Source organism: Pyrus communis, chromosome 15 (genome assembly GCF_041283825.1).
Source record: "Pyrus communis isolate YQ-2024b chromosome 15, ASM4128382v1, whole genome shotgun sequence".
NCBI lineage: Eukaryota > Viridiplantae > Streptophyta > Magnoliopsida > Rosales > Rosaceae > Pyrus > Pyrus communis.
In genome coordinates, this window is record NC_142579.1 from 16280637 (window position 1) to 16344207 (window position 63571).

Consider the following 63571-nt stretch of genomic DNA (forward strand, 5'->3'; position numbering starts at 1 on the left):
GGAAAGACGTGTTTGTTGAGCTAGTAGAGGAGAAAGTACATGTGCTCCTGATCTCTGTTGGCATTGGAGGAAGAGGGGCCAAATTCCTTCTTTGCAAATGGGTTGAAGCCTGTAAATGAGGTTCCGTATCTCTTGAAGGTTGAGGAGTTATATTCCATTTCAAGAAAGAGAGCAGAGCTGCCCAAGCTTTCAGCGGTCGAGTGAGAAAGAAAAATCCAATCATAGGTAACATCTACGACCTTACCCGAGGGCCTTAGCCCGAAGACCTGTGCTATATCGGGGATGGTCAGAGACATGGGGCCCATGCTGAAGTCAAAACTGTCGGTGCCCGAGTTCCAGAAAAGCAGTGCAATTGTCAGTAGCTCGGGCTTAGCAATCACAGTCGACTTGCACAACACTATCAGCTTATAAATTCCGTTGTTCATCCATTTCCTTTTAAAGATGGGCTCGAGCTCATTTATCCATTATGTCTATGCCTCATCCTTCATAAGTCGAAAGCCGCGATGGTGGTTTGACCATTTAGAAGATGAAATGCCCGACTTAGCCTAAAATGGGTTAAGGGTGTACCAATTCTCCTTGGGCATATTGTTTTCTATAGCTACAGGGACCTGAGAAGTCCAAGCAGGCCCCAAGAAATGTACTCATCCCTCTTCGAAAAAAAGTTCAGTATGTAGGCCTGCCCGAGGACAATGAAGGCCTTTGAGTAAATGACGCATATTGGAAATCCCTTTACCAGTCTCGCAAGGAGATTGAGTTCGAGCAACTTTGGGTGCCATTAGATGATTTTGAGGAGAAGATGGGAAGAAAATCGGAATTAGGGGGCAAGAACTGAAGAACGAGATAAGTTTCTGGAAAGTCTGAAGGCTCTGAGAATTCTGCGAAGTTCTGGGAATTCAAAGGTTTGAAGTTGCTAAGGTATTTAGCCAAAGGGTTTAAGAGATAATTATTGATGTGAGAATTATACGAACACAAATTAAACCCTATTTTTATCAATTGTAGTGAAGAATGTAATTAGGGATCGTTCTGGACCGGGGATTAGGAGGGATTGTTAATCACTTGGATTTGACTCAAAAACGTAAAAACACAATATAAAACACCAAACTAGACCCAAAGAATGCAAAACTAAAGTTTAAAACACTAAGACAAACCAAAAGACTCAAAACTGCCTTAAAATTACTTTCTGAGCAGTTTTGAGCACTAGAGAAGAATTTGGACGAAAATAGTTATAACTTGACTCAAGATACTTTAAAAACACAACTAAATTGATTTCTAACTAATTTGACACTCCAAGTAAAGGGGGATTTTGATTTTGACGAATTTGAAAACAAAACTTAAAACTTTGTAAAACGAACGGATTTTAAAACGAATTTGGATTTAATGAATGGAATGAAGGCTAGCTAAGGGGTTCATCTCCACACATGCCATACTTGCACTCAAAACGATTTCTAATTGCTTTTCAATAAACCATGAATTCTCAACGCCCCAGATTAACCGTGAATTGCACTAATTAACCCTCAGATTTTCCTAACATTATTGAATTGGATGATTGCATACGACAACCCAAAGCATTCCCCACAAGTTCCCTACATGAATTGCATAATAGAGATACAAGCAAGAATCATTAAGTTCTTTGAAAACCATAAGCATTGACGAAGCACTTGTTACTATGAATTGCATGAAACTTATGCCAAGAATTTACTTAACGCAATTGAGATCATCAACTTTTACTACTTGTGAATATAAGTTTGTAACGATTAGGTGAAACTTCCTTATATCCTAGCATTAGATTTACGCATGATAATTAAGCATGCACTCTCAACCAACACACACAAATCAGTTTAATTCAAATAGATAAGTGAATTGAATTCACAACTTATGAAACGCAATTAGAGGTAATCAAATCATATAGCAAGCATGATCATGGTTTCGAATCCCCCCTAGCCAAGGGGGGGTTTAGTTCCTCATACGTACAAGACAAAGAAAAGTAAATTTAACCATTGAAATTAAAGGAGAGGAAACACCTAAAAATTCCAGCAACTCGAACTTGAATTGCATGAACGTCCAAGCCCTCTTCTCCTCCTCTTTGTTGCGGCACAAGGTCTAAGGACAGGTTTTGGGTGGTATTTGTATGGAGGAATGGATGTGTGATGGTAGGGTAGTGTTTAGGAGGGATGGGGAATGCGGCAAGGTGGGAAAATATGGAGAATGGTGAAGGATGGTTGCGGCAAAGGGTTGGGAATGTATGAATGTTGTGTGAAGGGGTGGTGGTCTAAATGGTGCGGCAAGGGCTGTTTATATAGGCTAGTTTGGCACACTTAGTAAAGGAAAAGGATTGCATAATCCCATTGAAAAAGGGTTAACTCAAGGCAGAAATCAAGTGGGATTTGGAATAGGTAGTGCGGCTAGGAATTAGGGAGTTCTAGAAGGATAGGTGCGGCACATATGTAGGGATAGGATAAGGTGTTCTAGAAACTGTGTTTAAGGCAGATTCCTAATCCTAAAGGGCTTAGGACATATGATATAAGAGTAGGAAAAGGATTGTGATTCCTAAACCTACAAGGAATGGTGTCTTGCGACATTGGTATGGATAAGTCTTCTAGAAACTGAAATAGGTGTTTAGATGTGTAATTGATTCCCCCTAATTAGCTAGGTTTAAGTCCCAATCTGATTTGGATAGGATAGAATAGGATAATGTTAGAGTTAGGATAGGATAAGGTTTCTAGGATAAGATAAGATAAGGTTGGATAAGGTTGGATAAGGTTTCTAGGATAGGATAAGATAAGGTTGGATAAGGTTCCTTGTTTCTTGCTTCTTCCTTATCTTCATTGGACTAGAACTTCTTCCACCAGATTTGTAGCCTTTCCTAGCTCTTCTTGTCTTCAATTTCGTCCATCCTCTTTGCTCCATGGTTAAGCTATCCAATCCATGCCCAAAAATGCTTCAAATAGCCTCAAAATGCACTTTCTTGCTCCCTTTGCCATTAGAACCTAAAAACATACGAAAATGGCTTAAAATACTAAAACAACTATGAATTAATAACATAAATGCATGAAAACAAGCTAAGTAAGTCGCCTAAATATGCTCCTATCAATTATACAGTAAGTGGTTACTTAACGATGAAAGTCATGTGTTAGTGCAAAGGTTTAGTTAACAACGGCTGTTTTAAATGGTGTAAGTCCCGAGTGAAGGCGTGCGACAACTATTTAATCATTATTAGCGTCTTGGGTTACAAACTTAAGAATGATTAAAGGGGGCATTGTTTGGGTTAATATTTGAATATTGGATCTAGATGAAGGAAAGCCCAAGGATGCCAACTAAAAGGGGACTTGCCCGAAGCCCAACACCAAGCCCAGAGGCAAAGTGAAGCCTTTTTAGCCAAGATACAAGCCACCTTCTTACCATTGAAGAGACAAATGGTGGTGACTAACCTACTACCAACCAAAGAATACTTTCTAGTGGCATTCCAAGTAAAAGGCTGATGACTCACTACCCTTCAGATGCTTTCGGGCAAGAGCAAAGTCACAGCAGTCAAGCTAATTGTCCTATAAAAGGAGAAAGAGGCCCCAGAGACAAGGACACTCAACCAATCAAACAAACAAACATACAAACTCTTCTCTCAAACCGAATTTGCATTCAAAAGCTGAAATCAACCCAAATTCAGTCATTTTTAGCGACAATCTATCTCTTGCCTAGTTTAAAGCTCTGCTATCTCCCTTAGTGGAGTAGTATCGATTCCCTTGGGTAAACTTGTTTACCATCCATCCCTTTTTAGCATATAAACCCCTGTTAATTCAAAGAGAAATGATTGCAAGAGGTTCAACCTTGATAGATAAGGTGAAATCTTGCTCGATGCTATTTGTTTGTTTTCTAAATTTGTAGATCTATTACTTAATGCATTCTCTAGTATGTATTCAATTTAGTTCCATCAGTTTTCCTATTTTAAAAGTTTCATGTGCATCTAGATCTGGTTAGTTTAAGGGATATGTTATCATTAAATTCAATTAAGAACCAAGCAAACGGCTTAAAGGGGCCTCGACTCCCTTCATTTGAACATCTAAGAGTATGAACTAAAAGTCCTTGTTTACAAGGCAAGAAAAAGCACTTAATGTGGACTTAACCCATCCACGACAATCATTTGATAACAAGAAGTTTGAGTAACTGGGGGCACAAGTAATCAACTAAAAACACTCTTGTTCTACATCTGCTATACTGAGATAGCAGTGGAACGCCTAGCACTTAGTTAGTATTGATTGCGAGCCTCAAGGCCTACACCTAAGGCCCCACAAAGGCACCTTTCAGAACTAACTTTGTCCTCTTCTTGTACCACATCAATAAGCAAGAGCCCGACTACACATCTAAAGTGTCAATCCCTTGGGGAGCTATGCTGAGGTTTGAGGATCCTTCTCTAGAGAAATCTTTGCCCGAACACCTCTTGTGGGAGCAAATTTTCAATGTGGATTGAATTGACAAAAACCTACATACATAAAGAAAGATACAAATGGAATTAGATTAACACGTTGTGGTGTTTGCCAAAGGACCTCCAATGCCTAAGTAAGAAATATTGTACGAAGTAATAAGAGTGTGGTGAGAGTTCTTGATTACCGGAATAAAGTGGCAGACCTTGAATATTTATAGAGAATTGAGAAGTTAACCCCTAGCGTTCAGGTTCATTAAACCTGTTACGTCCAGGTTTATTGAAACTATTAGCAGAGTGTTACTTAGTTTACACACCAATAGAAGAATATTCGTCTGAGATTCTAGGAATATGCTTCAGAGAAATTTATTATGCTAAGAGACTATAGGTAAGCCCATTACATATTAGGATAACCTATGCAGGTCGCGTGGCTATTGACTTGGATCGTTTGTGATGACTTGGGCTGGGAGGCTAATTGGTTGTGGGCTTCATAGAGAATGTGTTTCATTAGCTCATTGGAGTTTGACCAAAGATATGCTTATTCCATAAAGGACAGAATGATCATATTTGATAAGTTATACACGTAATATGTTTTCATTGATAGAGATATTTTGTGTTCCCACACCTCCTTTCCCTCTTTGATAGCCTGTATAATAAAAATGGTACTTAATGGATTTCTTTATGTGAAATAGTGTTGGTATAATTCAAATGATTTTTGTTGACATTTTGTAATTTATAAATAGGTTACGTGGCGTTGTTAAAGTTTTACCACTATCTAATTCTATAGTGATTGTGTTATTTAATAATACGGTTTAGTGATATTCTTATTCACTTAAAAGTGAGATGTTTTAGGTTTAATTCTTGCCAAAGACGAATTTAAACCACATTATTGGTAATTTATTGTGAGGTTAAAACTACTCCCTCGCCATTAGTATAATATCATAATTACTGTATTTGTCCTCTCCAAAGACAAATTTCTAGTTCTGGCGCCAACTATCGTTGAATACAATATCTCCTCACCTCTACAGTGACAAGGTGCCACTAAAACGAATGGTGATTGGCACATAAGAGGGCTTTTTCTAACCATATCTGAAGACGCACTTTAATCAAATACTATAACATTGAAAAGCTTTTCTGGTCATGTCAAATGTATATCATTTGTTTTGAACATCGTTATTCCAAAGTGAACTTTTATGCTTGGTCTTGATCCATCACAAAATTGAATAAGGAAGGCAGGATTCTTTGTTCTTTCGATTCTGACACTGTGTCTTGAATTCCTTGTGTTATATTGACCTATCAGTATAGTCTATACCTTTGTTCCTGAATTTTAAAGTATTGGGATAAGCTTTTCACGAAAGGAAAAACAGAATTCAGTGAAGTTAATAACAGTAGCTTGTTTATTTCGTGTGGTATTTGTTTTTATATTTCTTGAATTCACAATAAATACAGCGTTTTATTTATTTATTTTGGAAGAACATATATGCAACTTCATTAAAACATGGTCTAAATATAGAGAATAGAGAGAGTAATTTTTTCACGATTTTTTAAAACACAAAGCCTCAAGGGCAAGTATTACAAGAGTCTCAAAGCAAAGCCTGTCTAGCTAGCGCAGTTGGGAACCACCGCAAGCCACAATCAGATGTCAGAGAGTGACCAAAATTTGCAAGGGAATGGCTACAAATTTAGCTTTCCTAAATACATGATTAAAAAAAATACTCAAAAGTACATTCGCTAGCCCCAAAATGTTAGCGATTAAGGTGGAGATATGCTAGGGAACTGCACATTCGCCGTGCACAGACTTGATAACCAAAAGAGAATTTCCATCAACAATAACCTTAAAATAGCCAGCCCTTTCAGCCTGACAGAGACTCCACTTAAGCACCCTAGCTTCCACGGACAAAACAACGCAATCACCAAGAAACTTTGCACCAACAACAAGAGACTTTTTGACTTGCCCCGATCCGGAGCTACATCCAGGATCAACACGTAACATCATCATGTACCTGTTCCTTTATCATGCATCGCTTCCAAGGCATAACCATAAACAAACAACAATTCAACAACACATTAGCCTTTCTTTATATCATTGTTGCATGTAACCTTCGTGTTATACTACCTACGTATCCAAAGATAGAATCAAACTAATCGTAGTTATCCGTTCCCTAAGCTATGACATTTGTTATAGTATGTTCTAGCAGAAAAGTATAGAATTTCATAATCATTCAATGGAATTTGACGAGCATGATTCATTAGGCTCGATTATCGTCAAAGATGAATTTGAACCACATTATTGATAGTCTTTTGTGAGGCTAAACCCATCTATTCATCCTTAGTATAGATAATATCGTTTGTTTTCCAAAAAAGAAAAAATATATATCTATAATGTTTGTAGATTATAGATTTTATATAATTTTCATCATCGTAGTATTATATTTGTCCTCTCCAAGGACAAATTTCTAATTCTAGCTCTATCGTTGATGGAACGTATTATCTCCTCACCTCTACGGTGACAGGGTGCCACTAAACAAATGGTGATTGGCATATGTGAAAAACACACTTTAATCAAATACTAGAAATTCAAAAGCATTTTTGGTCCTGTCAAATGTATATGATTTGTTTTGGATATATCTTTTTTCCAAAGTGAATCACAAAATTGAAAAATGAAGGCAGGATCCTTTGTCCTTTCGATTCCGACACTGATAGTGTCTTGAATGGAATAGGATTATCTCCCATTCTATTCTCATTCTCTTCCCTTTCCTTTCCTCCTTTCACACATTGTTTTTTGTCTTATTATCTCTATAAAAAAAAAATTAATATAAGATGTTGACGTGATTTAACCGTGACCGTTCAAATAGGAGGAGAGAAAAGGAAAGAGATTAGAAGAGAAGAGAATCCCCCTTCCGTCTTGAATTCCTTGTGTTATATATGACCCTATGGTCTATACATTTGTTCATTAATTAATATGGAATTTGAGGGACACTCATGACAGTGGCTTATTTATTTTATGTGGTATTTGTTTCTATAATTTTAGAAATCGTAATAGATACAATGTATTTATTATTTATTTATTTATTTATTTTGAAAGAATATATATGCAATTTCATTAAAAATGATGCAAATACAGAGAACTAGAGGGAAAGAATTTTTCACAAGCTCTTTTTTTTTTCTTTTTTTTTTTTTTTTTTTTTGAAAAATGAGAAAAATATTAAAACACAGCCTCGAGGGCAAGTATTCCAACAAGAGTCCCAAAGCAAAGCCTGTTTATCTAGCACACTTGGGAACCACCGCAAGCCACAAACAATCAGAGGTCAAAGAGTGACCTAAATTTGCAAGGGAATCAGCTACAAAAATAGCTTTCCTAAATACATGGTTAAAAGAAATACTCTCAAAAGCATTCGCCAGCTCCAGAATGTCAGCAACTAATGTGGAGATACGTCAGCGACAATGAATGCGCATTCGTCATGCACTCACTTGATAACCAAAGAGAATCTCCGTTAACAATAACCTTAGAATAGCTAATCATTCGAGCCTGGCAAAGACTCCCCTTAAGCACCATAGCTTCCGAGGACAAAACACCTCAATCACCAAGAAACTTTGCACCTGTCACAAGAGGCTTGATTTGAGTAAGTGGAAAGAAAATGGCTAAAATACTTGCGTCTGTAATTTGATTATATGTGTGGTTCATGTGCTAAAAATTAACAGAGTTGAATTTTTTTTAAATTTTAACATAATTTCTAACAGACTTTACCACAAAAGCTTAAATCCTTTTTTCTTTTTTTCTTTTTTTTAGCTACATTCCAATTACTATATCACCACAAAAACTAATAATCCAATTAGGCCTTCTGTAATGGATACGACTTCGAAAGTCAACAAATACTCATTTGTTGTATGCGACAGTATCCATGCGGTACACTAGTGTATGTGACATGAAGTGACAAACTTCAAGGTGCGACTTTGTGAGCTGTGAAAATATTCAGTTGTCACCCATTTGGGCGGAGCCTTCAATCACCGAATCCCCTTGTTTTCATCGACAGTATTCGGACCTCCCTGCCTTCTTCTCTTTTATCTCTCACTCACTCTGCTTTCTTCACCTTCAACCCATCTGCCTGTGGTTCTTCATTCTCTCTACTCTTCTTCTTCTTCTTCTTCTTCTTCTGGGACAATTGAAAAACGGTATTTCCCTCTCAACGCGCATTTACTGAATCATTATTATCGTTTAAAAATGGCAGAAAGATCCCATTCTTCTGGCTAATGTATTGTCTTGTTTTGATTTGTTCGAATACCAAATTTTTCTTTTGTTCTGAAATGGTAGCGAGTCACTTATGCTGGTTTTTGTTCATTTGGTGTAACTGGGTTTACTTAGGTCTCATTGCTTTCGAAAATGGATGCCACAATGCCCATTTGCAGGACTGTCACTCCGACTCCCGTAAGTACCTCTTTACCCAATATCTGTTTATATTTTCGGAATTGTGTCTGGGTTTTGGATGTTGGGTTGTGTTCTGATTAGCTGCAATTGGGCTGGGTTCTGATAACTGAATCATCCAAGATTGATGATTTTGCTTATGTATTCATCGAAATGGATGATGGATCCGCTTTGCAAATGCGTGTTAGTTAGTTGAAGGTTTGCTTTAACTTTATGTTCTTAATCATGCAAGATAAGTTCCTTCTGTATCTTCACTTTTGTAGAAAAGATCAAATCCTTAACTTTTTCTTTATCCAATTTTGCCAAAGAGATGATAACTGAAACATCCTGAGTTCCTAACTCATTTGGGAAAAGTAAATAATCGGAATTCCTAGATAAATAGAATTTATAAATCAATGAGGTCTTCTAATGTCAACTACAGGGCTTATTTTTTGGGAGGACAAGAGAGATCCGGAGTTCCCAATGTAGCTTTATGGTAGGAAATAAAGTCAGCTTGCTAAGGCAGAGAGCTCGGGGGGCTCAAGTTAGTTTTAAATCCAGGAAGCATGGGGGAGCTCTCCATGCTACATGTCGTGCTGAAAAAATTCTGGTGGCAAACAGAGGAGAAATTGCTGTTCGCGTTATTAGAACTGCCCATGAAATGGGAATACCTTGTGTTGCAGTTTACTCAACAATAGACAAGGATGCACTTCATGTGAAATTGGCCGATGAATCAGTTTGTATTGGTGAAGCTGCAAGCAGTCAGTCGTAAGTAGTTGATTATGATAAATTTTGCTTATCCTTTGTCTCAGTTTCTGTCACTGAGGATAATGGTTAAATCTGTGCATTTTGATCTGTCTTTCTACAGGTACTTAGTTGTTCCAAATGTTTTATCTGCTGCCATCAGTCGGAAATGTACAATGCTTCATCCAGGATACGGTTTCCTTTCTGAGAATGCATCCTTCGTTGAAATGTGCAGAGAACATGGAATCAACTTTATTGGGCCTAAGGTAAGTCTGTCAAATAAAAAGAAACATAAAATGTTCAAGCCAAGACTGTTTGATATTATTCTCTTTATTCAAAATGTAATGTCTAAGCTTCCTTAACAACAAATAAAAATAATAATTTAGATCTAACCATGATAAGTTAATGTGAATGCTACTAATAGGGACTTAACAAACTTTTACATTCCATATAAATATTTATTAAATTTTTCTAAGAATTAAGGACGGTAGTCTAAACTTTCCTAACAGTTAAGGGGCTTAGTCGATGTGGATACATTGGCAAATCATGTATCAATAGTTGGGCTGTTTGAATGAATTTTGTCCTTGGTTGTAAGGATAAATTTTATAAGTTTTTAGGTATGTTAAATTTTTTGGCAGGGTCTATATGTCAAACTCCCTAACTTAATTGAATGTTCTTGTGCCAAAATCTCATGTAAATTTAGATTGATAAATCGACAATCTGTGAATAGTAATGGATAGATATTCAACTTGGAATGAAAAAAAACTTGTTCTTTTTTTCTTGAGTTACACTTTAATTGGTTTTGATACATTATATTGCATTTATATGACCTTCTATTCTTTGAATTTCTCATGTCTTAGAGTGGTTAGTAATTATTAGGTCATGAAAATATGAGCACATGACTCTTTGTTCAGTTGCTTATTCTTTAATTCATGTTCTCATGTGGAACAAATGCTTGCAATTTTGGTCACATTTTGCAGCCTGATAGCATCCGTGTTATGGGTGATAAATCAACTGCCAGGGACACAATGAAGAAAGCAGGCGTTCCAACTGTACCAGGAAGTGATGGATTACTACAGGTATCTCCCTTAACATTAGATATTTTACTTTTCAACACATCCAGAACTAGGTGCTCCTATGAATTAATTTTGTATTACTTGTTTCAACGGTTTTTTATTTTCCCTACAGAGCACAGAAGAAGGAATCAAACTTGCAGATGAAATTGGTTTTCCTGTTATGATCAAGGTAAAGTATCATGTCTTATTGATCGCGTGCTAATTAAAACGCATTATACTTGCACTGTATCTTACATTGCACACCCTTTCATGTTAACTCCCAAAATTCTAAAGTTAAAACATATTAATGTACCAAATTAAATTCTTTGTTTGGTTTGAAGAACTAAACTTTTCATATTAATAATTATTATTAATTACATTTCAATTCTAAAATGAGGGAGTACACGCCTATTTTGGTAGAATGGCTGCTCAAGAGTTAAATGTGTTTGAAAAGCAATGACAAAACGCTACCCAATTACCTAGCCATAGTGCTATACTAGGAAAGATTTACCATCTCAATGAAGCTGGATAATTTTTATAGGTTTTAAAACATAGAGTTGCTAATAAAAACTTCAGTTGGTGGCTTCTAATTGTTGCCTCTGATTTCTGGAGGAGGCTGTTCTATCATTTGGCAGAAAAAATAAATCTGGCCGTCTTGTTTACTAATGTGTTATTTATTTACTTGAATGAATCGGACATGAAAATTTTAGTTCTTCAATAAATTAATCATAAATCCTATGAAATCAATGATTATTTTAGTATTGTGGCTTTCATTGAAACTTTCCTTTACTTCATGTTAGCGAAAACCAATGTACAATTTTATATGTTATTTCTTTGTTTCGGTTAAGTGATAAGGATGATTTGCTATTTAAGGCAACAGCAGGAGGTGGAGGACGTGGCATGCGTCTTGCTAAAGAACCTGAGGAGTTTGTGAAGCTGTTACAGGTAGAGCACCCAATGCATTATCTTCCTATTTTTGTTGCTTAAGTGATGCCTTTTTTCGTTCTTGTTCTTTGAAAGTATTTCTTTGACTCATCTTTGAAGGCATATTTGAAGTTTTTTTGTTCAAAAGTTTATCCTGTTGATTGTACTGTTTGGCTCTTAGTCTAGTTGGCCTAGTTATCTGTAAACAAACTTTATATTTTTGCTTCTATGTCATAGTTTTCTGCCTTGATTTGATTGTTTTTTTCAGCAAGCAAAAAGTGAGGCCGCAGCTGCTTTTGGAAATGATGGAGTTTATTTGGAAAAGTACATCCAAAATCCTAGACATATTGAATTTCAGGTAACGTACATGCAAAAGATACTGTAAAATTTCACGGTCATACATTTTTATCCTGAATTATTTTATAATAATTAGGATTTTAATTGACATTTGATGACAACATGCAATCTCCCGATTCTCTTGTAAATACAGGTTCTAGCAGATAAATATGGAAATGTTGTTCACTTTGGAGAGCGGGATTGCAGCATCCAGGTACTTTAAATGGCCTTATTGTCTGCTTTAATCTCTGTGAAGGTTACAGTAGTTTCTAGAAAACAGCTTTCTGCATATAATTTTAGTTCTAATTTCTTCAAGGGAAGCAAAATTGGTTATAACCTTACGATGTAACTAACTCTTAGTAACTCTAGGATGTATATCCTCTTTTCTTTTCTGAGAAATGTAAAATTCAATGACACGTGCCAAATTGTTTATCATGTTTTGAATGTAACCATCACACAGAGAAGGAACCAAAAGCTGCTGGAAGAAGCACCTTCCCCTGCATTGACCCCGGAATTGCGGAAAGCTATGGGTGATGCAGCAGTTGCTGCAGCTGCCTCAATTGGTTACATTGGTGTTGGAACCATTGAATTCCTTTTGGATGAAAGAGGTTCCTTTTACTTCATGGAAATGAACACTCGGATTCAGGTTTAACTAATCCTTTGATGACAACTTTGACTGGTAGAACTTGCTTACTTTTGTTGAACTAAGATTTTTTTCCCCAATTAAACCACAGGTTGAGCATCCTGTGACAGAAATGATTTCATCTGTTGACTTGATTGAAGAACAAATTCGTGTAGCTATGGGAGAAAAGCTCCGATACACACAGGTAATTAGCGAAGTAGTTTTGGAGATGCGTACAATACCTTGTGTTCAATGTCTTATGGAGGTCGCTCATTCTGCAGGATGAGATTGTGCTAAGAGGACATTCAATTGAATGTCGTATCAATGCAGAAGATGCTTTTAAAGGATTCCGACCTGGGCCAGGTATGTGTACATTGCTATGTTCTGGTTCCCACGGTAATTGCTGAGTACACTTGTGTATACTCTTGGTCTTTTTCTGTATTGTTATCTGATATGCTCAACCCTTGATGACATAGGTTCTAAGTTAGTCCAGCACTTAACGCTTTGCCATTTATTTTACTATAATAACGCGTGCATTGACTTACCAATGAAATGATGTATTCATTTTTTAAATATTCGTATTCTTCTGCCTTTTTTACAGGAAGAATAACAGCCTACTTACCATCCGGAGGTCCCTTTGTTAGAATGGATAGCCATGTTTATCCAGATTATGTGGTTCCTCCAAACTATGATTCCCTTCTTGGAAAGGTTTGTGGACCAATAAGCCATTGCTAGCCATTGTTGCCCAATATAAATTATAACTTTCTAGTTTCTTGTTTCACTGACTGCGGAAATGCTTTCCTATCGTAGCTGATTGTATGGGCACCAACAAGAGAAAAGGCAATTGAACGAATGAAGAGGGCTCTTGAAGACACTGTTATAACAGGTAATATAAAGTAACTGTTGAAATCGTTCTATTTTAGTTACTTTTTGTGCGCTTTATATGGAACAAATTTGTGTGTGCCAATTTCTTTGTTTAAGTCCAGAATTAGATAGTAAAAATGTAATTTTCTCTTTGTTCATGGCTGGTAACGTAGATATTGGCTTTGTGCCGCAGGGGTTCCCACAACCATCGAATATCATAAACTTATCCTTGATATAGAGGATTTCAAAAATGGAAAAGTTGATACTGCTTTTATTCCAAAGCACGAGGAGGAGCTACGAGCGGTAAGAAGCTAGTCTAATGTTGATAAGTTCACTAGTGAGACTTTAAATTTTCATTCTGCTTTTTCAATTTTATTTTTCTGTGCAGTAAGACAACTAGAAACAGGCTTCAAACACTGATTAGGTGATTAGGATTTTAAAGTTTTAATCAGTCATATAAGAATTCCTTTTGATTTTTGTTGGGAGCTGTTATTGACACTCCACAATAATCATCACACTCCTTCCTGAATGATAAAAAAAAAAAAAAAAAAGAGGGAGGAATACTAGATGGCTATCTTGGAGTGCTACTAACAATTACCTTTATAATTTATTTAGAACTGAGCTATACGTGCAGTATTATTGTAATGTCCTGGGAAGTTGTTCATCTTTGGCTTTGCCATTTGATATATTAGGTCACCCGCCTCATTCTGAAGAAATTATATTTCTCGTTAATCCATAACTTAGTATCATTAACGCGATGGAATGGTGATATCATCTTTAATATGAGAAGAAAAATTGGTTACATTTTATTGGATTACTAGTTTCTGTGCTGGTGTTGGGTTTGTATTTGTCAAACTTTTGTTATGTTTACTTATTCCCTTTCGTGTGCCTACAGCCCCAACATTTGGTGCCTGCAGCTCCCAAAGAACTAGCTGGTGCATCTGGTTAGATGGATGAGAGCCTTTCTTTTTCGTATGTCGGGGACATGCTTGGCATGTGGGAATTCCATTTGAAATTTTGATATGTTTCTGTATTTTGTTGGGTGTTCAAACATGTACTGCTCAGCATATATGTAGGAAATGATGAGGGTATTTCCAGCACTGGTAGAGTTTTTAGGTGACTTTTGGTTGAACTTAATTGTTGGGTTGTTGGCTGAAATGAAGATGCAAAGCAAGGAAACATGTTTCGTTCAAGATCCAGTTTTATGTACATCACATGTAGTGCTCCACCAATTCCTCTCCACTCAAATCTAATCTGCCTTTGTCTAGATTCTTCTTCAGGTTCCAAAGTAGAGGATGGAAACCTTCTGACTTTCGACACCTTCTATTTGTTTTATATGACTGGTGGACCTCGTGCACTTTTCCCCTAACAGGAGGAACCAATTTTCTGGTTATGGATTGGAGGATATTGATTTTTCACTCTTCGGCGTGTTTGGTGGACACGATGGGATGGGCTATTTCCAACTAAATTGGACTTGTAGTAGAGCCGTTGTTTGGTGAGAAAAATTGTAACACGGATTAGATTGGCTACAAATCCGAAACAAAGGAAAATATGATGGTTTATGTCATCTAACCGCACACAAGGGTTACGTATCCATTCCTGCCAATCCAACCCTATCTCTAAGGTCTAACTCCATCGAGCCACCAAATGGGCTCTTTTAGTTCAAGCTCGATGGAGATACAGTTTAATCTTTTTTTTAATTTTTTTCACTCTAAGCGCTTGCTATTCCTCAAAATACAATACAGTATTTGGAATACATTTTAGAGCCCCCGAGGATGAGTGTTGCAGCAATACAGAAAAATACAAAAACCAAAACCCACTAACTAAAAGCCAACAATTCTGAACCTGGTTTTACAAGTCTGCAATGCCAGTGCCAACTCTACATCATGCCCACTTGAAGGTGTAGACGCCACCAAGCTAATCCAGTCCACAACACCAATAGATTGATTTTTACCCACATCGTCGAGTTTTCCTCTTCATCCATCGGATCTGTAGTACATCTGCTATCTCAACCCCCAAATTTGAGATATCTTCTATCGGCACAATACCATTAAGTGTGGTCTTCTTTTAGGTAATAGAGCTGAGAGCCTCGTACTTGAGATATTTTATAACAGAAGAAGATAAATAGTGACAACTTATGACCGTTTGATAACCATTGTTTTTTTTTTCTTTTTTGGTTTTTACTTTTTGAAAGTTGAAAACTGAAATTTTCTTTAGTAATTATTTTCAGTTTTCAATTTAAAAAAAAAAAATGAAAACTGAAAACCAAATACTAAAAACTCAAGGCCAAATTTTGAAAACTCAAGGAAGTAGATTTTAGTTTTCATTTTTTTGAAAATTAAAAACTGAATGTAAGTTACCAAACAAGACTTTAATTTTCAGATTTCAAAAAAAGAAAAAACTAAAATTGAAATGGTTATCAAACAGCCCCTTATTAAAAGTGCTAGTGTTGTTAATAATATAGATTTTTATTTTCTTTTACAAACAATAGGATATTTAGAAAAAAAAATTAGAATGCACCACAACTCCACAACTAGGTTTAGGGGTGGGCAAACGGGCACTAGACTCGCAGGTTAGGGTGGGTACTAGGCAAGTCCAAAAATTCTATACACAAAGCAGGGCGAGGTGGGTCCAAAATTTTGAGGAAGCAGGCCCTCAGCCCGAACCATTTCCACCATTGATTTAATCTCACTTAAATCTACACCATTGATTCCTAACCCTATCACAACACACTGTCTCCCTTTCATTCTCAATCTCTCAGACTCACATCACACTCACATTTGTAGCAACGCAGTGGCCCAACCATATCATGGTCGAGCTTCCTCCTCTTTCTGTCTCTCGCTCATCTCTCCCAATCCCAACTCGAGATCTATGTCTCCTGACTTCGATCGACAAAGATGGCACGATGCTCCATATCAGAATCTCATACTCAAATAAACGATGGTGTGAGGCTCTAGATCAAAATCTCAAGCTCCAAATCAAAGATGGCACAGGGATCTGAGAGACCTGTGGGATAGCAAATATCGAAGATAGATGAAGGTGGCACGGCGACGATAGCAGACCACATCGATGACAGTGGTCTCCAAGTTGATGAAGATGGCGCGAGGGACGTGCCTTCTAGCACCGGTCTCGGATAAGATGGTGTTGAAGGTGGGTTTTGGGTATTTTCTGATTTGAGCATCTAGGTTGTTAAAAAGGAAATGATTTGAGCTCGACGACAAGGGAAGACAACTTGAACGACGTTGTTTCCTTCTATGGACCCGGTCCGAACCAGCTTATTTCAAACGAGCCGGTTCAGACCGGTTCCAAGTTCAGAAATTCCATTACCCGGCATGTGCCCATCCTTAACTACGCTAGGGTAACACGAGGATCACTAGCCACAGTTAGGTATTTAAATTATCACAAACAAATAGCATCCTCACAATTGATATGAGTTGAACTTGCAAAGTTTTAAGTGGTGAAGAAGTTAAGTTTCCACCATAAAATCAATTGGCAATATGAGGAGTAGCCAAACTCCTTATAAGAACATGCAAGGTCTCTGATGTGGGATTTACTCACGAAATGCCTTCTCACGTGTGTTGGCCATTTAAGCCTAACATGTGGACAACATAAACTCGGTAACATGAAACATGTGTAGCGTTGAGCTTCACTTTTGTCAACTTGCTTTGATATGATGAACGAAGTTAAGGTTCCACCATATAACTAATTATAAATATTAGGAGTAGCCTAATTTCTTATAAGTACATGCAAGATCCTTTTTTTTTTTTTTCAACATGAGATTCACTTTCAAGGGAGATAAATAGCAATAGCCTAGAGACTAGTTGGAGTTATGAATATATACAATTGAAGCCATTTATTGGGAAATACCTAGAAATAAGATAGTTTCTTAATCTTGGGACAGAAATAGGACATTTCAAATATGCACATGCTATGCACAAAAAATCAGACAGAAATAGGATTTTCCTACACCGTGAAATGACTTAATTGCCCTTGTATATAAATGGGTTATTTTCTCCCATTATCTTATTTCTCTCTCTCTCTCTGCTCTCTCTTTCTCCCTCCTCTCTCTTCTCTCACTTTCTCCCTCACGTACTCTCTCCTTTTCACTGTGTACACACGGTGCACTGTCATCCCGACCAACACCGTCCAAATCGAAGCCACCACCAATTTTATCTCGTCTTCACAAGTCCAAAACACCTAGCCTTGTCACGAATCTCATCCTCAATTGTGGGGATCAAAACTCAAGCACGCCACGAGTTTTCTGGCCGTTTTTCGACAACACGGCAAACAACCAAGGCTCGAGACCACCACCACTAGACTCACATCGAGGGTGGGAACAAAGCCCAGTCATTAAATATTGGTGTTTTGTTTGATGAATTTTTCAAGATTTGCCCAATGTATGTACACAACATGCACATGATATGCTCATATATATGAGCCAACCCAAAAATCCAGATGAATTAATACTTAGAAGTTAAATTAGGGTTTGTGTTTCATATTGAGGCCTATGGATTGTGGAATAAATTTCAAGTTTTGACGTGCTATAAAACTGGGATGGAACAATTTCTAGTTCAAGTGTCAAATTGCAGAAATTTGTTAAAATTTTTCCGTAATGTGCATGTGGTGTGCCTATAATGTGCATGGTGACATCTTAAAATGAGAAGCAGAAATGTTCACCAGTCATGATGCACGTATGTTGCACCCCAAAATTTAGCGAGTATGACCACAACCTAGTTGGCCTTGGCCAAAAAAAAATTAAGAAAAAGCTTAGAGAATGTTAAGGATCATGTGTGTTCATGAAATAACAACGAGTATCATGTTTTCCACGTGCACGGTTAAGCGGTGATTGTTATACGTAACAAGACTTTTCAAACTGCCACTATAACCTTATTTATATACATAACAATTATGTTTTAATTGTATCCATTATACCAATAGGTTGCCGTTAAAGTTTCTTATTAATGCGAAAAGCAGCTAGTTGCTCGATCTCCAATTTTGTGCATATAATGTGCCTGTAATGTACATATGATGTGCATGAGGTGTGCATATAGTGTATATGGTGGTGACGTCGCAGATGATGACGTCATTTTTCTAATTTCGAAAAGAGAGCTGTGAGCTCTGGGTTTTTGGAGTTGGAATATTATTATGAAGTTTGCCATGCACACCATATGCACATTACGGAAAAAATTTCACAAATTTCTACAATTGGGCACTTGAACCAGAAATTGTTCCATCCCAGTTTTGTAGCACATCAAAACTTGAAATTTATTCCACAACCCATAGGCCCTAACATGAAACACAAACCCTAATTTAACTTCTAAGTATTAATTCATCTGGGTTTTTGGGTTGGCTCAGATCTGTGAGCATATCATGTGCATGTCGTGTATATACAGTGGGCAAATCCTGAAATATTTATCCAACAAAACACCAACATTTAATGAATGTGCTTTGCTCCCACCCTCGATGTGAGTCCAGTGGTGGTGGTCTCAAGCCTCGGTTATCTGCTATGTTGCCGAAAAATGGCCAGAAAACTCACGGCTTGCTTGAGTTTCGATCCCAATGATCGGGAATGAGATTCGTGACAAGGCTAGGTGTTTTGAACTCGTGAGGATGAGATGAAATTGGTGGTGGCTTCGATTTGGACGATGTTGGTCGGGATGACAGTGCACCATGTGTGCACAATGAGAAAGGGAGAGAGAGTGCGTGAGGAAGAAAGTGAGAGAAGAGAGAGAAGAAGAGAGAGTAGGGAGAGAAATCAGAAAATGGGAGCAAATAACCCATTTATATGTTTAGTAATTTTGGTTTTATGCATTCTGTGCATGGCTTATGCATGGCCCATTTGTCTTATTTTTGTCCCAAGATTAAGAAATTGTCTCATTTTGAGGTATTTCCCTATATTCTATTTTAGGTGTAGGTGACGGATTTAATTGGCAGGTTAGCTTGAATAACCTTTAATTAGATTTAATGTCCAACTAGGCGCCCTCCATTTCTTCCCCAAAATAAGCACAGCTGATGTGGCATCTTTGTGGCACTAATGGGTTTGCCACAAGAATGGTAACACTAATTTTAATAAACCGACATTTAAAAATATGTAACACATACGCATCCACATACCCTTCTGGTGGTTAGAAAAATGTGGTGTGGCCACCACTATTCCCTCTATGTATCTGTGTTCATCTTTGAACAAAAAGGATAATGCCAGTTTAATCATTCATGGGTTCTTATGATAATACCAAAAAAAGTCAGCCTTGAAACACACAAACATATTAGTGTGAATGTTCTCCTATAAATACTCACATAATCTGGAGTCTCTTACTTCACCAACCAATCCCCAAGAATTAAGTTGGCATATAGCTTCTTTCGAACTCCCAGGCCCAGGCATGTCTTCGATTGGCGCTAGCTATGCAGGGGTTTATGTGATGCAGAAGCAGCAGAAGGAGAAAATGAAGAAGAAGAAGAATAAGCAGCAAGAGGAACTTGTTGAAGAGACCAGTAAAGTCTCTGCAGTACATGGTCATGGTAGGAATAATAACAAGAAGATCCATCCTGGAAATTTTCATGTCTCCAACACTACTAGCGCTGCAGGTCCAGTGGAAGAAGGCCATAACAACTCCTAAGCATACATATGTGACTGTGTGGGATCAATGAGAGTTTTTAGATTTGTATAAATCATTATGCATGCTTGTTGCTTGCTTAATCTTCCGAGTGTTCTCGTGTAACTTCTATTTTCTAAGTTTCCAATTTAATTAGCTTCTTCCATTTCACTTTGATCATGTGTGTATATTGAACAAAAAAATAAGTTAAGACTCTATGATTTTATCTTCAATTCCTATTTAAATGAGAGAAATAAATATGAAATTTGAAAAAAAGTCACAATATATAATTAGTATGTGCTAATTCTCTTATTTGAATTCATAAACATTTAGAATTCCAAGGTGAACAAACACTTGAAATTTCAAACTTCTATTCCGTGTAAGTAATTGTCATTCCTAAATTTCTATGAGTAAGATTTAAAAAATAAAAAAGTGAAACAACCATTTATTCCCACATCATCACTACCACTCAATATGACGGCCACATTTCTAAGGACATCACCACGAATCCCACAACTATAGTCGTTGCCACCAACCTCACCACCAACATCTCCACCATCATCACCTCTACTGCCACGATATCACAACCACCACCACCATACAGCCACCACACATTTTCACGATCATCATTACCACTCCCAACACCATTGGCGCCACCACCACCTATGATATCACATCTCTATGACCATCACCGCTACTCCTATCACTATTGGCCTGCCCACCACAAAGAACCAACACCAGCATTACCCACAATCGTCACTGATGATGCCAACACCAGAACATTTGCTAACTACTCTCTCATTTATGTATTAATTATAAAAGGCAATATTGTAAATATATCATCAAAAGATATTTCTTAGTTGTTAAGAAATCTATTAGTTTGTTTCTCTTAGTGGTTACAAACTGCTTGTTTATATATACCTAAGTTGTAATATTATTCGGTGCGAAATGAAATCATTTTTACCAAACATGGTATCACTCGCCTTTTCTGTCTAACGACTCCCACTTCTTCGATCCCAAAATTCCCGCTTCTTTCTGCGCTCTTCTTCTCTATTTTCTTGATCGATTCTTCAATCGTGTTCAAGATCTTTGATCGTGCTCTCGATTGATTCTTCTCTTCCTCTCTGTCTTCATTATCAATCTGTCAATGGCATCTTCTTTGACGGAATCTGCCTCTCCAGTTCATCCCCTTCTTACTGCCTCTCCAAACCCTAATTCTTCAATTTCTACCTCAATCATGATCCAAAACATCGGATCCATGGTGTCAATCAAGCTCACCGCCACCAATTACCTGACCTGGAGTGCTCTCTTTGCCCCGATCTTTCGCCACTACAACCTTGCTGGTCACATTGATGGATCTATGGCGGCGCCGCCTCACTTTCTTCTTGACTCTTCGAGCAATCGCACTCCCAGTCCTGATTATGTTTCTTAGTATGAAAATGATCAAAATTTTCTAACAGGATTTAAGATGCACTGCTATGGATGGCGGTCTGTCTACTGCATACCCAAACGTCCAGCATTCAAAGGATCAGCTCCTATTAACCTTTCTGATCGTTTAAATCAAGTTCTTCGGTGGGCCCTTGGATCTGTTGAGATCTTCCTTAGTAGACATTGCCCAATCTGGTATGCATATGGGAGTGGATTGAAATGGTTGGAACGATTTTCGTATATAAACTCAGTTGTATATCCGTGGACCTCCATTCCCTTGATCGTTTACTGTAGTCTACCAGCCATCTGTCTTCTGACTGGGAAATTCATTGTCCCTGAGGTAACTCTAATCTCTCTTTTCTGTTTTATTTGTTGTGTGGGAAAGATGCTTAATTGGAGCATAATAGGTCGTATGCTGATTTGAGTTGCATATTTTGGGTTCTCAAGCAACATATTTAGCCCGTTGAATGTGCTATACTTTCATATTATTAGAATCATCAATACTTGTCCTTTCAAATTTGGTGGCCTTATGCTAGAATGTTTTTCACACAGTAAATGACTGGGTAATACAGTACAAACTAGGTTAAAGATGAGATTTATTTTCTGGTCTTCATCTTTTTAGTGTGATTTGTGTGCAAATGTTACTTGTTGTATGATAATGAAGGTGGTTAGTCTATTAGGTATTAAACCTATTTTCAAACTTCCTCTCGAATATGAAGTGAGCGCAATTTTCTATATCAGGATTAACAGTAAAATCCTGTGAACCAAGTGCGTAGCTCGTACACTTTGGGCAAAGCCTAACATTGTAAAACTGCACATCCCTTTAATACTTTAGTTTTTAATCCAAAAGCTAAATCCTTGATTCGGCTTATATAGCTGGTACATTTTATCATGCCTGTTCTAACTATTGGTTTCTGAACTTGAATGTATAGATAAGCAACTATGCCAGCATTATTTTCATGGCTCTCTTCATATCCATAGCTGCAACTGGTATCCTTGAGATGCAATGGGGTGGCGTCGGGATTGATGACTGGTGGAGAAATGAGCAGTTCTGGGTAATTGGAGGCGCTTCGTCACATCTTTTTGCTCTGTTCCAGGGTCTACTCAAGGTTTTGGCTGGTGTTAACACAAGCTTCACAGTTACATCGAAGGCAGCAGATGATGGAGCATTTTCCGAACTTTACATCTTCAAGTGGACATCATTATTGATCCCTCCTACAACTTTATTAATAATAAACATAGTCGGGGTTGTCGTGGGCATTTCAGACGCCATCAATAACGGGTATGATTCATGGGGTCCATTGTTTGGTCGGCTATTTTTTGCCTTCTGGGTCATTGTGCATCTCTACCCCTTCCTCAAGGGATTGCTGGGGAAACAAGATAGGATGCCCACCATCGTTGTGGTTTGGTCCATTCTACTGGCGTCAATATTAACTGTTATGTGGGTTCGAATCAATCCCTTTGTGTCAAAAGATGGCCCCGTAGTGGAGGTTTGCGGGTTAAATTGCGATTAGACACATGAATACAGTCGTAGGTTGTTCTCAGTTCCAGCTTATGGTCGTTCTGGAGTTGCAGAAGTATTCGTTCCTCAGGTTAGAAACATTTCATACCGATTTCCACATGAACAAGCGAAATTTTTTGTGGGGATGAAGTCTATAGTTAAGTGCGGTGTCTGCGTAGATAAAGAGGGCTTGGGGATGACACTGTTATTTGTTCTATTAATTCTTTTATTACATCCTGTGGGTTTTAGGGTTTCTGTGTTTCTGTGTGTCCTTCCCAGCACTAGGTCTTGTTTTCTAAGAGAGCATTGCATTATTACTGTTTTTTTTTAACGTTGGACGTGCATCTTCCTTGTTCTTTTTCTTTTTTCCAAGATAAAAATTGGAATTATAAATGTGTTGGTGTGCGCGCGCGCGCATGTTCACTTCGTGGATACTTTCTCCATTGCAAGACCCATAAACGACAGGTTAAGAATTTCGTTGACCACAATTTGTATTCGAATTGGCATATACATTTATCATAAGAGTTTAACGTAATAAAATAATAGTTTAATCTAACATATCAAGTGGCAAACAAAAGTTTTAAGGATGTCAAAACACATGTATTGTCAACTTTCAATTTTATATTTAAAGTTTTTATCTCTTTTAAACATGCTCTACTCTAAAGTCAATTAGAGGTTTTGGAAATAGCTGATGCTCTTACCAATGCTGGCTCTCCAGTTGAAGACTCCAGTCTGATCTCTATCACTCTCCATGGTCTTCCCCCAAAGTATGACTCGTTTGTTGATGCCATTCAATTCCAACTCGAATCTTCAACAATTGATGAACTACATGGCTTGCTCCTTAGCAAAGAGTTTCGGTTACGCCCCGGGCCTGAAAATATTTATTTTCAGGCCCGGGGCGTGACAAAATGGTATCAAAGCAAATAATCCTACTCTACGAGATGAACTATTCATGAGTCTTGTTGGTGTGCATTATGATAAGTATTGTGGTTGCATTAATTCATATTTTTAGAAATAAAGTGGCATTCATGTTTTATATGTGAAATACATAAATAAATTGTATTATGATTGTGGTGCAATTTACTTGGTAAATATGAAAGTTTCGTTAATGGGAATTGTGATTTGTGTTTATATTGCATTATTTCATAAGTTCTATGAGAATGACGGAAATTATGTGGAATGCATATATTGTGAATTATGATGCTTTGAATTGAATTGAATGGGAGTAGGAAAATTTTAAAATATCGTATTCATGTTATAGCTTCGAAGATGAGCATTTGATTAAAGTTTTGGATTGATTTTGAATTGAATCGATATTAGGCTATGCATTATGAAAATGTTAAATGTTAAGGTGATTGTGAGGCGGTGATAAGTAGATGGAGAATTTGTATTATACCTGACACTTGAGAAATTGAATTGGGCAAAAACGCCCATGGATATTGGGCAAAAAGGCCCATGGATATAAGGGTGGATATGTGAGTTGGGCAAAAAGGCCCATGGATATAAGGGTGGATATGTGAGATTGGGCAAGAAAGCCGCATGAATGTGAAATGGGGCGAAAAAGGCCCGTGGATATAAGGGTGGATATATGAGATTGGGCGAGAAAGGCCCATAGATGTGAAGGAAAAAAGAAAATGATGTGTATTGACCAGGTATGTTACAATCTTTTTCTAACCTACTAGTCACTGATTGAAATAAAAGAAAATGATGGTGAAATCATTGTTCTGTCAATGATAAGTGTAGATAGAAATTTTAAAATGTTATGGCCAACGATAAATGTGGTTGGAAATGTTAATATTTGCGGAAGATATGGTGATTTGTTGAAGGGGAATGAAATTATAAACTGGGATTATGGTTTGCCATTATAATGAGAATGGTGGGTGGATATGAATGAAATTTATGGAATGAAATTTGAGTTCATTTAATATAAGAAGAATTATGGCATGAAATTATGATATTTTGTTAGCCACTATAGTCACGGCTTGGAATTTGACTTTAGATTTGTAAATGTAAGAGGAAATTATTGGACCACTATTAGTTTAAAGAGATTCATTGATGCTCTATTTTCTACACAATTGGTTGCCTCTTGACATGCCAAAATACATATGTGGTATCGAGACAAATTTGGGGGTGTTCTGTGGGTTCATGACAACATGTTCATATACTTCTTTTTATTTTCTCACCAAAATAATGACTATGGTTTTGGTTGGAATTTTGCTAATGTCAATTTTAGTGGTTTGGTTTGACATTGTGATGTTTACTTAGCCACTGACGATTACAACTAGAACTGATGGAGAAGTTTGTAAATTTAATTTCGATTGGTTTGGTTACTACCGTTATAAATTGTCATTGTTGAATTGGTTATTGCGAACCAAGTTGAGGACGAGCGCTTATTCTCGTGGCTATGTGATAAATAAGGTTTAGTTTTGTTGGCCAATAGAGTGTTACATATTTCAATTTTCTCTTTTAATTGATGAAATGTGAATGACATTCTGAATGAGTGAGTCACTCATTTATTATATTTGTGGTTGCACTTTGAAGTAAATTAAAAAGAAAAGCGATTGAAAGGAAGATTTAAAAGGTTTTAAATTTTTACCATGGGCAATTTAGTTAATTGTGAAAATGAAAGGAATCATAGAATGAGAATTTATGTTAGTGGTGTTGCGAATTTGGCTTTAATCTTCTTTCCATTAATCAGTGAGTGTGATTGGAAATTTCCAATGAATTTGGTTGAAATTTTTGATATTCGGTTTGTCTTATAAAGCTTTGGCTAAAATTTCGAGATTCTACTAGGTTACTAATGGATGATTTCGAATTTTGATATTAAATTGGCCGAAAATAGTTATGGCTGGAAATTTATAATATGTATGCTGCCAATATTGAGTTTTTTTTTTTTATGTTGGTATCGTCAGTGATGGTGGTTAAAAATTTAGAAGAAGAATTGTGTTAACGGATGTGTATAGTCAATGGAGGCCATGAGAAATTTTGGCTTAATGTGGATATTTATTTTGCCAATGGGCATGGTTAGAATTTTTTATACTTATTTTGCCAATGAACGTGGTTGAGAATTTGAGAGTGTGAGTGAGAATCACGGTTATTGTTCATTAAATGCTTATTTTGGAGCTTAAATAAAGTCGTAAGATTGAGATTATGATATCTTTCACCATTAAAGGAATGGTGGAAACAATTCTAGTTCTTTTTCACTATTCGATGGTTGAAATCTCGGGGACAAGATTTATTTTAACGGGGGGTGATTGTAATACCCTGAAAATTTAAATATAAGAATTTTATATTCATAATTGTGAATATGTGAAGAAAATCGAAATTAAATCGATGTACGGTCCCAAAGATAGAATTGGGAAAATCGTAAAGTTTTGTTATGGGAATTATTAATGTATTCGTGGTATTGAGAGTTTACATTATTTTTCGGGAATTTATATTAATTTATTTGAGTTCAGTTTTAAATTAAACTGCTTACGAGGTTTAAAGTTTGGAAATTAACTATTTAAAATCCTTAGACCTTTTTAGGTCATAATTTATATTTTGAATAGGGCTTGAACTGACGAACGTGTAGGCGCAAACCACTCATGAAACGGAGTTATAACGAAAGAGTTATTAACATATAAAATCAGGGCTATTTTGGTAATTTTATTTCTATTTAGAAGGCTCCAGAAATTTGGAGCCATGAATTGTGCCACGTGTGTGGCTGTGATTGAAGAAAAAAAATAAATGATGGATGGTTGTGATTAAAAGAAAAGAATAGAAAGGAGGAAAATGAGGAAGGAATGGAGGGAGGGTGACCAATGGGGAAAGAGAATGGGGAAGAGAAAGGAGGGAAAAAAGAACGGAGGATGGGGACTGGGTCTTGGTGACCCGACCCGATCGGTGCCATACATATTTCCGACGGGTTTTCACCCTTTTTTCCAGTGAATTACATCAAACAACCACTTGGAAACCCCTCCACAACCTTCCCTCTTCCTATTATATCCCAAAAATATAGAGATTTGGACTTTAAATCAGGAGAAACCGCACAGTGGGGTGCGGCAGGTGTGGGTTTGAATCAACTAAATCTGAAGCAAGCTACATCAATCTCCACCACCATTAGACTCCCCTTGAGGTCTGGAATAATGCCCAAACAATGGTAGGGGCGGCGGAGTACCGGAGGTGACGTTTTGGGGCCACCCATTTATAGGGTTTCCGGATGGTTCAAGGCAAATTGGAGCCTATTCAGGCCAAATTGGATTTGGCCGTAGGTATAAAGTTTGCTCTACTCTTTGAGATCTTTGTTTTTGTAATTTTTGAGAATTTTTAGAAACAATTGAATTTTCAGGCGATCCGGGGCGGCAGGTGCGGCGGCGCACGGCTAGGGAGCCGACATTGTGTTTTTATGCGAATTTCGTTATTCTAATTACACTTTTGAGACCTAACTATTGTGGTTTGAATATTAATACAATTATGGTATATGTTGGATTAAATGAATATATTTGGATTTAGTTTGAATTTTTGGAAATTTGAACTACGAATAGCTTGATCCTTGTTTAGGGTACGTAGGCTGTCTAATGAGACGTTAGATGCAGCTATACAATAAGTGAGATTAAATAAACAAAACAAAGCTTTGATTGAGAAATTGAACTAAGTAAGGAGTTTGGAATTTTATTATAAAAGGAAATCTTATGTTTTGTATATAAAAATTGAAATTGGGCCTATCATTGGAACTATTTCCCGAAAATAAATATTTTCGAGGCGTGACAGATTCAGCTAGCCAATCGCAAGAAAAACATCTCTAAAACATCATCTTTTTAGGCTCTCAACACTTATGCGGGTATTCTTCCACTCCCTGCACCAAACCCTAACTCTCAGGTGTTTGTGGCTTAGTCTCCTTCTACCTTCAACAATCAAAGTCGTGGAATGGATCGTCCTAACAATCGAGGCCACTTCAATCGTGGTAATCACAAATCCCTTCAAAATTAGAGATCCACAAACTATAATTGCCCACACACCAACAATCAGCGCTATAATCGTGGAGGTCGAAATAATTTTTCTTCTTACAACAAGAAAAAAACCCTGCTAGATTTGTCATCAGTTTGATCATGATGCCTGTGATTGCCCGCATGGCATGAATCTGGCCTATGGTGGAAAATCTTCTCATGCAGTAAAGATTGGGTCACCCATCAGTTAAGATTAAATAAATTTGACTCTCAATCTTGTATTTATGTTTTAGCTAATACAATTAAGTCTTTATGTTCCGATTGTGCATTAGGCAAAAGTTCTAGGCTTCCTTTTGTATCTACATCTTGTACAACTAGCTAGCCTCTTTGTGCATTAGGCAAAAGTTCTAGGCTTCCTTTTGTATCTACATCTTGTACAACTAGCAAGCCTCTTGAACTCATCCACACAGATGTTTGGGGGCCATCACCTATAGCTTCTTCTCAAGGCTTTAGGTACGATGTCATTTTTGTGGATGATTATACTCAATATTGCTGGTTATATCCTTTAAAATGCAAATCTGATGTGCTGTCAACTTTTATACAATAAAAGTCTCTGGTTGAAAACTCTCTGTGTACCAAGATCATTACTTTGAAGTCTGATTATGGTGGAGAATACTTGAGTACTCAGTTTTCTAACTTCTTGGCTACACATGGCATTCAACATCAACTCACTTGTCCATACACACCTAAACAAAATGGGTGTGCAGAGCGCAAGCATCGTCACTTAGTTGAAACTACTCACACTCTTTTGATAGCTTCTAAAGTACCACACATATATTGGGTTGAGGCATTCAACACAGCAATCTATCTTATTAATAGATTGCCCGCTACATCCAGACAATCTCCTTGGGAATCTCTGTATCATCAAGCACCAAACTATGAAGTTTTAAAGGTCTTTGGTTGTGCCTGTTTCCCATGGCTCAAGCTCTATACTTCCTCAAAACTGGATCCTAAAAGTAAGGCATGTGTGTTTCTCGGCTTCAGCCTCAATCACAAAGCCTACAAGTGTCTTGATCCTACAATCAACAAAATGTACAGTTCAAGACATGTTCTTTTCAATGAATACAGTTTTCCATTCCACCATCTGTCCACTTTCCCAACCTCAACTCCACCTTTACATACTCGGTCTGGATCAACTAAACCATTTACCCTTACTTGCACATTTCCTTTCTCTACTACAACTACTCATACCACCTCATCAACTCTATCCCCCTCCATTCCCCCTACTCCCATCTCAAGTTCTCTACTGGCAGTTTCAGATCCCATTCCCATCAACTCTATTCAAACCATTAACACTCATCCAATGCAAACTAGGTCCAAATCTAGCATTTTCAAACCTAAAGTTATCACTGCCACTAAACACCCTCTACCCTTTTATCTTTCTGTGGACTGTATACCCAATACCTACCTTCAAACCTCAAAGTATCCTCATTGATGCTAAGCAATGCAAGAAGAAGTCATTGCTCTTATTCATACTGGTACATGGTCTCTGGTTCCTAAGTCTTCATCACAGAATATTGTGGGCTGCAAATGGGTTTTTCTAATCAAGAGAAAACCTAATGGCACTATAGACAGATACAAAGCCCGACTAGTTGCTAAGGGGTTCAATCAACAAGAAGGTTTAGATTACACTGAAACCTTCAGTCCCGTAGCCAAACCAGTTACCATAAGGCTATTTCTCACTCTTGCAACTCAATTTGATTGGTTTTTTAACCAACTTGATGTTAGCAATGCCTTTTTACATGGCACACTCAATAAATCATTATTCATGCAACAACCCTCTGGATTTGAAGATTCAACCAAGCCATCTCATGCATGTCACTTGCATAGATCTTTATATGGTTTAAAACAAGCTCTGAGAGCTTCGTATGAGAAGCTTCATGGTGTTCTTCACTCTCTTGGTTTTGTTGGCTCTACAAGTGACCATTCCTTGTTTATCAAAAAGGTTCCATATATGATTTTCATCCTTATCTATGTTGATGATATTTTGGTCACCGATCCCAATTCTGTAGCATGTCGACAAGTAATTGAACAACTCAACTCCATGTTTCCAATCAAGGACCTTGGACCTCTCCACTACTTTCTTGGTCTTGAAGTTAAAAGATCCTCCTCATGTATCTTTCTATCACAGACCAAATACATCTTGGATCTGTTGTCCAAGGCCAATATGACTGGAGCTAAACCATGCAGTACCCCACTCAACACCTCCTAACTTGATCATACATCTCCCTCATGTGAAAATGCTTCTGAGTATTGTTCATTAGTTGGTGCTCTCCAATATCTCACTTGGACACGGCCAAATCTCAGTTTTGCAGTTAATCTTGTCTGCCAATACATGCAAAATCCCAAACTCTCACACTTTCAAGCAGTTAAGAGAATTCTCAGATACCTTAAGGGTTCACTTGATCTTGGTTTGGGTTCTCCAAATGTTCCACTACTCCCACCATCACAGCGTTCTCAGACGCTGATTAGGCTGGTTAAGCCATTGACAAAAGATTCACTGAAGGTAATAATGTTTATTTGGGCAACTCATTGATTGGTTGGAGTGCTAAGAAGCAACCAATTGTTGCTCAATCTTCCACAGAGGCAAAATACAGATCTCTAGCCAACACTGCCTCTGAAATTACTTGGATATGTCAATTATTGGTGGATATAGGTTATTGCTTGCCTAGTTCTCCCCAACTTTGGTGTGACAACATTTCTACCATATCTCTAGCCAAAAATCCTATTTTTCATGCTCGGACAAAGCATGTAGAAATAGACTATCATTGCATTCAGAAAAAAATATTGGCTAAACAGATTTCTATGCATTTTGTTTGTACTCAAGATCAGGTGGCTGATATCTACACAAAGTCTCTACCTAAGTCCATATTCATCTTTCTTTGTGACAAACTTCAACTTCAATTCCTGAATTTAGTTTGAGGGGGGATATAAAGGGCAATATTGTAAATATATCATCAAAAGATATTTCTTAGTTGTTAAGAAATCTGTTAGTTTGTTTCTCTTTGTGGTTACAAACTACTTGTGTATATATACCTAAGTTGTAATATTATTCGGTGTGAAATGAAATCATTTTTACCAAACATTAATAACTTGAGATATGCATTAAATTTCATTGTAGTTTTAGAATAGCCAAACAAAAAAACTCACAAATTATAGAAATCAAATTTCATCAGTTGAGAATTTTTTAATTAATCTTAAATTTTGTAATGCAAATGCATGCAGGGTTGCGTCTCTAAAAAGAATACTGAAGAATTGTCAAATGATGGAATTTAAAATGACGAAATGCATGTGATTAAATATTAGAGACTGAACAGTACTCAAACAATTTCGATCAACTGGAATATATATATTAGAGGATGTGGGATGTAATTGAGAACATGTTGTCCGAGTCCACACAATTACAGTTAATGTTCTTCTAAAACTAAGGCCTTATTTTGTACAGAGAATTGAATCAAAATTTATACTTTTTCAATTCAAGGTATTTTGAAGTTAAAGGAGAATGATTTTGCATTTTAAGGTGATTAGAAGAAGATTAGACATGAATAAAACTTCTTTCTTCGAATCCTTCCGTTTTGTGAAGGATTGGAACAAATAACTTTTCTTTAGTTAATTCATTTTCTACCTCTAAGTTGGTCAAAAAGTTTCATTTTGTCTTTCAACAGACCTTGAAATAGTTGTTTATCTATTCAAATTCAATTCTCTTATTAAATGAGGCCTAAAGGAATACAGGATATTGAAGTATAAAACTTTTAAAAACTGTTCTCTAGAATCATAGAGAAAAACAATAGCGATTTTATGAAAATATTAAAAACTCATACAAATATTAAAGAGGAAATTCAAAATAACATCAAAAGATGTTCTCAATCGAAATAACCGTTAATCCCAGCATCACACTGCGTGACTCGTAGTGTTCAATCACACTGAAAATTTTACCTTAAGATGTCGTGGTAATTTGCAGCTAAAGTAACCCCATTTTGACTGCCAAGTAGGCAGGGAGGGACCCTCCATTTCTTCCCACAATAAGCATAGCTGATGTGGAATTAATCTTAATTTGTGGCCTTAATTTGCCAGGAGATGTAGTGGCAGCAGTGACATTATAATTTTAATGAACCGCCATTTAATTATACATAACATGCACGATGCATCCATCCACTTGTCGTTCTAGACTTCTAGTGGTTAAATTGCTGGTTATTCCTTTTGTTATGTAACCATGCATCTTTGAACGTACAAGATAACACCAGTTTAATAACTCACTGGTACTCTTAACATATATAATTAGAGCACTACTCCAAATAATATATATATACACACACACACGCAGCCTCTATCCAATATACCACCAGACCATTAATTAATTAACCTAATATATATATATATATATATATATATATATATATATATTATTGACTATACATGCTGGCATATATGGAAATCAAGGTGTGACTTCCAATTCAACAATCAAACTATCTACAAAAGAAGGGTTATTGATGCTATTTCCCATTCGGTCTCGGCCTTTAAAGAAACAATTTCAAGACCGAGCACCACGTCTTTGCCCAGTCCAACGAGTAAGGAAGATGGAGTCCATTGGTCTCCACCGAATCAAGGAGCTGTCAATATTAATGTGGACGCCTGCTGGGTGGCAAGCGATAGGAGGGGATTCACGGGAGTGGTGACGAGCCTTTTGAAGCAGCAATCCGCGCTAGAGCGACGCTTACAAGGTCCTAAATCAACCTCTTCAGAAAAGTTAGCAAACATCATCTTATACACATTGTAAAGACATCATATGACATTTTTATTTGGTTACAATAACCACTCAAGATTAATGTTACAAAACCGACATGCCAACTCCAAGAGCAAAAACGAGCAAAAACGAGAGCCGAAATGCCAACTCCAAGAAAAATGTCAAAACACTGACACCAAATGAATAAACAAAAATTTGATCTCGCTACAGAATGCTTTTCCTCAAAATTTCACATTGGTTATACTGTCTACGTAAGTTATCAAATTTACTGAGAATGATGATGAGCATAATACACCATTCCGGGTGGCTGAAGTGGCCGGAAACTAGGAGCGGGAGGAGGCTGCTGAGTTGAGGGTATTGGTTGCTGCTGGCTAATTTGTACAGGTTGCTGATTCATTTGCAATGGCTGCTGAGCCAAAGGCACCATTGATGTCACCATATGAGGTGGGCGAGGTGGTGGCCCTAGAGGCAAAGGTGGAATGCTACCGTAAACATATGGGCTCATGCCCCCTCCTGATGGCTGTAAATATTGTTGGGAGGGTGGGTTTGGAAGCATGTGAAATTGACCTTGAGAGGTTGGGGCTTGATTCTGCGGTTGGGGAACCAATGCTGATTGGTACGAATGGCTTGGCTGCACAGAAGGCGCTTGTGATGACATAAAAACATTGGCATCTGATACGGGCATGGACCTCTCAGGTTTGGATATTGATTCAGTGCCCGAACTTTGGGGCATAGACGTGGAGGGCTTTGTCAAACCAGCATTCTTCGCTTCTTCAGCAGCAAATGTTGAAAGAACTGAAGTCATAATCGATTGAGAAGAACTAGAAGCAGCAAGCTTGTCAGCAACCAAAGCTGCAATGGCTGCTGCTGATTTCCTAGGTGTTTGTCCGCCTTTAGAATTTGCATCAGTCAATGGACTGGTCGCACTTGATGGTTTAAACAGATAATCATCATCATTGAGCCGCTTCCGCATGTTGGTGGCTTCTTCTACCTGTGCCTGTGCTACCTACACTCATCAAAACATAACATATCAACTTCGCAGTTAGATGATACACTGCACTATTGTTATAATAACAAAGCTAAACAATGGTGTTCCAGATCTCTGTACCGACTGCAAACAGTGACTTTGAGAGAGACCCGTGTTCTAAATATTTTGGCAGAATACAACAAAGCCCACGTGTAAAATTATTTCAACATCAAATAAACTGAGGGCACAAAAGATAGCAGGCTTTGAAGGAATTACTACATCAGCATGTCAACCGTCTTGATTTACTGGATGGTTTTCATGACCTCATAATCACAATCAAGGTACTGAAAACTAGCCTGAGATCGGTGCAAAGCTTGCTAACACGATATATAAGAGAACTTCCACAAATGGGAATTGAATGCATCTATTACCACAAAGTTCGCTGAAAACTTGACATGATACAATCAGACCAGGCCAGCTATAAACGACCCAATTGGGTAACTTCCAAGTCCAAAGGAATTGAGGCCCAGTTAGTAAGAAATAGACTACAGAATTAGATAGTGGGGATTAGATATGCATTTCATGAGTATCGCAAAGGCATGTGAGAAGGATTTACAAATGACTACTTGGAAGGAGTCATTTACAAATCCCTCGTACATGCCTTTGTATTTCTCATGGTGCATTTCTAATCCCCTCTATCTAACATTTTTTTAGTCCATTTCCTTGTTAGTTTGGCCTCAACCCCTTGAAACTTGAAAATCCCTCACCCTAACATAGCCTACATCTGTCACCCATGAATAACTCAACAGGTTGTGATTTGGACAACAAAACAGGTTATGAATTGGAGTATACGGCAACAAAGTTCTTTCTCAGAACAGTAACAAGAGTAACGAGAGAGATCATTACGCAAAAAAGTCCTAATGTCAAAATTCTTCTCCATAGTTGATTGCTCTGGAGGGATTTGGTATTGCTCATATTTTGCAAGAGATGCTTACTTATAATTCTGATCATATTAGAGCTCCCCAAGAAATACTTCGTGCTACAATCATTGGAGGAACAAATACGTAAAATTGAGCTCGCCAAGAAATACTTGGTGCTCCAGAATCTTTTCATTGCTCGTCCGAGAACTATGATAACACTTGACAAATCGTTTAAAATTGAAGTCAAGCCATGTACCAGAATAGAAAATTCAAGCAAGGCACTGTAATTGAAAAAGCCGAAAGCCCATTAGAAAGCCACTTTCTTGCACTAGGAAGTGTGACAGTAAAACACTTAATCAAGAATATCTCAGAGACTTCCGGAGATCACAACTCATACTAACCAAATGAACAGTTCCAAAATAAGGATACTGATGAGAGGTTCTATTCTGTTTTCATTTCAGTCTTCTCAGAACTTGCACCTACCTGTGGAAGAGGGCAGTAACTCATTGTGTTTTTCATTTGGGTCTTACGCAGCTCATAAATGAGTCCTAAGCATCCACCCATTTATATTACATCTTAAATGGAGTTAAAATGATCTACTGATTCAGGTCCATGACCTCAACTGGATCTAGGAATTTTTTGCTGCCGCTTCTTGTAACAGTTTCGTGGTCAAGTGGATGCTACAGTTGCTACCTTGTGACAGATGAGGTTTTATAGCATTCTAAAACATGAAAATACAATGTCCAGCAGATCCATCAAACAATCTCTCAAGAACTACTATACAAGCAATATTCTACACTAAGCAGTGGATTGAAGAGGAAGGCCTTAACCACCAGGGCAATCCACGACTTGCCATAAAAAATACTATAGAATGGTGATTGAATGGTGAAATTTATAACATCCTAATATTCCCTTCTCTTAAAACTTTTTTTTTTTTTTTTTTTTTAGTGGTCTGACATCGCTTAAAAACATAAGAGTTGAAAAGCAGAAATACAACGTTTTCCAATATATAATCGTTAGAGGCATACCTGCATATGAGTTCGAATATTCTCCAGTTCAGATTCCTGAAAATAAAAAAAAAAGATTCTATTAAGTCAGCAAAAGCATACACCATGAAACAAAGTGTCTTGTTTAAGGAGCACTACATGCTTGCTTATTTGCATGTTTCAGTATTGAAAACTTACTCAATAGTTAAAGAAAACAGTGGTATGATTCGATACCTGATCATGCAGAGCTTCTTTTAATTGAGATAAAAGTGCTACTCTACTGGTTTCAACTGATTTAAGTTTATTGATACACTGCTTCAAAATATTTTCCTCCTCCTCTAGTTCTTTCGCTAAAGTTTCCCGCATTGGATCTTTAGCTGAAGATAAAAGAAAATATGCATAAGAAACAACTCTCTTAAAAATCAAAGCAAGACTTCCATTCCCTAATGTAAAAGGATGTAATTTGGAAACAGCTAAAAATATTTCCTGTCAATACTCTAGTTAAAACGATAAATGTTAACTGTATAGAATTGTTAGTTTACCATTAGTACAGGCAATGTCAACATCTTTCTCCAACTTCCTTACACGGTGAGCTGCAGACTTGCATTTACTCATCTCAGCATCTTCAGTGGGATGTTCACTGATCACCAAGTGAAATGCAGATACAATCTTCTCAGCTGGACCTCCAATAGAAAGTTTCTATTTTCCAAATAACACGAAGTTAGAAATCTCTAGACAAAAATAAGTACAAATGTACAAGATAAATACGTATCAAATTGAGCAAAGACTTTTTTCAACAGAGATGGTCGTCCAAAAGAAATAAAATGAAGCAAAATGAGAAAAGTAAGTGAAGGCCCTTTTTCTCACCGTTCTGATAGAGCGTGAATCTCTTTTTACAATTCTGACTGAACGAGGGCGCTTTTTGCCACTGAATTCCAACGGTGGAGGCACTTCTTCCCCAAGCATTACTTCTTTTAGGCTCCTTGCACGAGACCCAAATACTCGTCTCTCTTCCCAAATACCAACCTAGCAATTTTGTAAGCGACAACAAAGTTAAGCCATTCTGCTTTACAACTTAAAAGAGAATAATAAACCAGTTGGTAAAAAATTCTTAAATTGGTTCACATGATTAACATACCATTCCTTGGATCACGTAAAGAGGAAGGGAAGATGATTTAAAAGAGAATAGTGACCAAACCTAATACCCAACTCCAAATTCCTCGGAACTTTAATCTTCATTTACAGTTACAGGTCATGCTAGCAGTAGCTGGATTGCTTATATGAAACAAAATAAAAGGAGGGACTTACCAATCTAGATACAACATTCTTTCCATGATTATCGCCTTCGTCGTGAACAACTTTGAGAGCTGCTGGAAGAACCTTCCAAAACTCAGTAACAAATTCATTTCCTTTCCGCTTACTGTTCTGCAGGATGTCATTTGCAAGATACAAGAGAGGAACTTTCTGAACCATCTGTGCACTACGGAATTGTTTATCCCATGTTGCGACAACCAGTTCCGCTTTGCTCCGGTGAAATATACACCAATGTGACAAAGCTTATTAGAAAGTCAAGGCACCACAGACAGTAAACATCATTTCCTCAGAATGCATACAAGATAACAAGAAATATAAACCTGGACATTGTTCTAACTCATCCTTCAAAAAAGTTACAGAAAGAAAAGTACTTTAATCAAATCAACAGTATATACATTTTCTCACAACTCATTTCATCCTTGCTACTGAAGTCATCATCCCACTAAGCTTGAGAGGCTAGTTAATGACACTGATAGAGTTAACTGAATGGTTGTGTGCCTACTTTGTCTTAAGTATCAAACCATCTCGTTGAACCATTGAACCACTTGACGGTGGAGTAGCAATAAATTTGGGAAAACAATCCCTATTCGGTTTCATAGCAGCATCACAGAATTTCGTATCAGCTATTATTTACGTTTCAAACTTTAGAAAAACTACGTCGAGAGAGAGAACTCGAATTCAATCCCCATCAAGCAAGCATAACCCAAACAGAAAACCAGATAACCCAAACTACCAATTACATCACATATGCTACTTCATCAATTAGATCAAATAACGAGCAAGTATCATCCAGAGAAAATTAAAAGAGCATTGCGAAATCTTCGGGAAAAATAAATAAATAAATAAAAAGATGAAAAAGGATACTTTCAATGCATTGCTGGGTGCTGTTGACCTTGGAGAGCTTGTCTGAAAGTATCTGCTCAGTGAATACACTATTCATATCCTATTCCAACAATGCACTTTTCACCACCCACCCCTCCAACAATTTATACTAAACAAAACACCCAAAAACCATTCGAAAAAGATAAAACCTTTGCAGAAAATTCAGAAAAACCTCACAAATTTTTCAACTTAAACCCTAAAACCGACGACGAAACAGCTCCAGTTAGCGGAAGGCAGCAAGAGGATTGGAACAAATGTAGAGAAAGAGAGAATCAGAGTTGGGAGTAGTTGAACTGGGGAATACGACCACCTTGAGCAAATTACAGAATCCCGAATTTGTAAGGGAGGTTAAAGTGGATATGATTTAAAGAGAAGAATTGCTGAATTTGCAAAACCCTAGAAACGGTTTTCTATTTTTCAGTTGCAGGGGCCCAAGCCAGAAGAATGAGGGAAGAACTGAGGTTCTGTCTCTAACTGCTACTTGCAAATATACTGTACGCTCCAGTGGTATTATTCGTGAAAAGTTTTTAAATTTAATTTGTGCTAAAAATGAATTTTAACCATATTTTTACTAGAGCATTATAAGGTTTAGTTTACTATCTCATTTTTTTTATGTAAAATATCGTTTAATCAGAAGGGAAAGAAAAAAACAAATCTCCTACTTGCTTAGATTTAAATATTTATTTATTTTAATTTATAAGTCGGAAGTTTTGAATTTAAATTATGTAAATGAAAGTTCGAACTAACTTAGAAAATATATTTTAAAAGAAATCACTAATTATGAGAAAATGGAAAATAAAAGACCAGAGGCTGTTAAACAGTTTCTGATCTGCCAGTCTCACCTGTTGGAATTAAATGGAATGGACTGCCATTTTAGCGAGGTTCAATCGTTATTTGAGGGACCGTAAACACGGAAATTCTTGAAACAAAAACACATGTACAAAATAATATTTTGTATTAATTTTGGGGTTACAATCTCTTTTATAATTTGATCCTCTGATTCTATCTTCGTAAAATGTAGATATGTGGATGGGCTGTTGATCCAAATGGTCATCGGGGCTTGGTCTAGGGATGAACAGTTATGCGGATTTATTGATGTTGTTGATCTAAAGGGTCGTCGGGGCTTGATCTTAGGATGAACGATTGATGAACGGATCTTCAAGGGCTTTTAGGCTTGATCTTGAAGAACGGGGGTGTAGATTTGTTGATGTTGTTGATCCAAAAGGCCGTTGGGGCTTGATCTTAGGATGAATAGTTATGCGGATTTATTGATGTTGTTGATCCAAATGGTCGTCAGGGCTTGATCTTAGGATGAACGGTTGTGCAAATTTATTGATGTTGTTGATCCAAAGGACTGTCAGGGCTTGATCTTAGGATGAACAGTTGATGAACGGATCTTTAAGGGCTTTTGGGCTTGATCTTGAAGAACGGGTCTGTGGATTTGTTGAAGTTGTTGATCCAAATGGCCGTTGGGGCTTGATCTTAGGATGAACGGATGATGAACGATGAACATTTTCTTCAAGGCTCGTCGGGGTTTGATCTTGAAGGAGGATTTGATGAAGAACGAATAGAGTTTTCTTAATGCTTTGGGATTTGATTGAGAGCTTTAGAGTTTCAAAGCTTCAAGGTTTTGGTGTGATGTGAATTGGTGAAATGAAATGAATGAAATTGGCTTCTATTTATAGAAATTTTCAAGGCCTAATTTTGAATATAATATTCAAATGAAATAAATCATTTTTGCCAAGTGTTGACACATGTCCTATTTGATGACTTTTCCGATTTATTTCGATTTTTCGTTGAGTCACACGCTATGTGTAAAATTTATGTGACACGTGAGTGTTGAAATTTTAATTATTGGTCAACATTCATTTCATCGAAATTTCAATGTCTACAGGGACATTTCTGCGAGCGCACAAAGCAATGCAAGGGGATTTCAATGGTTAATTTTGAAGTCTTTAACCATGTTACAATCCACGGGTAGTGGTGAATTGACTTGGGGTATCAAGTCTTTTATTTTGCAGTTACTAGATTCTAAATTCAAATTTTTGCCATTTCACAATTTGGATGAATTTAGTTTATTCTGTCATCATTTGTCTAAAAATAAAAAATAATAATCACTTGCTACAATACCATAAAAGGATTTTTTTTTTTTTTTTTTTTTTTGGTAACGCACCGTTAAACTCTATTTAATCGTACTTTACCCCCTGAAACTCATTTTACGTTACTTTCTCTTTCAAACTCAATTTTCGCATTACTTGGTGAATTGATGAAAAATGTCAAAATGGCACAAAAATTGAGTTTATGAAGGCAAAGTTGTGCAAAATGATTTCAATGAGCAACGTAAAATTAAAGTTGAGTTTCAAGGGAGTAACAAAAACTAAGCCGAAAAGAAATTAAAGCTCGTTTGAATGTGCTTTTAAAATGACTGAAAACGCTTTTAGTAAAAATATTTTTTAAAACAATCCTTAGTAAAAATGCTAATAAATCCTAAAAAAGTACTTAAAGTGCTTCCTAAAAGAAGCACTGGTGCTTCTTGTAAAAAGCAATTTAAGTGTTTTTGAAATCTAAAAATATTTTCTTTAAAAACGCTTTTGTCATTTAAAAAACACCTCCATACAATATTTCACTCTAAAAGCCAATTGTCGCTTTATGGTTTTAGACTTCCGCAAAGACAATGGACTTCCAAAGATTCAAGATTCTCATATTGTAGACTTTCATGGACTTTTATAGACATGTCGATTCATTTTTTTTTTTTTTTAACAAAGTTGATTGGACAACTGCAAATGAAATTATGGCAAAAAGGTTAGGATTGAGAACTAGCAGAACCAAAACCAAGTCGGTTCGATTCAATTTGAGTTCTTTCGAAAACTTTTTATTTTTAAAATTGATTCGGACCGGGAATGTGTCATCCATCGTTCAGCTCACAAATTTGGAGGTGAACCAGGCCAAATAGAACCGTACCCACTCAGAAAAAATAAATAAATAAATAAGGGAAAGTGATAAATCGGTAAATGGTAAGCTGGTACATAATTCAAAAAAGTAGGGTTCTTAAATTATGAATTCAATTAGCATTCTAGAAACGCTTTTTATATTAACATCCGATAAAATGTTGAATGCACCCCATATTAAAATTTAATATTAAATAACTTATTGCCCTACTATGTAATGACAATTTTGACCTTATTAGGTTTTAAAAAAAAAATCTAAATACACCCCAAATTACTTTTAACGTATTATTTATCTTCTTTAACTATCAAAACCCCTCTGACCCTCCATTGTTGAACAAACCAATGAAACGACAAACATGTTGATTGAGAAAAATTAATTTTGACGAATGAAACACGAAATTGATGTTTCAAAAAATTCACATGAGGTAAAACTTCATATTTTTTTTTATTGTTTTAGTGATTTTGATGACATCGATAATTATTTAATCTTGCTTTTGTTGCGTTATTCAAGCTTTTATATTTGTATTCATCTTTTAGAGATCACATTAATTACATGTAAGATCCCACATCGCCCAGGGGAGTGATCTTTATATGTATATTCTCATCCCTACCTAGAACGAGGCCTTTTGGGAGCTCACTGGCTTCGGGTTCCGTAGGAACTCCGAAGTTAAGCGAGAAGGGGGCTAGAGCAATCCCATGATGGGTGACCCACTGGGAAGTTGCTCGTGAGTTCCCAAAAACAAAACCGTGAGGGAATGGTAAGCCCAAAGCTGACAATATCGTGCTACGGTGGTGGAGTCGGACCCGGCAAGTGATCCGCCCCGGGCCGAGATGTGACATTACATGAAGAATTAAACACTTAAAATTACCACAAAATATTAAAAATAGACGACGTGGATTTTAATGGTGGAATTGAAAACAACCCACATATGCTTTAAATCCCATGCAGCATCTTCTATCAAAATTCCAGTCGATATTTTTATTCCAAATTAAAAGCTTTATATGATTTGAGAAATGTGGGATATAGTGCATGTAAAAAATGTAAGGTGTATATTGAAAACGTGGGGTGTAAGGGTATTATGGGGAAGTATGTAGGGTGTAGTAAGATAATTTTTAATTGAAAAAGCAAATGTGTGGTGTATTAAATATGTGGGGTTGATTCAACAATTTGTGGGATGTTAATATAATAAAAAAATCTAAAAGGACATACACGTGTCAACTGAGCAAAGAGTAACCGATGCTAATTGTCTTCTCTATATCTATGTAGAGAAAGCCAATTAAACATTCATAATACCAAAAAATACCCCTCTCTTCTTATCTCTTCTCTATCTCTTCTTTATATCAGCATCCTATAATGGTGAAGCATTCAAATATCCTAAAAGTGCCCCCATTTAAGTATCAACATAGAAGTTGCCAAATAAAATAAGGTTAAAATCATCAAATGAACACAATAAAAAATCATGAGTCGCTCATCTGAGACAATGTTTGACACACCCCGACCCGGAATATCTGCTAGTACTTCGAATCAAGCTGTGATGGGCAACACTTGGAAGGTAATGAAGCCATAAAGTGTAGTGATGTGGAAAATGTGAATAAATTTAAACCTAAAAGTGCCTAAGTATAAAAGTGCACTATGAAGTAAAATAGGGTGAGAAATTATACCATTGAAGGTAACCGTCTACCCCAAGATTTGCCAAGAATCCTCGTCGACGCAAGGGTACAGCTACTAAACTTGGAGGGGCGAAAAACAAGGGTGAGTGGGCCTGAAAATAAAGTTTTAATTAAAAACTTTTTGAAAACGTTATAATCCCTTGCCGTGAAACATGTATAGTTTCCAAAATATACATACTATGTATAGTATGAAAATACCTACCGTAGCCTGCAAAACGTAAATAAGGCATGATATCCCAAAATTTCAACAATAATATAAGTAAAATCAGGTGCTCAACAACCTACGCTAGCACACCAGTTAGAGTCTCCTAATGTGACATGTACGACTAAACCTATTTCTCATCAATCTATGCTAGCACACGAGTCGGAGTCGCCTAGTGCGACATGTACAACAGGACTGGGTGTAATAATATACGCTTTAGTGCTACGATCACGTGAAGACTAATAATAATCGCGGTTACCTACGAGTCGGAGTCCCCTAATGCGACCTGTACGACAAGACTAGCATCTACTTGGATCCACGGCGAGTGTGCAGTGTGTGAACATCACGTGAAGGACTGACCCTGGCCTGGGGCGGGAGCACTAACACCGGGGTGTAGCAATGATGAGCGGAATACATGAATATATGCATGCCATAATGATTCAATAATTCTAATCAACATAATAAACTTACTTGTGCATCCCGTAGGATTATTTTGGCATTTCACAATAGTGCAACATTTCTTATAACATCATTTAATCATGGCATCAAAGATTATATGCATACATGTGCATCCCATAGGATTTATGATAACTTCATAATTTTCTGTTATTTCGCTAATTCTTATAAACTTTAGTCTAATCAAAGCGTACGTAAGAAATTCTTTTCCCAATGCATAAATGGAAACTATCAATCATATATATATATATATATATATATATATATATATATATACACACTATAAAAAGGAAAAGACTCACTCATTTGAAGTGTGTGCTACAACTCCCTAGCACGAATATCAAGGCATCACGAACAATCATCGCCTAGAACAATTATCAAATCACGTCTCACAATTCTTATCAATAGAACACGTAACTTACATAAAACACATCCCCAAGGACATTCTTATATATATATATATATATATATATATATATATATATATATACACACTATAAAAAGGAAAAGACTCACTCATTTGAAGTGTGTGCTACAACTCCCTAGCACGAATATCAAGGCATCACGAACAATCATCGCCTAGAACAATTATCAAATCACGTCTCACAATTCTTATCAATAGAACACGTAACTTACATAAAACACATCCCCAAGGACATTCTAGAATGATTTAAAATCCATTGACCAAAAATCAACCGTCGGTCAAACGTCAACGATAGGGTCCACAACCCTATGTAACTCGATCCGGAAGATCCGCACCTCAGATTTCTGATCCATAACTTCCAAAGATACACATTATGCTTCTAGAACATCATACTAAAGTTTCATTATAATCCAACGGTTGGATCTCCACCACTTGCAAATTCAAGTGGAGCTCAACATTTTATTTTACGAGCTTACAAATTCAATTCGGAAAGATCCATACGTCAGATTCCAGATCCGTAAGTTTCTAATATCCTCAAATATTATGTACTATAACATATTAAAGTTTGGTAACGATCCAACGGTTGGATCGTCGATTCAATCAGTATCCAAGTGGCGGTCTCTATCAAAACTATAGTCTTATGACGAGATTTTGTCAATTGAACTCCACATATGAATTCAGAGTAACCAAATTAGTCTAGGAAGGGCAGGTGAGGCCTCAGCCCATGCATCGTAGGATGCAACGGCCGGCCACCCAGGCTCGTCGGAAAATTCAACTATTTTTAAAAATTATCAAATTTTATAGGAATGAAGATCTCAACGAGTAGAGCAAGTTGTGTACATGTGGCCAAGTCTAATTTGGCCGAAAAAAGCCCCAAATCGTCCTCGAACCGTCACCCTAGAAAGGGTGGAATTTGATTTGACTCCATTGATGTTCCAATGCCCCTGCTAGTATTTGGGCCTTGCTCCTGGTCTGAAGGGGAGTCAACTGGTGGTGGTCGAAGGAAATCATTGCAAGAATAACAGATTCGCTGATGTGCACCCACGAACCCATACGGTTCGTTCTTCATGATACGAGGCCAAAACCCCATCAATCTTGAGTGTAAAATGGAGAGGGAAGGCCGGTGGGGAGTTTATAGGTGGTGCTTTGGTGAAATTCCCCGGAAAAATTGCAGACAATCGCCGGAAAACTCTCTAGGTTGGCGCGGGTTGCAGGGGAGTCCAGATTGGTTCCCCTCCTTCTCCTTCTCCTCTCCTTTCTCTCATTTCCCCTCTCCTAATTGGGCAGTTCCTTCTCCTTCCTCTCCTGATTAGGAAAACCACCTTCATCTTCTTTCCTCCGATTGGGCAGCTCTGCCCAATCCCTTCTCCTATGTTTCTCCTTCTCCTAATTCCTTTCTTTTCTCCACTCAGCCACACACATTTGGCATAACAATTTAGTGATATAAAATGATATATATAATTAAAATAGTGATTTCTTCAAAAATACTTTTGAATTCGTAGCTCCGTAAAACTTTAACCATAGCTCTGATTTCAATTATGCTTGCGCCTACGCGTTTGTATTGTTGAGTGCTTCGAGAATACGCTAAAAGAATATTTTGTACGTCTCACTAAACATTGGTAACGGAAGTCAACGATTTCACCTCTAGGGGCATTTTCGTTAATTCACCCATTTGAAATTCATAAAATCGCAAAATTAGGGACGGGTTGTCACAATGTTTGTATGGATCTTAAGAATGACAATTCTCAATTGTTAGATGAAGCACCACCAGCACTTAGAGAATCATTTTAAACAATATGACCCCGTCGATTAGTCATCCAACTCGTGTTTTAATCTCACCACTGAAGCACTCATATTGGAGGATTTAGAGTGAGGGTAGGTATTTTCGTTGCTTGTTTGTTTATTTAGTATTGGCGAAACAAATTTGTTTTTAGTAGGTTTTTGCAATTACTGATGAGGCTATAGTTTCTGTTTGGGCTTATCTTAGTGAATGGTTGAAGATTAATGCTCACAAGCCTGATAAACATCATAGGATTGAATCGTTGCTCCATTGGGAAGCTCCTCTTTCATATTAGTTTAAGCTTAATATTGATGGTTGTAAGAAGAAAAATAATAATTCTATTGGAGCAAGTGGTGCTTTAAAAGATTTTGATGGTACATGTGAGCTTATCACTGATGCACTCTGGGACTATATTTAGACTTACAATTGGCATGGAAATTACAGATTGATATATTAATGTTGTAATCAAATTTTGCACTCACATTTCATTTGGTGATGCAAGCTGCTGGAAATAATCATCCTTTCGGTTCCCTTGTTTTGGGATGTTGAGAGTTGCAATCAAGATCTTAGCAATGCGAACCTCGATATGTCAATAGAGAAAAGAATTTTTGTGGTGGATAGTTTAGCGAACTATATGCTTTAGATTTAGGCAAATTTTTACTTTGATAATCCTCCTTCTTGTTCAATTAGTTTTGTTCGTGAAAATCAACTTCAGATGTCTCGATCTAGATTTATTATTGAATAGTTTTGACCATAACAGAAAAAACAAACCGATACATAATGCATCATATAGAGACTAATGCTTTCATCATGAATTGCTTATAATAAATAATCAAAAGTAATGAGATTTATTCTTTCGGATCAATTCATCGGTTTCTTTCATAAGGGTTGAAGAAAATGAACTTGGATCGAACATAGGAAAATTCAAGACAACGAACTTGGATTGCACAATGAATTCAACCACGTCCTATGAATGAAAGATATTAAATTCCTATTTGTAGAATTTCTAGCATAGATATATGCATTTGTTGTACTAAATAAATGTATTATACCTAGTGTTTTCACATTCAAGGAAATATAATTCTCCCGAGTTAAATCTTTTTACATGGTACTAGAGCAACTTTTCTGGTGACAAAACACAAAATCCAAAAACTATCCGATCTCAGCCACCCACCATGAAGTGTGGAACATGGAACAAAGTCTGGCATACTGTAGAGACCTGTCAATCCCACCATGAACGCTCCAATGGGAACAATGTGACAAGCTCTTCGAAGAAGCAAGAATTGGGAAGTTCATTTCCATTCACTCATAAATTATGGAACATAAATTAATACAGAGAGTTTCTTGATTTCCTTCATAAATTATGTTGAAACATATTTTGCCCTTCAAGTGAAAACTCAAGGAAGTGATAACGACTCTGAATTTCTTCTCTCAGCCAAACCACTTGTGTTGCCACTCATCAACAAAATGGGGTCGCAGAACGCAGTCATTGAATCTTCTCAATATAGCTCGTGCCCTCCTTTTCCAAGCAAACTAACCTAAACACTTAGGAGGGAACCCATACTCACAGCTGCTAAAGGGTATTACCCAGGTCCAAGGTCTTGATTACAAAAGAGATGTTTGCTCCTGTAGCTAAACTAGTTACCGTCGGGTTACTTTCCATCCAAGGTTGGCATCTCCATCAACTCGACGTTTGATATACTTGACAATCACAAGACAGGATATGGTTTATTCAGTGCATTTCCTCAGTCAGTCGATGGACAAACCCAGGGTACCGCACCTGTATTTAGCCCATCGTGTGTTCAGATACATCAAGAGCACATCGGGACATGGCATTTTCGTATCCTCTACAAGCTCGTTACAATTGAGAGCTTACTGTGATGCAGATTGTTTAATTAAGCAGTTGAATCCTTTCTCTTCAAAGTGAAGCCCCTCGTTACCAGAACCCGTACCCGACAGTTGTAACTCCAACGTAACAAGCACTAACGCCTAAACCAAAATACAAATGTACCGGAAATTAAAGTGCAGAAAGCACGCCCCCGATTAACTGTGAGAAAGAACGAAAGAAATATTTGATCCAATAAAATAGACTCCCATCAGTTCAACTAAAGTGAAGTTGGAACGCCAAGATACAAATGGGTCCACAAAGCCAATAAACAAGGCTCCCAGTTTAGAAAGTTTCTACTGGTACTCTAAACATAAAAACTAACCCCCAACATGATAGAGCAGACTTCATAAAAACCAAAATCCATTAACGATGCAATTGCATGACATTTCCTACATCTAACATGCTGACCGACTGACCCGAAAGAGAATCTGAACACCAGCCATGATTGGATTGTGGCATGTTCCTACTGCTTGATGTTTCTTCCCTGTTGTGCTGAAAGTTTTTCGGCCACTTGTTCATCTGACAAAGGCAAGTAATAGATTCGAGGAGTTGACTTGGTTTTCCGAAACAGATCATCCAGGGTGACAATTGGAAGATCATGCTTCTCCGGCAAAGGAGGTGGGGGAGGCAGAGGAAGCCGCTCTCTTGCTAGGGGAGCTGTAGGCAAGGGTGGTGGAGGAGGGAGAGAAGGAGGTGGTGGAAGCTGCTGCTGCTGCTGCCTAGGTTGACGGGGAGAAGGCTGCGGCTGCAAGGTGGTCGGGGCAGCAGGAACAGAAGGACCACTGGCGACAGGTGGAGCAGGAGTCTGAGAAACCTGAAGCCGTGTTTGCACTTCCTGGGGATCAACAAACTCGGCCGCTAAGAGGCGCCCACCATTGGGAGGCCACTGTAAGTTATACACAGCATTCCGTGTCTCCAAGGCTTCTTCCACTGATGAATACTGCATCACAACAGTAATACCCAAAGTAAGGGATGAGTTTCATTTAATTTAGAAACTAAGCAGAAACAGACGGTAAAAGCATAGTTCCAAACAAGCAAATCCAGTGGGTACAGAGAGAGAGATATTACAGTAACATAGCAATGAGTTTTGATGTGGTCCATCCAGAAATCAGTAACGGACCCAGTTTTTCCTAGAAGTTCTTGCACAGCTTTCAGGGTGAAAGGTCGCAGAAAACGATCAATTCTCAGAGAATTAGTTGGAGCCTTCTGTGATGGTGGAACTACAACAAATAGAGATATACAGCATCAAAACATGTGTTGATACACATTTCCATATTAACTAAAGACCAATGACTCACCAACACGTTCTTTGGGAGCATCCTCACTCATAGTAGAGTTTGACCTCGAAAAGTTACGCTTCAAACTGGTGGTCTGGAAAGTTTCCTTGGGTGTGACAGTCGGCGTTTGAATAGGGCTTTGGAGCTCTGGAACTTTAAGACTTTCAGAGTTCCACCTACGCTTTTTTATAGGCTCATTGCTTCCAAATGCTGCTTGATCTGCAAGGGAATTTATCCGATCAAAAGGCCATAACTGATTATTTAAAAGGAACGGAAAGAAGAGAAAAAAACTGAAGCGCAGAGCCCAGCAATATCGTGTGAAACTAATACAAGATCCATGCCAATCTGAGGAATGCAAAACAATCAAGCTTAAATTGTTGATACAGCAAGCAAAGCAAGAATATGCACAAAACAGAAAGCAAAAATAAAACTGTAACTAGAAAGTAGCTATAGCCCTATTACAGAATAATTAAAAGACTGCCCATCAAACCTTGATTTCTAAAGGAAAATCAATGTAAATTTAGAAACTGATCAAAGTCATCAAGATTAGTTGCTACACACAAAGTGGTATGTTCCTCTTACATACTGTAATAATGCCTCTTACTTAAACCCAAAACACACTTTCAAAAGAGTATTCCAAGTTCCTATAAAACAATGATATCAACCTCATCTTTCTAGGTATTCCAAGATCCTGCGTTTTTTCTTTTTGAAAAGAAGTAATCCATGACCCTAGTTATTAAATTTAGAAATAGCTAGAACAATTTCATTAAACGTCATCACTGGGTTTCATCAAGCCCTCCCCTCAAAGGTTAATTTGTTCTCTGAAATAAGTGATACAATTCATAAGTTTCATGCAATCCAACTAAAGCAGTTCTCATAGCAACTTAGTAGTGTAACAAATGGGTTGAAAAAATATAAATAATCAAGAAACTCCAGATGTAATGCTCACCATTAAGCTTTCTTTTCTCAGCAGGAGCAGTATGATTCTTGATCTCAACATTTTCATCCATTTTGTCCGGGGAAATATCATCTCCCACAATACCAACATGACTTTCCTCTTTCACAAAGGGAACATCATTTTTCTCACCCATATCTCCCACATCATCAGGATTATACTTTGAATAAATTTGTTTACTGTCCTGCACATCTTCCTCCATAGAATCATCTCCAGAACTTCTCTCTAAATTTAATTTTTCTGAATCCCCCCCATCGGCACTATCATTTTTCTTACTTATGTCAGCATTCATATCATTGTTGTCATCTTTCTCTCCAACAGAAGCTTTGTCATCGTGTGGCTCTTCAACATCCATTGGATGTGAATCACCACTGACTGGGACAACAGTACTGGATGATGGGTCCACCATCTCCGGCTTAACATCTAATTCTAATTTGACATGATCAGCAATTATATTATCCTTTAGTTCAATCTTTTCATTAATTGACACAGAATCAGTAGAAATAGAATCATATTTTACTTCATACCCTAAATGGCTGACCTCAGATACCTGGTAGTTTGGAGCAGAAGAGTCGACCATCACATCCTTGGCTGTAGGCTCTAATCCCTCTTTCTCCAGTTGGGGCTTTGAATCATCAACCTCCAGTTGGGGCTTTGAATCCTCATCCTCCAGGTGGGCCTTAGGATCAACATTCTCCAGCTGGAGATTTGGATCCTCACTCTCCAGCTCGGGCACTGGATCCTCATTCTCAAGATAGGGCTCTGGATCCTCGTTCTCCAGCTGAGGCTTTGGATCCTCATTCTCTACTACGGGCCTTGGATCCTCATTCTCCACTAGGGACTTTGGAATCTCATTGTCAAATAGGGGCTCTAAATTCCCATTTCCCTTATTAGCTTCAGTGTTCTGTGAATTATCACCAACTACTGCTGCCTCAGCCACCAGAGTCTCAGTGACCCTAACACTGGTTTCCACAATAGTAGATTGAACAACAGGCTCCTCTTCAGCTATGGCACCAGCATCTTTATCAACCAGAACATAACCTTCTTGAATGCTCCCTTGATCCAAGTTTCTAGCGCCGTCATTAGTGTCAACCTGAACTGGCAAATCAACTTTTTCAGTCCTTTTACGCCCACCAGAACCAGTGCTTCTAGGTGTCTTAGGAAGAACTGCAAATGGCTCTACAACTTTTTCACCATAAAGTCCATTATCCTCAGTCAATGCATTTTCCCTTTCAATTCGTATTGCTTCATCTAAGCGTTTTACCAAATCATCCTTCAAACCCTTGGTCGTCAAACTTCGCTTCTTAAGCTCCTCCTTTAACTCTGTAACCTTCAAAAGATTGATTGGTCGGTTGCCAAGACTCGGATATTGATATGACATCTTCCCACTAAAAACTCACTTCAATCCTGATTTAAGAAAAATACATTTTTAAAAAATAAATAATGCTACCAAAATCAGCAACAAAAGCAAGGCACACCACAACAAATAAAACGACCTTGGTAATACATAAACAAGAAAAAGCAGCTACCAAATGCCAATATAGAGAACTCAGATATAAAAAATGCCAATATAGCTCAGTCAAATACTGCTTCAATTTAACAAAGCTAACTTAAATAACGGTAATAGAAAACAAATATTTTAAAACCCCATTACAATCAGAAAACAAATATGTACGTCTCTGAACACTCTGCATACCATATGTTTCCTATTAAATAACTATTCAAATTCTTTTACAATTGAGCCATTAAGGAAAAACAAAAACAAAAATTCTCCATGAAAACAATTCATAATCTTATTAAAAAAAAAATTGACGAGATAATATATGTGACTTATTCTAATCAACTAATACGAAGCAAATACAGCCAACTTTGAACTGGTTAAAAGTTGAATAAACTTCACATTGGGGAAAAAAATTAAAAATAACAATAGTTCCAGATTCTGCAGACTTCCATAAAAATAAAGATAAAGAACAAAAGATATCGTAGTAAAAATTAATAATGCAATTCCTGCAAGAATAATACTTGAAAGTTGAATCTAACTAAATTATTAGCTTATACTCAATGAGAAAATAATGTAATCATATAATATGACACTGTGGACTCAAAATTTTGTGCAAATCGAACCAAACAGAAAAACAGAAATCGCATTGCAGGTGAACGAAAAGGTAAAGTAAGTAAGGAAACTTACAGGAACGAATGCTTAATCGGCAGCCACGACAAAACAATCAAAAGGCCCACAAAAAAGGGGAGTGGACAAATTGAAAACCCTAATTTGAAAACACAAAACCCACCATTAGAGAAAGCATCAGCATCTATGAAGAAGCAAACCCAGAAAACAGAAGAGAAAGCTAAATCCGAATAGAGCTTCTCCCAATTGGAACAAAGAGACCCAGTGCTGGAGTCGGTGTTCGTTGTTTCCTGAAAACAACCAAAACAAAAACCAAAATCCAAAAAAAATAAAAAAGAAAAGGTAAAAACAAGTATGTGAGAGAGAAAACGGAAACAAGAAAAATGCTTTTTTCCTAATTTCTCCTTTGATTCGGGAAATTTGGGTGTCTTCTCGGAATTTGGGATTTCTAGGGTTCCTTCCTATCCATCTATTTTGCTCGTTTAGATTTCTTCTTTGTTTCTCTCTGTTTGAGACGACGAGACGAAGTGGGTTTCTTCTAAAAATACGATATTTTTTTGTTATTGATTTTCCGTAAATACCCTTCCCGCAAATCCTTTGTAGCGGAAGCCCGGGGATCCGATTGGATGGGTAACGATGCTGAAGTGGCAGAACCCAGGCCCATTAGGCCCGTCAAACAGATGAGAGAGAAACATTTCGGTGCGACTAACTTTTAAGGACGACTATCCTATCGACACATGATGTTATTAATTTAGACTGAAGATGTTAACAATTTAGAATACATGATTATATTTATTGACACACCAATCCTGCTCTCCTTAGGTCTTCATTTTGAGAACATGTGAGGACCAATGCATATTAATCATGTTAGAAACAAAATTTGGGCACCGCCACGGATGGTGGAGGCTCAAACACAAGCAACCTACAAACAGAGAACCATCGTCAACAAGCCTAAAACCGGAGGGAGGTGTGCCGGCCAAATACTCTTCAACGATCAAGTTAGTAAGCAATTTTTAGACTCAAACAATGAAAAAGAGAATTAGAGTATTGAGATTGCGTTACCCGAGACGACCCCTAGACGGGTGTATTTACACCCTGAGGAGAGAGACCTTTTTAGCATATAATCCTTGTTCTAAGCCGGGAGAATCCAAAAGGATATCTAGAAGTAGATATTGCACCTTCTTATATGAGTTATAATTACTTGTGTCGCACACCAATTCCCAAATTGCAGGAACTCCAAAGATTAATGAGGATCTAATTGTGTCTATATCCAAATGCGATTGCATGTCTTGTGGAACAAGCATGGTCATCTAGCAGAGTCACTCGGACTTTGCATATTGCCCCGGAACAGGGTGATGGTGGCATCGTTGCTTCATGTGATCTAGCTTCGCTCGGAGCTGTTGAGTCCATGACCATACTTCTAAGGTAACAGTATTCGAATCATCCTTACTCTAGCCCTAGAAAATTATGTCCCACAATTGCCCTTAACTATGCATCAGAAAGGCAGCTTGTTCCCCTTAAAGATGGATAGTTATCCAAAGACCTTGCCTTTCAAAGTAAGCTAGAATACGTACCGTTTAGTCTTCTTTCTTCATTTGATGAGCTGACTCTTTGAGGTGTAGTGGATACATTTTGGATTTTGAATTGTGGCCTCAAATGTCTTGCCATAAATATCATAATGATTGTATTGTGTGGGAACACTTTTCAAAAGGAGGCCATTCATTTCTTTGGGTGACTTCAATCTTCTATGCGCTAGATAAGTAACGTTTTGTATTCAATAGCTGGATATCCGAGCTTTTGCCTTTAAATAGCCCCTTCTATAGCAAAGCTTCATCAGATATCATTTCTTCATTTGCACCATGAAACTTCCTTCTCTATTTCATAGTCTATTTTCTAAGCCCAGTTTCCTTTTTGAACCTTCAATATTTAGGATTCTAAAGCCAAAAAAACCATGTCCTTCAAGCTAATTCTTGCCAAACGAGATTAGGCAAGAATAAGTTAAGTCATAATCCCAAAATAGCATCCTTCACTTCTCAGGATTTGTTCCATAACATTCATCTCCATGTAATACCCTCATCGCAGTATTGGTATATGAGTTTAATCTCAACGAAGTGTTAAGATTCTTTGGAGGGTTCTTCATCACTGCTTTCTTCCTCATATTGGGAGTAGATGATGATGATTGAACTTCAGTTGATGATTTCGAACAAGTTTGCTTCATAGTTTTTATAGGAAAATTTTCATGTCAGGGGTAAAGGCTTTTCTCCCCCAAGCTGTTGTACTTTGTCGTGCCCTTTTCTTGGACTTTGATGATAAACATGTGTTTGTATACAATCTCATTTTTTCTCATTCTCTATTAAAAAATCTTAATCCAATAATTTTTTACGAAGTAAACGAACTTTTAGAGAAAACAAGGAACATAGTAGAATACGAGTAAGTCTGTGGGCCTAGGACAGAGTGCAAAAGCCTTATTGGCATTGGTAATGCTGATTAGGAAAAACATTATCTCCCAAACTTAGTACTCATAAAGCTTCTCACCACGATTACCAGAGTACCACCTTACTTCGGTACTAGGGATTAAACATTAAACCCATGAAGAATCTTTTACTCTGTACTTATCAAAACGCCTTTATCAAATTAAGATATGAGAATTTTGAATTGTACCTGAAATAATATTGTAAAGAACAAAACAATCTTTTTTACCTTGCCCTTGCTCTTGGACCAATGATTTCAATACCTGCAACGTGGCGCCAAGGGAAGGTTTTACATGGTGAATTTGATGCAAAAGATGAAGCATAGAAAAGCAGTGGGCCCAGATGATATGCCAATCGAAGTGTGTAAAGTCTTGGGAGAAACAGGTATAGTATGGCTCACAGACCTTTTCAATAAGATTTTGAAAACGAAGAAGATGCCAAATGAGTGGCGAAAGAGCACTTTGGTGCCTATCTACAAGAATAAGGGCAACGTACAAAATTGCATGAACTATAGAGGTATTAAGCTAATGAGTCATACAATGAAGCTCTGTGAGAGAGTCATTGAGCATAGATTGAGGCAAGAGACACGGGTTTCAGACAACCAATTCAAGTTCATGCCAGGGCGCTCAACCATAGAGGCAATCTATCTCTTATGAAGATTGATGGAAAGATATAGAGATAGGAAAAAGGATTTACATATGGTCTTTATAGATTTGGAAAAAGCATATGATAGGGTCCCAAAAGACATTCTTTGGAGGATTTTAGAGAAGAAAGGAGTACGAGTAGCATATATCCAAGCTATAAATGATATGCATGATATAGCAAAGACTGTCGTAAAAATTCATGAAGGACAAACCGAAAGTTTCCCCATAACTGTAGGGTTACAACAAGGCTCATCCTTAAGTCTTTACCTTTTTGCATTGGTAATGGATGAGTTAACGAAACATATTCAAGATGATATTCCTTGGTGTATGCTTTTCGCAGACGATATAGTGGTGATGAAACTCAGGGATGGGTAAATGCGAAGCTTAACCTTTGGAGAAGTGTTGGAATCTAAAGGTCTTCACCTAAGCTGATTAAAGACAAAATATATGGAGTGCAAGTTCAGTGCAAATAGAGGCCAAAATGAGTTAGGGGTGAGGATCGGAGATCAGGAAGTACCAAAGAGCGATCGTTTTCCCTACCTAGGATCTATCTTGCAAAAGAACGGAGAATTAGATGGAAACCTCAACCATAGAATATAAGCTGGATGGATGAAGTGGAAGAGTGCATCCGGCATGTTGTGTGACCGCCGTATGCCACTGAAGCTTAAGGGAAAATTTTATAGGACGACAATAAGGTCGGCGATGTTGTATGGCATGGAATGTTAGGCGGTGAAGCATCAACACATACATAAAATAGGTGTAGTGGAGATGAGGATGCTTTGTTGGATGTGTGGGCACATGAGAAAGGATAAGATTAGGAATGAGGATATCTAAGGTAAAGTAGGAGTAGCATAAATTGAAGGAAAGATCAGAGAAAATCAGTTATGGTGGTTTGGACATGTGCAAAGAAGGCCTACTGACGCTCCAGTTGAAGATGCAACTACAGGACAAAGGTTCAAGGCCGAAGGGGTAGAGGAATACCTAGGAAAACTTTGGAAGAGACTCTAAGAAAAGACTTAGAGTACTTGGATCTAATCGAGGACATGACACAAAACCTAGCGCAATGGCGTTCTAGGATTCATATAACCGACCCCACTTAGTGGGAAAATGTTTTTTTTGTTGTTGTTGTTGTCTTTCTTTGTTTCAGTTTATTTTCTACATGCTTCTAATGCACACATTTGTGATATGCATGTTGATTTCAAGAAACATAACAAAGTCATATTTTCAGCTACAAACACAAATGCACAGATAGAAAAGTAAAACTAAATCTTACATCCAGCAACAATGTAGCCCTATTTCATGTAAAAGAGTACAAGAAAAATAATGGCAGATAATATAAGGTTGAATCATGCTTTCAATAGTAATTCTACTTTATCAACAACCACAATAGTTCTACACTAGCAATTTAGTTGGTGCAGGGGTGGAGTCTTAGTATAGGACAAGGTGGCTAGTTGGTTTCGTAGCCTTTTCAGCTCTAGTTAATAAGTCCTTAGGGGTGTTTTACACCTAGTGTCTTAAAGCCCTACTAGTTTGGGAGTCATTGAACTAAATATTGTTACATGGGTTGGATAGAAAGCTTAAAAGAAGTAGCGTTATACAACCACTACTATTACTAGAAGAAAAAATAAAATCAAAAAAATCAAAAAAGAGAAGAAAAATAAATAAATAAGTGTGTGAAGTTTTAAATAAAGAGGATGAGTGGTAAGGGTTTGTAGTCGAGTCTCTTTGATTATGTTGGTTCGCCTTTACACCAAAGGAAGCTCATTAATTTATTTCTAATTAACTCTAAATGGCTTAGACTCTATGGTGAGATGGGTTGGAATTTTTGGAAAGATGTTCTAATTTTTAACGTTTTATATGGCTTGCAAATTGAAAGAGAGAATTTGTTTTAAGTTTTGCTTAAGTTTTTTTTTTTTTTTTTTTTTTTTTTTGAGTTTTGTTTTGCTTGAGGACAAGCAAAAAGCTAAGTTTGGCAGTATTTTGATGAGTCGATTTTATATGATATATTTTACCCTATTCTTAATATGTTTTGGTGTGACAACCCGTTCCTAATTTTACGATTTTATAAATTTTAAAAGAGTGATTTGACGAAAATGCCCTAGAAGCGAGATTGTTGACTTTAGTTGACCGTCTTTTAGTGACGCGTACGAGCTATTATTTTATCGTATTCTTAAAGTACTCAACGGGGATATTTTTCTATTTTGTTCTTTGGTGACATTGCTTTTGAGCCAGTGGGGCCCACAACCCATTTTCTCCCCATCCCGGATTCTCTCTCTCTCACAACTCTCATTTCTCTCTCCCCTTCATTTCAAACTTTACCCACTCTCTCTCATCTAACTCCCTCTCTTCATTCTTTTTTTCTTTCTGTAAACACTGAGCCTGCCATCACCACCACAGCTCCGGCGATCTTCACTGAACTGCCACCTTAAAACCACTACCTATCATCCTTTCCAAAACTCAAATTCAAGGGGATCGGACCCCTTCACATCTCCATTGGACACCTTACCTCCCTCATTCACTCTGTGCTCACTGCATAGAACAAACCATGGCGATCGCCGATGTTCTATTTTATGACCACCACCGTGTCTTGTCTTCCTCATTTCTAATAAGCCAGACCGTGAACATCAACCCAGACGTGGAGCTTGCATTGCACAGTGGCTATTGCCACTGTTCATCGTCTTATTTGACGAGTTATCGTCGATTCCGACTAAGATGAGGCCCGAGAACACTAGATTTAACTTTCCTCATCGAGATTATAGGTGTATGACTCAGTTCATGTGTTTTGGTAAAGGGTTGACATTGAAATAACTCGGAAGAAGAAAGTTCTACAGTTTTTCCAGCAAAGGTCTGTGACCATTTGACCATCTTTAGGCCATTTTTTTGGCCAACGCCGACATTAACTCGGCCCCAATTTGGTATGGACTTGTTCTCTACATTTCTAGCTTTAATATAGCTTTTGAATCATCGAATTTGGTTGAGAATCGAGCTCAAAATGCGCTTTGAAAGTCGAGGGAAAAATCTGCAAAAATCTAGAAATCGTAGTGACGGCACGTGGTGGCCGACGCATGGCTGCATGTGTAGCCACTTTGTGGTGGCGCGTGGAGGAACTTGAGGTCCCTCCTTAGGTTTCTAGACATGCTGAATCTGAATCCAAATCCGCTCTTTGTTTTTCGAAATTTGACAGTTTTAAAATAGTTCCTTTATCAGTCGTACTTTGTACGAAAAACGTGTTTACACGTTAATACATTATATATTTACGTTAATGGTCTCGTCTCTAGGTGAAACGTATCATAAGGATCTTCGAAGCCTGCGAGGCGGGTTCAACCCGACAACATGATATGTGAATGAGTCTTTGCTTTTAAATATTATATAATTATTTAGTTTCCATTTATACATTTGAAAAAGAATTTCCTACGTATGCCTAGATTAGACTAATGCTTATAAGAATTAGCGAAATGACGAAAAATTACGAAATTATCGTAAATTCTACGGGATACACAAGTATGCATACTTTTATAGGATTTTAATTACGACCATGATTAATATTTTATTTATTACTATTATGTCGATGTGAATTATCGAACCACTATGGCATGACTATATTTATGTTATATGCTCATCGTTTGTTGCACTAGTGTAAGTTCTTTCTCAGGCCAGGGCCAGTCTTTCACGTGTATGTGCACATCGCACCGTACGCTCACTTTGGATCCATTGTAGGTGTCAATCCTGTCCTAGATTGCTATAAGCAAATAGGACTCGTATGTGCTGCACATATCGCCAGTCTTCATGTGATTGTAGTGCTAGAGCGTATATCATTACTACACCCAGTCCTGTTCTTATCAAAATATCTCTGCATGAATTCGTGTGTTAGCATGTGTCGATGAGCACTCGATATGATGTGTTTGCTTGCGAGATTATATGATTATGGATGTCATGTGTTTACTTACGAAATATTGTGCCGTATTGAATTCTTGAGATTTTGCAGGCTACGGTAAATATTTTCTTACTATACGTAATATGTATATCTTGTAAACTATACTTGTTTTACGGCGAGAGGTTATTATGTTTTCGAAAAGGTTTTTACAAAGCTTTGTCTTTAGACCCACTCACCCTTGTTTTTCGCCCCTCCACGTTTTAGTGTTGAGCTTTCGGGTTGACAAGGATTCTTGGCAAACACTGATACAAAGACTACTTCCGATGGTATAATTCTCAATCTATTCTACTGTACTTTACTTATGCTCTGACATCACGTGTGAAATGGGTTCATTCCCATTCACTAGCGCACTCTTATATTTGGGCACTTTTAGGTTTAAATTTACTCACATTTTCAACATCACTACACTCTATGGCTTCGTCACCCTCTTGGTGTCGGCTAACACAGCTCGATTCGGAGTTTAAGTGGGCATTCCGGGTTGGGATGTGTCATTTGGTATTTATTTGGGTGAAATTTTGATACTTTGTTTTATATTCTTAATGTAGGACACGAGACTTCCTCTTGAGCAAAAAATATTCAAATGGATGAATTTCGGAGTAGTTCTAATTGAAGAACGTTCGTGAGTCTTTAAACTTATTTGTATCAAAGATTTAAATTTTCCTTTTAAATTGTTTTCTTTAAATTTGTTTTTAATTAGTTTATTTAAATTTGTTTTTAATATTTTAAAATTCAAAATCAACTTTTTATAAACTTTGTTTCAAGTAATTAATTAAGATTTGGTTTTACATGAATTGTTTTAAATAATCCATGTGGGAACAACCTTGCATGAGCATTCTTACAACAACTATGTTGTTCTCTTGCAAGTATTTGTGTGATTTTAACCCTCTTTTTGCAAGTCCGAAAAGTCCTATCAGTCTTCGACACGCGCCTTCATGAGTCTAGCAGGTTCTCCAACCAATAAGCTTTGTCGAACACTTTCAAAGGACAAACAGATTTCCATGATGTCTTCACATCTCGTCTATGGCAATGATCTCATCCTATTTTTTGTGGACATTACCTTTAGAACACAGCAAAGCCGTTATTGTTAACAAAGCTCTCAAACATGTCAGTTGGTAAAGTAATTTCGCCGAGTGGAACAGGAGTTCACTCTCAATGAAAGCCCAAATTGTTGGAACCAAATTCGCACACCGTTGTGAATGGTGGTTGTGCACATGCTTGAGTAACCTACAAAATAGTAAACAATTGTAAACAAGCTTATAGCTCGAGGGAGGAGAGGGAGGTGTGCCAGCGAAAGGCTCTCTGACAGTCAAGTTAGTGAACGATTTTAGATTCAAGCAGTGGGCAAGAGAATTGAAATGTTTAGATTGTGTTACCCCAAGATGAACCGCACATGTGTGTATTTATATCGTGGAATAGAGACCTTTTTAGGATAGATTCCTCATTCAGTCGGGATAGTCCTAGAGCCTAGAAGTAGATATTGCATCCTCTTAGGAGTTGTGATTACTTGCGGCACTGGCCAATTCCTAGATTGTAGGAATTCCAAGACTTATAGGATCTGATTGAGTCCATATCCGAACCAGATCGCATGTCTTGCGGGATAAGCATGGTCATCCATTGGAATCACTTAGACTCCACATATTGCCCTGAAACAAGGTGATGGCGGCACAACTGCTCCATTTGATACAGTTTCACTCGAAACTGGTGAGTCCATGATCGGACTTCTAAGGTAGCTGTATTTGGATCAGCCTTACTCCGGTCCTGAAAAAATCATGGTCCCACCCATACTATTTTGCATATAATAGAGGGTCGGAGATCCGTTAAGTGTGGCCATTCGGGGATGTGTTAAAACACATGCATATGTTTTAATTTGGGCTTATCCCTATCTTAGGAAAAAATTTGTGCCAAATTTTTGGTAGATTTTATTAGTTGATAATTTTAGTTATGCTTTCATGCATATTATGCCTTCATCACCCATCCGGGTGATGGCAACATCCCTTGGTTTCAATGTTCACTAGGTATCGAAATTAGGGTGTGTCATCTTTACATCGAAGCAACATACTTGACAATTTGGAATTTTAACATCTATTTCAACTTGAGGGGTACGTGTCGCTACATTTTATGACCGATTACCTTTTAAATATTTATTTTAATTAGGGAACTTTCATGAAAAGGGTTTGGACTAAGTTTATTTTAACCAAAAATCATGCTATAACTTTATTTAATGAAAAACCCTTAAATTTTAATAAAAAGGACAAAAAAACTTAATTTTTAATGAACATGACACAATAAAAAAAATAAATATAAAAAAAAAACCTAATGTGCACAGGTCCTATACACTGTTTATGAAACTGCACTATTTATGAAACTAAACAGTACTATACTATCTATTGGTCCAATTTCATAAATAGTGTCTAGTTTTTTGTGCACTTTAATAAATAGGGTCTAGTTCTTAATCATGTTTCATAAATAATGTCCAGTTATTGGGTTTAGTTTCATAAATAATGTATAGTAATTGGTACAATTTCATTAATAGTGTCTCTTTCTTGGTACAATTTCATTAATAGTGTCTCTTTCTTGGTTCAATTTCATAAATAATGTCTCGTTATCGGTCCAGTTTCATAAATAGTTCCTAGCTCTTGGTCATGTTTCATAAATATTGTCTAGTTCTTACTCCAGTTTCATGAATAGTATATAATCCAGTTTCATAAGTAGTTTCCACCTATTGGTTTAGTTTTGGAAATAACGCCTAATTCTTGTTTTCATTTCATAAATAATGTCTACTTATTGGTACAGTTTCATGAATAATGTCTATTTATTGATGAAGTTTTATAAATAGTTTAATTCTTGGTTCAGTTTCATAAGGATTGAAACTTAGACCCTTTTTGGTCCTGTAAAAGCACCCATTGCACCGAAAACGATGAACCCAGAAATGACTCTTTAGATCAAAACCTTGAGAAGATTATGTTCTTAGTAATTATATTTAAAAAACTGTTTTCAATTACCAAATTAAAATTTCCTCACTTTTTCCATATACCTACAATAATAAATGTAGTTCTCCATCCAATTTCTTGAGCTTGGGTGTCATCTTGGAGAAATTTTTCCTTGTGCTCGTAACACAAATGGTATACCACGTGTTATTATATAAGTGGTGGAAAATTTTATTTTTTATGTTATTAATTTTTTAACACAAGAATCTCACAGCTTGTGTAGAGTGTACCACCCCATGTTCAGAGCACATTGAAAAGTTTCCTGTCATCATGACTACTATTGGAAAACAACACCACAAAAATAAAACAGGAGAATGTAATTCAATTCAAAGTATTTTTCTTATTCTACGCAGCCAAAAAAAAAAAAAAACACTTCAAACACTCCACTTTTTTCTCCCACCTTTTTGTCCCATCATAGTCAGCTACGTTAATAGTTTTTTTTTTTTTTTTTTTTAATTAGTCTTTTGTCCAAATTATTAAATAAAGTTAATAGGTGGTTTTTTTATTTATTAAAATGTAAAGATTTGAAATCATTTTATTTAGTTTTCCTGACCACCAGTATTCATACTGGTTGGTACAAAAGAAAAAAAAAGTTGCTTCTGGATACCAAAACTATAGTAATCAACAACCACGTACCATAAAAAAAAGGAAAAATGGATGAGATTGCATAATGTTAAAGTCAAGCTACTCAATCGTCATTTCAAGACGAAATAATTGTAGCAATAATTATATTTAATTTGAAACAATCAAAATTGAGGATAACTCATTTGTATTCATAAGTGTGTCAATAAGTATAATCGTTCATCCTAAATTGGTAACATACTCCATCTAAATTGATAACATCATGTGTCGATGAGATTGTGGCCTTTAAAAGTTAGGGGTATAGTTGATTTGGATTTCAAAGCATTTTAAAAAGACTTTTTGTAAGTGACATATTTCAAAAGATTTTAATAGATTTTACAATTCTATATGAATTTTGGCAAATTTGTATGGATTTTCATTATAGATTTCTATGGATTTGTATGGACTTTTTTTTATGGATTTCTTAAAACCTGAAACTCTTGTCACATTGTTTGTCACTCCGCATATCCATAATAATAATCTTTGCTTTCAAATGATAGATGGAGACTAGTTTTCTGAAACAGTTCCTAATGTACAAGTCTCTATACATTTTGTTACATGAACTTGGAGCAATTTACTTACATTTGCGGAGTCTTTTCTTTATTTGGGGTTAATTTGTCTTATTTCACTACAACAAGCTGCTATGTTCTGATTGTTTAGTACTAACCTTTACTGCTATAATGAATAGAAAACCACATTCTTGTGTTGTTGTTTCCATTGAAATCTTTAAATTAGAAACACGATCAAATGACAATGACTAAATTTATATTAGTTGTACTAATCATTTACCAAATCAAAATTATTTATTAGCTATACAAATTGAAAGCCACCAAATTAACGAATGGGGTTTTGCAGAAAAGCTTCCAGCTTTCTCAAATTTCCCTAAAAATGCATATAGATCTGTGTCCCTAAACTTGAATTTTTATCGATAAATCTAACTTCTGACGACGAATTGCGAAATACTAGAAGAACAAAGTTTTGAAGACACAAAACTCAAAACCAATTTCACAGAAAACATATATAAATTAGGGTTTGCCCAAAGCTTAGGTTTATCAACCTCAGGTTTTAGCACTAGGTTTGCAGGATTGAGTACAACTACATAGAAGAGAACAACAATACCTTGAGGAATGGAGGAAGACTGTCTTATGTCTATGAGAGGAAGTTTGATGAATGTGAAAAGAAATCAAAGTGGGAGGGTTGGATTCTTAATGACTTTTGGTATTTATACTATCCACCCTCAAATTCATCAAAATCCCCAATTCATTAAAATCTTAACAAATCTTTGATATTCTTACTATATCTAGATTTGAATGGACTTTAAAAAAAAAAAAAAAAACGTAATTAACTACCCGTAGATTTAATGTATTCTTTAAAATCTTCTTAAATCATAATTTGACTATATCATAATTTCAATCTCTTATAAAATCCTCTTTCAAAATCCTAATTAATTGCACCCTAATTTTAAATTTTATTAAAATCTCATCAAATTCTAATTTGACTA

The 63571-nt window shown here is 36.9% G+C and overlaps 4 protein-coding genes and 1 pseudogene across 6 annotated transcripts; 2 read left to right on the forward strand and 3 right to left on the reverse strand.

The window, feature by feature from the left end:
- The window catches only part of LOC148690584 (uncharacterized), a 3471-nt pseudogene extending 2695 nt beyond the window's left edge, over positions 1-776 (reverse strand).
- Positions 777-8312: 7536 nt separating this feature from the next.
- LOC137745016 (biotin carboxylase 1, chloroplastic) lies at positions 8313-14554 on the forward strand. 2 transcript variants are annotated; one of them, XM_068484868.2, is made up of 16 exons: positions 8313-8587; positions 8778-8840; positions 9259-9584; positions 9685-9826; positions 10541-10639; positions 10749-10805; positions 11489-11560; positions 11808-11897; positions 12030-12089; positions 12336-12521; positions 12610-12702; positions 12779-12860; positions 13099-13205; positions 13308-13383; positions 13555-13664; positions 14257-14554. In XM_068484868.2, exons 2-16 carry the CDS (start codon positions 8796-8798, stop codon positions 14308-14310), a joined length of 1599 nt encoding a protein of 532 aa, XP_068340969.2. In that variant the 5' UTR covers positions 8313-8587; positions 8778-8795; the 3' UTR covers positions 14311-14554. The 2 variants fall into 2 exon arrangements, with proteins under 2 accessions (XP_068340969.2, XP_088541927.1); XM_088685801.1 differs by lacking the exon at positions 14257-14554 and having other exon boundaries at positions 13555-13691.
- Positions 14555-20897: 6343 nt separating this feature from the next.
- On the forward strand, positions 20898-23439 carry LOC148690585 (cellulose synthase A catalytic subunit 2 [UDP-forming]-like). Its single transcript, XM_088687007.1, has 2 exons — positions 20898-21722; positions 22315-23439. The coding sequence occupies exons 1-2, from the start codon at positions 21423-21425 to the stop codon at positions 22894-22896; spliced, it is 882 nt and encodes a 293-aa protein (XP_088543133.1). The 5' UTR covers positions 20898-21422; the 3' UTR covers positions 22897-23439.
- Positions 23440-32642: 9203 nt separating this feature from the next.
- LOC137709740 (uncharacterized) lies at positions 32643-38169 on the reverse strand. The gene is made up of 7 exons (XM_068448723.2): positions 37667-38169; positions 36797-37044; positions 36356-36514; positions 36031-36187; positions 35723-35865; positions 35531-35566; positions 32643-33621 (listed from the first exon to the last, which is right to left on the reverse strand). The coding sequence occupies exons 1-7, from the start codon at positions 37740-37742 to the stop codon at positions 32881-32883; spliced, it is 1560 nt and encodes a 519-aa protein (XP_068304824.2). The 5' UTR covers positions 37743-38169; the 3' UTR covers positions 32643-32880.
- A 9058-nt stretch (positions 38170-47227) lies between these two features.
- On the reverse strand, positions 47228-51983 carry LOC137736855 (SAP domain-containing protein). 2 transcript variants are annotated; one of them, XM_068476159.2, is made up of 5 exons: positions 51474-51983; positions 49280-50692; positions 48352-48549; positions 48122-48273; positions 47228-47993 (listed from the first exon to the last, which is right to left on the reverse strand). In XM_068476159.2, the coding sequence occupies exons 2-5, from the start codon at positions 50664-50666 to the stop codon at positions 47517-47519; spliced, it is 2214 nt and encodes a 737-aa protein (XP_068332260.2). In that variant the 5' UTR covers positions 50667-50692; positions 51474-51983; the 3' UTR covers positions 47228-47516. The 2 variants fall into 2 exon arrangements, with proteins under 2 accessions (XP_068332260.2, XP_068332267.2); XM_068476166.2 differs by having other exon boundaries at positions 51577-51961.
- Between the last annotated feature and the right edge of the window lie 11588 nt (positions 51984-63571).

Excerpts from the sequence above, each read along its gene's own strand:
- LOC148690585 (XM_088687007.1), top strand. The coding sequence starts at position 21,423 with ATGCACTGCTATGGATGGCGGTCTGTCTACTGCATACCCAAACGTCCA. Across the intron at positions 21,723-22,314 it reads GGAAATTCATTGTCCCTGAG|ATAAGCAACTATGCCAGCAT; the intron begins GTAACTCTAATC and ends TTGAATGTATAG.
- LOC137709740 (XM_068448723.2), bottom strand. The coding sequence starts at position 37,742 with ATGAATAGTGTATTCACTGAGCAGATACTTTCAGACAAGCTCTCCAAG. Across the intron at positions 35,866-36,030 it reads TGACATTGCCTGTACTAATG|CTAAAGATCCAATGCGGGAA; the intron begins GTAAACTAACAA and ends TTTTATCTTCAG. Across the intron at positions 35,567-35,722 it reads AAGAAGCTCTGCATGATCAG|GAATCTGAACTGGAGAATAT; the intron begins GTATCGAATCAT and ends TTTTATTTTCAG.
- LOC137745016 (XM_068484868.2), top strand. The coding sequence starts at position 8,796 with ATGGATGCCACAATGCCCATTTGCAGGACTGTCACTCCGACTCCC. Across the intron at positions 11,898-12,029 it reads CTAGACATATTGAATTTCAG|GTTCTAGCAGATAAATATGG; the intron begins GTAACGTACATG and ends TTGTAAATACAG. Across the intron at positions 12,861-13,098 it reads AGGATTCCGACCTGGGCCAG|GAAGAATAACAGCCTACTTA; the intron begins GTATGTGTACAT and ends CCTTTTTTACAG.
- LOC137736855 (XM_068476159.2), bottom strand. The coding sequence starts at position 50,666 with ATGTCATATCAATATCCGAGTCTTGGCAACCGACCAATCAATCTTTTG. Across the intron at positions 48,550-49,279 it reads TGAGAAAAGAAAGCTTAATG|ATCAAGCAGCATTTGGAAGC; the intron begins GTGAGCATTACA and ends ATTCCCTTGCAG. Across the intron at positions 47,994-48,121 it reads AAACTCATTGCTATGTTACT|TATTCATCAGTGGAAGAAGC; the intron begins GTAATATCTCTC and ends GTTGTGATGCAG.